Raw genomic sequence first — 72,089 nt, forward strand, 5'->3', positions numbered from 1 at the left:
AAGCGTTCGGGGCTCGTTTGGGAAACTGACCCGTTGTCACCAGTCGTGAACAGCGAAGCTCCTGCCGTGATCCCACAAGGCATCGATCGCGACGCACTAGGCTCTCTAAATGTGCCAATTCCTTACTGGGCTGTTCACATTAAGTTTAGCAACTTCGACGGTGTTGCTTATTTGGAGACTGCTCTTGAGCCGAAGTCAAACAAGAGCAGCATCGAAAGGGCGGTGTTCATTTGTTTCGACAACTTACCTGATGTGGTATGCCAAGTATACCTTCAGGGCCATGTATGCGCTGCACATTGTAACCATGTATGCAACCCACATTGTAATCATGTATTTCAATGCCGTGCTGTAAGCTATTACAGCTTTTTCCTTGCCTGATCTACGTGTGTTCGTGTTTTCTGCTCAAAATGATGTGAAATAGTTGCTTGTTTTCTTTGATTCTTATAAAGCATTACTTGTTCAGCCCACGTCGTCTCAGTTTTTGGACTTAAGTTCGATGTTACAACGCGTGATAAAAATTGTCACGACTTATAAGCCATTTCTTACAAGTGAACGTCGGGTGGTCCTCGGATGGTCGCGGCAGCCATGAAGAAATAAAATATTCTCACCCTTTGCGATCGTCGCTTGGGCGGTTCGTCCCATAAATGAACACAAGAATGAGTGACAAGTGAAGCGAGATGATTAAGGTCAAGAAAAGGAGACGGGCTGGAAAGAAGACGGAGAAGTTATCCTGGGGTATTAAAAACATACTAAAACAATCTCGGACTTTAGTATGTGCCGTTCGTTTCATTATAAAATAAGATAGGGGGAAAAACTGCTTTTGAGTTTTAGATATCCCTTTCAAATATCAAATGTTCGGCCTTTGCGACTCAAGGAAATAGGCATTTCATTTAAAATGCTCACCATTCGACAAGCAGAAAGTCGCAGCTAATTCTAAAGCGCGAAACACATGTACGACGAAACCTTCCGATCCGACGTGCGGACTGCCGGATGACCTTGGGGGGAGAGGGTTTTCGTAGCATCGGAGAGCGTTGAGAACCCTCGCCTCCGACCGTAGTATTGCGCGGTCGGACGTCGGATCGGACGGTTTCGTCGTACATCTGTTTCGCGCTTAAGCTGAAACAACTCGCAGTCCGCTTCTTTAAAGTCGCAATTGTTTTTATGTAAAGGAAGGGTAATCTAGCTTGTACCGTCCAATACATTGGAACATCATTTTGCTAACGATCGTGATGCAGAGTAATTGATGCCGCGGTACGACAGCTGGCAGGATGTAGCTGTATCAGAAATCCTATGTGCACTCCACCAAAGCGGCACCGGATTCATATTTTCGCGCGTGCAGCCGCGCATGCGCACACCTTCTAGATAACGCGCCGGTGTCGACACCTGTCGCGATCAATACCACGCGCTTCAGGCAAGCCCCTCCGGTCCCAACACTACCCAAGTTGATACCAGTACAGTGGCCACTGTAATACTATAAAAAAAAAATATAAATATATATATATATATATATATATATATATCAGTGTGTCGAACCGAAAAAAATCCGGGTTCGGTTACGGTTCAGGTTCAAGTAAATTAATCTTGTTCCGGTTCAGTTCCGGTTTGATTAATTCGATCCGCGAACCGGTTCGCGAACCGGTTCGGGGCGCTGAACCGGTTCGCGAACCGGTTCGGAAATTATAAATGACAAATTGCAACATCAAAATAAACTACAAATAAAACATCTGAAATCAGCACATACGAAACGGGATACATTGTACTGTAAGGCTCAGGGATTTCTACCAGGAATGGTTTCTTTATCTGCACTCAAAGGTTACCTCACCGACGTTTACGCATTCGGACTTCATCTAATTGGGTCCGACGCAGTAGCTGTAAAATCCGCGACCTCCTTACAAACCCACTTACAAGTAGAACTCGCTAACTATCTCGCCACCTCGGCGTGTAAGCAATTGAACGAACAGAGGGGAGAAAATACAGCTTTCTTTATTTGAACTAGCCTTCGGTAACTCAAATTAGACCCTTAAAGAAGTTTTCATTAAACAAGAGACGGAATATGAAAAACACTTCACCGAACGCAACGCCAGAAGGACGTGATAGGATAAATATTAAAATAGAAGAGTTCGCTGTCTCACAAATAGCTTATAAGTGCCTATACGAAACCGGATGCATTATTATCAAACTTCACAGCCTTTTCTTTTCTCATTCCGATGGAAGCAAGCTTCAAGAACTCGCTCGTTCTAGAAACGTGTTATGAAATGAGCACACAGCAGCATTTAGGATTTACGAGATTGTAGAAAAATAAAATCCCGTGACGCGATTTTTTTTTTTTTTTTTGCACAGCTTTTTAATTTTTTTTCTTCCGTGCAAGCCGCGACCAGCGCAATACTGGTTCCTAAAACAAGATTCATGGATGCAGCGTTTGTCAAGATTCATGAATGCAGCGTTTATATTCCTAAGACTGAGTGGAGAAGAAAAATATGTAAGCGAGGTGTGTGTCAGTTGACGGCACTTAAAAAACAAATGGCATTGATAGCACATTGATTGTCAACAGCGCGTGGCCGAACCGTTTTGACATAAGCCGGTAACCGTTATATTTTTTCCGGTTCAGTTCCGGTTCGGGTTCATCGCGATAACAATATAACGGTTCGGGTTCGGGTTCAGTTCCGGAAAAAATACCGGACCGGTTCCGGTTTTCGGTTCGGTTCGGTTCCGGTTCGACACCCTGATATATATATATATATATATATATATATATATATATTATAGTACACTGTACTGCTACGTCACGACTACGTAGCAAGTTCCCCAACGTTGCTGGATTACCTCCCAAATAGGCTCCGCATGCATCCACCAGGTGCACTTTGAAAGATCGTTTATTTAGCTTTAAAATTAGTTTTCTTGTGCCTTTCAATGGAAGACTGGTGTTTTTGAGGTTAGAATGCAACATGCAACACATTCAAGCTAGAATATGAGCGCTGGAATTTCGTTTCCCTACCCCTTTAAAGGGATACTACAATGAAAATTCGGCGCTTATTTTATGGCCTATATGTGTTCAAAGGAGCAGTATCACATCAAACACACCAATATCTTGTTACAAAAAGTCACGAAAAGGCATTTTAAAACGAATTAAACGATTAGCAAAGAGCACCTGGTGGATGTCGCTAACGCCTCGCTTGTAATGCCCGTCTAGGAACCTTGACAGCTAGTGACGGTGAGTGTCTCGCCTCCGGCCACGACGAGAGAAGAGGGGAAGGAAAAAACTCGCGTCTTCCCGAGAATCCCTTTTGAGTGTTCCAGAAGTAGCCATTGTCTCCCCACAAGATTATAGAAGATTAACCCGTCACTCAAAATTCGTACAAAAGCAGCCGCTTCGGTGGCTGGAACGACTAGGCCATCCCCTCGACGGTAGCTTCGCCGTAGCTTTGCTCGTCCCGAGACGACCTACGTCACGATTGCGTCGGATGTCACGTGCTCTAAGCTGGGCCTTCTCCGAGCGCTTGCCAGAGTGGGCCGTTTATAACGAAAATACAGCCACCAGGCTCAAAATACAAACGTGCGATTGTCATTTACGGATATTGTGGATCATATTCAACCTATTTTTGAACACAACCGATATATTTCAAATTTCGTTGAAGTATCGCTTGGACGCAAGCTTTTTGACGGGCTTATTGAAAAGCATCCAAAAAGTTTCAGTACCGACAACAGCTTAGAAACGTCCTTGCAATATTCGTCGCCCTACTCCGTTTGTTGTTCGTTTTGTAGTAAAATAAAAAGAAAAGAAAAGAGAAGGATGTGAAACCAGATTTTCGCCAACTTTATTTCCGTCCTACAAGGTTAAAAATATCCAAAAGTCTGCATGTTATCACTAAAAATCGCTACTGTTGGCAGCGCTTAAGACTAGCAAGACTTTGTGTTTGTCCGTCCCTTTTTGTCCCAGTCTCGGGGTTTTTGTCGAAATGTTTAACCACCACCAGCTCGTTTGCGCCCTTACCTTTTGTTCATCAAATGACCGTTTCTGAGGTGGAGCTGGGTGGAGTACATGAGATTGTCTCACCGGATGCTGCTTCCGCGCTTCGAAGCATGGCGACCGCGGCTGGTTCAAAAATATTTCAGAATATCCCTGTACCTACCTTATTCATACTTATTTCCTGCTTGGTTTCCTTCGGAAAAGCAAGTAAGCCTGCTGAGATGAGTTCGCGTGCTGCGTTTATTCACTCGAACCAGACATTTGGCGTAGGATGCAGTCGGCAGTCGCATTCGACCCGCTTTAAAATTCCTGCATTTTCAGATTTCAGACAATTTGCGGACGAGCCTTCTGCAACTAGTTAAACCAGACCTAAACCACAAAAGGCTCGTGTTGGTGAAGGAAAACATAAAGGTGAGGAACTTACATTTCGAGGCTTCGGCTTCATTCATTCCGTGTTCGACCGCCGATGATGACAAATCTCTGCACAAATTTGAAGAGTCTCTGCCGAGAGTGTCTTCCACGAAGGAAGATCACCGCATTGAGGCTCTTTGTGAAGAGTTGAAAACGTCTGAGTGTGGTAAGCTAACAAAGAAAAAGAAGAAAAAAGTCACGATGTGGCGCGTTTTATTGCTCTATGGCGGGTCTTCCACAATCCGATTCATGCTTCGTGTGGGGTCTTCCTCGCAGGTCGTGTCTAAAATTGAGGGGCCCGTGGCGACCATAGCCGTCGTCGGGAAGTTCCACTCCGGCAAGTCTTTCCTCAAGAACCAACTGATGGGGAAGACCAAGGGATTCGGAATAGGCCCCACGGTCCGACCTGAAACGATGGGCATCTGGATGTGGGGACAGGTACTCATGATGAGTAAAGCTATACGCACTCCGGAGTGCACTTCGGACGGAAATGGCTATACGCACTCCGCGGAGAGCTCATGCCGCTTGGGCCACCCTTTCCGAACGACGCGTGTATTACTGGGGAGCTCATTAACACAGCCCCCCGCCTGCGTTCACGCCGCTTCGCGGCTACAGTATGCGGCTGCTAATTACAAAACTTAACCAGTACACGCCGCTTCGCGGCGTCCAACCGGAAACCCAAGCCCCGCTGTTCCCGATCGCACCTACCAAAAGGGAGTCCCATACCATTTAGTTCTGTGAAGTTTCGTCGACAATAATGAAACATGAGGAATTACTGTTACGAACACGCTCGTTTCGTACTTAATCCGTCGACAACATTTGGTTTTTTTTTAGTGTTAATTGCAAAAAAGAAATGTCGTAAATATTGCCAAATGTCTCGACAAAACAAAATGTTTGAGAAAAAAAAAACAAAAAAAAACAAAGCAGGTCCACCGGGGGATCGAACCTGCATCCACTTGCGTATAAAGCGGAAACTTTAATTCCTATGCTATGCCATCTCTTATTTTTTTTTTTTTTTTGGCAAACGAAACAAGTTTATTTAATGTTATTTTCAGATATCCTTGCAGTAGGTTCCGCAAACATTATACAAGGCCAAATTGAAAAATTCCGGAGACGAAAGCTACTTCCTCCGACCATGCGGCAAAGCTTCACGGTACTTTTCCCGAAGAAATCTAAAAAAGGCCCTATTTCCGAGGTCGGGGACTTTCGGCCCATGAGTCTTCTTTGCTCTGATATAAAATCCTGGCCAAGATCCTCGCAAGGCGACTTGACACAGGGCTCAAGTCCATCATAGGGCCCCATCAGACCTAGAGCCTTTGCGGGAGGAAAATGTCCAGGAACCTCCACATCATGCGATCGGCGAGGCGACGGCGGAGGGTCACCAGTCCCTGGCGGTCCTGCAGCTGGACCTGCAGCAGGCCCTCGACCGGGTGTCCCACAGGTTCCTCCTGGCGGCGCTGGATCGATTCGGCGTGGGGGAGGAGCTGCGGGGGTGGATCGCGCTCTGCTACCGAGACATTTCCACTCGCCTTCTCATCAACGGTCAGAGGGGAGGTCCCATCTCCGCCGGCAGGTCGGTTCGGCAGGGCTGCCCCCTCTCGGCCATCCTCTTCGCGCTGCAGTTGGAGCCACTCTGCCGGGCAGTCAATGCGGACCCATCCATCTCAGGTTTACGGCTTGGGGACAAAGACGTCCACATGCTGGCCTTCGCAGACGACGACTTGTTTATCTGCTCGTCCAAGGTGCAGGTGCAGACCATCCTGCAACACGTGGACCGGTTCTGCGCTGCCTCAGGGGCCATGATCAACAAGTCGGCGGGGGCGTGGCTCGGTGTATGGGAGACTACGCCGAGAACTTTCGGAGGTATAGGATGGAGCACTTCGCTCGACGGCTACCTGGGTGTGCCGGTGGACCCGCAGCGATCAACGGCCGCAGTGTGGAGACCGACCGCCAACTCCGTTGCCGCCAAGCTGTCGCCCTGGCGGTGCAGAAACATGTCTTTCTTCAGCCGAGCTCACGTGTGTAACACAGTCAGCTACCCCGCCGTGCTGTACAAGCCTCAGGCCGTCTGCTGCCCGGGCAGCCAGGCCGGAAAGGTACACCGGAGCTGGGCCATGTTCGTGTGGAAGACCGCCATGGAAAGCACACGAAGGAACAACCTCTTTCTGCACCAAGAGAGCGGCGGTCTGGGCCTCGTTAACATTGTGCTCAAGTTGCACGTGCAGTGTTTTCTGCTCTTCCAGGATGCGAGGGACCCGACCTTCGTCGCCGTGCTGCACCACCTTGGATTCCCACATCTCGGGAATTAGATGGTGAGCACGAGTGGCCGTACGACCAAGAAAGCCGCCCTGCGGTTCTACAAGGAAATTGCCAGCTCCATCGAGTTTCTGCAGGCCCAATTTTCCTGGGAGTACCTGGCGACCGTCAGAAAGAGGTGGCTGTACTGGGATGCCGTTTCCGCATCCTTCTTGCCACCGCTCTACAGACAACCATTGACGCCCGACGACGCGGCGCAACTTTCCAAACTCGTGCGAATCCTCCCGTCCCTGTGGCGACAAGGGACTTCTTCGTTCGGATGCGCATGGAGGTCCTTCCAGTTAAAACCTGGCTCCATTACAAGGGGTTCTTCATGCCATGGTCCTTAAACTGCAACCTTTGCGGGGCGCCCGAGACCATCCAGCACGTCCTAGTCGAGTGTAGTAACGCCTACCTCTCCTGGGACGAGATGAGGACGACGTTTAAGCTCCGGGACTCCTTCGAAGTAGAGTGGAGCGCTTCCAAGTATCTGCAACTCTAGGAGAGGGATAAGATAAGACGGAGGTGGTGCACGTGATGATGTTGCTAGGCCTGCACGCCATCTGGCAGTCGCGTACCTCAATGGTGCAATGCCACCTCGACGCGCGTCCAACCTGGAGCTACTTCGTGTCCACGTTGGGGTGGGTGCTCTCGGTGACGTCGCGGCAGGTGAATGCGGGTGATTGGGAGTGCATCGAGCGAGAACTCGAGGAAGGGCGTCGCCGATGCGTGCAACGACGTACGTCAAGCGTGGGAAACTGGCGAGTTCCTGTGAACTGTAGGCGCGTTGGCGTTGGCTGAGGTGCGTGGTGCGCAAAAGTGGACCGTGGCTATTCCCCCTTGGAATTGCACGTCTATATTGTTCGATTTATTTATATATTTTTTTCGTACAGATTGTATAACTGTTGACGCGGTCTCATACTGTATCGTTTGTTTCCTCTGAATAGTTTTCTATGCTATGCCATCGCTCAGAAAACTCGTTGTGACCATTTGTTTTATACGAGTTTAGCGGAGTGCATATAGCCATTTCCGTCCGAAGTGCACTGCGGAGTGCGTATAGCTTTGCTCAATAGAGTGTGATAATATTTGTGCTTAGTACAATGTGATTCTGGGTGGTGTGCAAGGCTGTGCAGAAAGGTTAAAACCCGTACGCGAGCGCGTCTGCCACCCCGCCACTCAAGAGGTAGGGTCCACAAACGTTTGTCTTTCGTGGTTCGCTTGCTTCCTGGTGTTTTTTTTTACATACCTTTTTTACGCTGCCTTGCTCTTTGTGTTTTTGTCAACAACAATAAAAAATTTTCTCAGCGGTATACTCGACACGTCTTGTAGCAATACAGGTTGTAATCACATTTTTACTGGCAGCAATGTACCCCTCGGGTTCAACTAAACGAAAGCTGAACGGTTTTTTTAATCGCAGTGTCTAGAGTTACGTCCGAGAGAACCCAACGTCGCTGTACATACATTTTTTTTAATTACATCCGACATAACCCTAAAAAAACAAAATTAAAGTTATATCCGATATAATGTAAAATAAAAATTAAAGCTATGTCCGAAATAACTCTACTTAAATATTTTATGTTATGCCTGGCGCAATTCAGTTTAGTACTTAAAATCATGTTCTGACTGTCCTGAAATTTTGAAAAAAATTCGTGAAATCTCTAACGTGAGGGTTCATGCCTTCACCACTCTTCAGTGGCAACTTGATTTAGCGTGTAGCCGTGACACAAACGCACTGGGAGTTCTCCGCTCTTTGAATGTGGTATTGGTATCGCATGCAGCAACCAGTTACCAAATCGTTACAGAAAGTTTGAGTATGTAACCTTCTAAGAACTGCAAAAAGAAAAAATATAATGTCACCTCTTTTGCGTGTTGAAACCTACTGAATGCAACGACTTTGTCCAGCCCCCTCTGCCATGACGTCAACTAAGGCCCCGGCTGAGGGGCGTGGAACTATGTGATTTTATGATTACAACATCGTAACTTCATTTCAGTTTTGTTTGAATAATCTGACAAAGCCGGACACAAGACCCAGTTTCCTAGTACGTGGGACGTAACCTTAAATTGTATTGTAGGTTACGTCAGACGTAACTTTAACTTTTGTTTTTGGGTTACGTCGGACGTAACGCTAGACACCACATTTTTTTTAATTTTAAAAAGCTGTAAGAGAGTAAAAATTACATCAGAGGTCACCGATTATGTGTCGAGACTTTTTACAGTTAACGGGGGGAGAGAGTTTCGTTGCAAGCCGTGTGGCAATCGGTGTAAGTGTTTTCTAATACAAACTTTTCAGGTTCAGTCGTGCCCAATTTTTGTGCAGGAACTGAATTCAGGAGCCAAACCATAGAAAGTCATTCCTGACTTCTTTGAGCTTCTCTTTAAGTTGCTATTTCTCTTTTCTTTCTTCCTTACTCATCAAACATTGTGTTGCTATATGATTGTGGCGAGTAGTATAATACGAAGCTTTAACTCTGAATTTTCTGAATAATGGAGAAATCTTTAGAATTATTGACCTAGAAAATTGCCAACCTTACCTATGAAGAAGAAATAGGAAGAATATAAAGAAACTGACTATGAAGGCCCAGCATGTGCCATAACGACCACATATCATGGCACAGGCTACACGTGCGATTTATGGTGACCAAAATATTTTTCTTCCTCCTTTTCTATTAAAATATCTAGTTGCGAGTCAGCGCTCTGTTCTATCCGGTCTGTCTCTTCCATTTATGTCCTTTTGCGCTGTGTATTTTTTTATTATGTACAACCTTACCTCATTTTCAGCCACTGAAGGTCAGGCTACCCTCAGGGCAGAATTTATCTCTAATCTTCTTGGACACTGAAGGCAAGTGGTTTTATATCTTGCATCTCATAGAGCCAAAGTTAAGCCTAATGAATTTTGTTGCAGGCTTTGCCGCAAACAATGTCTCTGAAAACTATGACGCCAAGATTTTTGCTGTTGCAACCCTTATCAGCTCGCACCTGATCTACAACTCAGTCAAGATAATCGACCAAGCTGACATTGACTACCTGGAGCTGTTGGCCAGACGCACACAGGCAGGATACCTCCTTTTTATGTGATTAGATTTCCTAAAACAAATCTACCATCAAAAAACATGCTCCACCCCCGAAAGAAAACCCACCCCTATGTTTGGCACAATTTGATATTGTTTTAAAAACACCGTAAGATAGTCAACTTTCAGTAATCCCAGGGCCCTGGCCAATTGTGACCTCGGCAGAAATAGTGTTACTTAGTCACGACGGGAGATAAGCGAGCATTGTTGACAGGGAAGGTCAGTCACTAGTTCCATAGGTCACAAAATCCAAAACTACAGTGAAGTTCTGAGAGAACGCCCGGCCCTGGGAGATCGCCCATCCTGTTTTTCTGGCTAAATATCTGTAAAAATAAGAATTCTCAAACATCGCCTACCCCTTGATTCTTGTTGGATGTCGCGCGATGTTTGACGAGAATCTCATCAACTGCGCAGTTTGCTGTACCGGCACGTCTAACAAGCGAGTTCATAGCAGGTTCCCACGTTTTTGTCTGCGATCTGCGCACGCGATATCTGCTCTCTTAACACGCGAGTTGTTCCCAGGTGTACGTTCCACCGTAAAATGCGAATCTGCTGCGTCTGCAATCTGGTATCCGTTCCCGTGACATAAAGTTTGTAGCGGATTCCCGCCTGTATATTGCATCGTGAAATACGATTTTGCTGCGTTCGCAATCTGTGTTACTTTTTCCCATAACATAAGGGTTTGTAGCGGATTCCTGCATTTTTGTCCGCGATCTGCGCGCACGGTATCGGTTCCCGTGACGGGCCAGTTCGTAGCGGGTTCCCGCGTGTTTATTCCACCATTAAACTTGAATCTGCTCCGTCCACGATTTGCGGTATTTGTTCCTCTGAGATGCGAGTTCTTGACTGGTTTCCGCGGGGCCTTCGCACCGTGAAGCTGGAATCCGCTGTGTCCACAACCTGTGGTATCCTTTCCCGTGACGCAGGATTTTGTAGCGAATTCCTGCGTGTTTATTGCATCGTGAAACGCGAATTTGCGGTATCGGTTCCCGGGTTGGGTAGTTGTAGCCCGTGCCGGGGTGTTTATAATTAATTTTCGATAAAGGTTTGCTGTGGCATCCCCAAAGATAGCCCACCCCATGTTTTTTAACCATTTATCTCTTCAATTTGTGTGGGTGTTCTTTCGAAAAATTACGGTAGCATTTTTTTTCTCATTTTTTTTTTTGAACATTGAAAGTTAGCTTACTCCTTATTTTAACATGATTTGCCTTCGATTTTAGGTGGGCTATCTCTTGGGATATTACTGTAGCCTCTAAATGAATGAAACTTCACAATAAATGTAGAGGATTATTTTCAGTTAAGCTAATGGTTACTTTACCATATAACCATATGTAGATGTCATTCTCTTTTTAAAAATTTTGCATTGGCAGTTAGAATGAGTCATTGTTGTGTTATGTGGACATGTCATTTGCTCTGTGTCAGTTGTTATACCTGGGAGGTGTCGGTTATTAGTGGTCCATCATTGGTTTTTCTCTGTTGCAGCTCTTTGCCTTGCGGTCGCAATTGTCTCGTGCCAAATGGAACGACGGTTTCGTCCATGATCTGCTCAGCTTTCCGCCACTGCTTTGGGTATGTTTGTGAAAACAATCTTCCTGTTTAATCTGTGCATTAGTCACGTTTAGTTCTTTGCACTGGAGGCGCTCGTATGTACTTGGTTTCATTCACAAGTGGATAAGCAGACAAAAACGAGCAGAACATATCCAACAAAGTGAACATCTTCTAAAATATTATTTTTTTGCTAAAAGTTATCAGCCTTCCAAAAGAAAAATAAAAGTGTTTTCTTGTCCTTTCCCCACCGTTCATAGGTATCTTCCATAGTCTCCTAATCGAGCCCCACTATTTCGTGTTAAACCCCCTATTTCACAAAGAAATTTATCATTTAATGTATTGGGCTGTACCTGCTGTAATGCTTCAGCACCGTGGGTTTTTGTAAATAATTAAGTAAAACTCGCGGGCACCCTTACTTGTGGGAACATGGCAAGCTTCTGCGGGAATGTTGACAGGAGATGAATCCAAGCTCGGTGGCATCTTCCATCTTGAGGAAATCAAAAGAACTTCACTTGGGACACTTTGATTGTACCATTGCGCATCGAGCTCCCAAGAGCACAACACTGGTACATTTCTAGAGCGTAGTTCTTATTCAGTTGCTCGCTAGTGATCCAAGAGTCATCGCGCACCCACCCAGAAACAAGCGAGAACAAGACAACCTGGAAGTATTTCTCACCTCCTGTCATGGCGGCCGGAGGTTGCCCGAATGCTTTGTTAAGAAAACACTTTCTACTTGAAGATAATGGCAAGAAGTGTAATGAAGGAGCAATGCACAAAGTAATAAAACCCAAAAGAAACCCCCCAAAATGCAATCACCAGAGGCCAGATTCACGAAGAGCTTCTTATTTTACAAGAACTTAGCTAAGAAGTTTCCTTTGTAAGTTAAGAACATCGTAAGAAGAGGAGAAATCGGTGCTCACAAACACGCTTTTAAGTCAGAGGAGAAAAGCGACGTTCTTGTATGGAAAAACTAGAACTTACCGGTGTTGTTGCTATAGCGATGGCGTCTTTGAAAGCACGAACAACCAATCGGAGAGCTCGGCATGGTTTGGAGCACTTGGATTTTTAACAACAAACACAGACGGCCTTTCCACCACTGATTGTCTGGGTTCCGTGTCCGTGCAGGGATATGTCGACGCTAGCACAATTTAAACGCGCCCGAATGCCAAGGCCGGGATGCATAACCGCTTCCGTTGACTCCTACGAACTCGATCGCTACGAAGTCAACACAACTGTCATCGTTGGTAAAAGACGGCCTGTGCCAGTCGTTTGCAAAGCGACGTAGATGGAAACAAATCGCCGCAACGTTTCTCGCAGCCTCGAAGATGCAGGAGCGATCCGACGTTAAAAATATATACGTTCGAACTACGAGAATGTCACCAAAAGCCACGTAAATACCTGTTTACACTCGAAGCGGACGTGCGCTTTTGATTGAGGTGCTGGATTCGCGGTGTTGGACCGCGAATCGGTAAGCGCTTCGGAACCGATCTTTTGCGATTGCAACTCTATAGTGCCGTGACACTCGGCCAAGAGAGGTTGGACCGACATTCAGTTGCTCTCACAAACTGTTATAGCTCGACAGTGACGTGCAGTTGTGTCAGAATAAAAACGGCATACTAATAACGAAGTGTACATACCGTGTTGCGAAGGTAATCCATACGGCGTTTATTTGAGCTCTATATCACATAAAACAAGGAGATAGAATCAATGAGAGTCCCTTTTCGACGACAGCGTTCGCCACCGCTGCCTCGGAAAACAAGATAACAAGGGGTCCGGGGAGGAGATTAACCTCTTAATCTAAAATTGAGGTCAGCGATCAAACTATAATACGTTAAGGGTCCACAAGGGTCGCACGGGCATATTCCATTCAGCACGCCAGCCGGTCGTGGGCATACGGTCTTGGCCAAGGACCGTCGGAGCAATGCTGTGCCGAGTCGGAGTGCCTGCTAGGCCTATACTGCCGAGCTCGCTTGGTCGGGGTCTATGGAATCGTGGCTGTTGGAGCTTTTTGTGGGTGTTTGGGGGTCCAGCATTCTTGTTCGTCGTTTCGTCGTGGTCTGTTTCAAGTACTCTTTACTTTTTTCTTGCTGCTTGAAGTCGGGACGCGCGAGAAGAGCACGTAGAAAAGTAAACATTTATTGGTCGTCGCGACCAAGTGACTGAGCGACGCTGTCGGCCATGCAGATTTGATCGTAAAAAGTGCGTAAGACAGCTCCGGAGCTGTCGTAGGATACCGCCGTAACCTGCGCAAAACTTACGATAATTTTTTTTCGTGAATACGAATTTGTTCTTACGTTTTGTCTTACGCACATTTTTGGCGTAAGATCGTTTCGTGAATCTGGCCTCAGTTCTAGAAATTTGCTAGAGACCCGGGGAGACAAGAAACCCAGGTCTACTTGTAGTAGGCGAAGGGAACTGGTCGTCACCCTGTTAATTGCGTGGGTTTGCATCTGTTTTCTTTAGCATCGGGTTCTACTGTTAAACTCTCCGCAAGGAAAGTGACATGTACAGGCATTTTGCTAACTCTTTGCATTCATTTCTCAAGTTGTGCCCAACAACTCATTAGGGGCTATGTGAAGCATGAAAAGCAATCTCATAGCTCGGTTTGTAATAAGCAATGTCCAAAGTGAGGCACTTGTGAGTCAAAAATGAATGCCTCGTGCCTTTTGCAACGATGCACAAAGGAATCAAGGGCACGTGTGCAACTAAGACACCTTCCTTATTTCGCTGCTTGAGATCGGGGTGCTGTTCAGAGCTCTCGCAAATTGTTAAAGGCGGTGGTGTTAAGTTATAGGCTGTTCCCTTTCCCGTCTGGAAGTGCAGGTGGTGCAGGACTTTGTGCAGACAACTCTTGACAATGAGACACCTACCCAGTGGTTGCACCGGCTCATGGAAACTCTCAGCAGAGAGAGCGAAGACTACAAGATCAGCCTTCTTGGTGAGAGAAGGACGCATACTTTTTATGTGCAGATGCCTTCTTCATCGTCTTCATAAACTTCTTATGCCATCTCCATAAAGTTCTCATGCTTGCCCTTGTAGGTTGGCCATTTTCTTAATCTTGATTTCCCTGCAGGCTATTAATGTGAAAGCTTTAACTGTTTCATGGAGCGAGCTGACGTCATCAGTTGGAAGCGCGGAAACGGCAGATAGTTTCCGCATGCCTTCGGTTCCATTAGCTGGCGCGCGTCGACGGGACTCCCGTTGGCCGCTGCGTCATGGCCTCCGAGATACCGAAGCGCGCGTGTGCTAGTACACAGCAAAAGACAAAGGGAGCGGACGAGTGGCTTGCATGCTTTCGCATTCAGAACTCGTAAGAAATGCTTAGGTGTACCTCGAGCTTTTTTTTTATGCTGTTGCAGGGGCGGATCCAGAACTCCGTTTTGGGGTGGACGAAAAAATTTGCAAGGATACTATTCTCCCATTCGACTGAGTGGTTCTCCAAGTTCAGAGTACAAGTGTGCCTGCTAGGTTGTGACCTACCCTATTTTGAACCCCCATCCTTAAGTACCGAGCCTTCTACCACCTGGCAGGCCGGTAATCTGTTTTATTTGGGGGGGGGGGGGGGGGGGGGTCGGGGGTCGGGAGTCGAGGTCGGGGTCAGGGTCGGGGGTCTACCCACTTAAAATTGCCCTCCGAGAAGGAGGAAGTGGGGGGGTCGACTTAGTTTTTGGGGGGGGGGGGGACGGCTGCCCCTGTCACCCCCCTTGGATCCGCCCCTGTGCTGTTGATGGCAAAATGTACCCAGTTGAAAGAAAGATATAAGACGTAACTATGTTAGTGTGTGTTGATGTCGTGCCTAATAGGTGTCTGTGGTGCAAAGTTTGTTTCCTTTGTCCTCCAGATATTTTTAAATCGCTGGAGTGTCACACTCTCTTTTTGCCTGCCGTCAAGCGCCTTCTTCTGACTGATTTATCCGAGGTAAGAGCATAATGACACTGATTTCTGTCGTACTTTTTAATAAAGGCTCTTTCACACTCTTGCAGCCGAGTACGACCGAGAGAGACAAGACCGGTCTTTAATCCTCTTACGACGTCTTGGGACCAGCTCCGCAGCAGTGCACTTGATCCTAAGATGTCGCAAGAGGCTTAAAAACCGGTTCTGTCTCTCTCGGTCTTACTCGGTTGCAAGAGTGTCAACGAGCCTTAACTGCTTACAGAGTTGAGGAGAGGGGGAGGGGAGGTTATTTAAGATTGGTCTATTCATTCCCTTCGTCGTTAAAGGGGTATTCACACGAGGGAGAAATCCCGGGGATTTGTCCCCGGCACGCGCGCATCACGAGATGAAAACGCGAGGCTTTTGCACATCGCAAAGCCTGACGTTTTCGTCGTGGGATACGCTTGCCGGGGAGAAATGCCCGGGATTTCTCCCTCGTGTGAATACCCCTTAAGCAATTACTTTGAAGCGCCTTCCTGAGCTCCCCTGTCTAACATAGTGCGACGTTAACGGGGCCATGAAGCAAATTTTTGGCTGGAATAAATTAATTTAGAATGGGATTTTACTAATAGCATATTGTTTAATGGGCAAAAGAAAGAAGGTAGAAAGGCAAAAGCCTGCTTTTCGATACAAAATTTTTAAAACAAAGCGGACTATTTTTTTTTTTGAAAGCTCTCTGCCTTTTCAGTGCGATACATCTGCGGTGCCCAAGTACCGAAATCACGTCAGCCGGCCCCAGCTCACGCATTGGACACAAGCACTGCATCCCTGTGCTATCTGACTATACTCCGTTCACCCTTGAGCTGACAGTGCAGTGGGAGCTACAGGCTTGCCGGATCAATCAGCTGCCTCCCTCTCATCACCTGACCCCATTTTGTGCACGTGGGTATACGTGAGGAAGCGTGATCATGTGGCAAAAAGATAGAAGTGTGACTGGCCTAACGAGCACGTAGCTTCCACAGCACTGTGAGCTTATGGGTAATGGAGGATAGTTGCGTGCAGTAAACTCAGCCCTGTACCTTTATTAACTCTGCAATTTGTGAGTTGAGGAGGAAAGCTAAGAACGAAGAAATAGAAAAATCATTTCATGGCCCTTTAATTTTTTCGCTTACATTGAAGGCAGGAAAGAAAAAGTAAGCTTTTACATCATCTTGTTCACAAAAGTTGACAAAACAATAACATTAGTATGCAGTAACTCTTTGTATTCACAAATATCTCGCTACAAAACCTGGCAAGCTGCCCATAAGTATTAGTTAATAATTTTAGATTATACATAGGGTACTTTTTCACAGTAGTTTTTTCTATATGCAGGCCAGGGAAGAAGACCTCACAGAAGAGTACATTGAGGAGAGAGATGCTCTTTCTAAAAAGCTCCTTGCAACCTTAGTGCCAAAGACAAAGAATGGTATCACTGTGTTTCTATTGCTATATATATTTTTTTTCTAAAAAGAATGTACAAGACTTTTTGCAGTGCAGAACTCTGAAACTCTGTCCAAAAGTGTAACCCTACCAGAGATGATAAAGTGTGAAAATGTTTGTCATCACTTTTCATTCAAGTATGGTGCCATGCACAAAAGATTAATTGTTGGGAAATACTTTAAGTATGTTACACTAAAAGTACTACCGTAGAGTACAGCGCATCCACCCATTCTACACTAAGTGCCCATTCCCAAATTTGTAAGATCTGGGAAAATACGCACAGTACATTTATATGTAAAAATGATGACCGGATAAGCGCCCATCCCCCTTTTTTTGCACTTATTTTTGAATTTTGAGTGAGCGCTTGCTTGGTATTTTGCGGCATTTTTGCAGAAAAAGTACTTAAAGTATTTCTTCTGGTACTTTTCTGAGAAAAGTATAACTCCCGACTTCAAAGTATGTTCCCCAAATGTGGTCTTGTTAAATTTATATCACAAAATTATGCTTGTCAACTCTGTAGAAATTCTGGGGGAATATTCTACTCTCACCAAAACGCGAGGAGTCGTTTTGCTCTTTTTCTGCGGGGGACGACTCTCCCGTTGCATTTCAAACTCTTACTACTACTCGCTTGGTCAGCGGAAGCAAGGAGGTTATCCTTCACTTGAGCATTGCTTGCGGAAGCTACTGGGCTGTTGTCATGCTCTCTTCATTAGGAAAGGCTGTGTGAAAAAGTACTTATTTATTTTATTTACAGAAACAACCTGCAGCGCCAAAGCATTATAGCAGGGAAACACAAAATAAAACACATGCTCACGAACATAAATGCAATGGCAAAATTCAATAAATACTGTTAAATGAAAGAACATGCACAAACTCTTTGAAAGGTTATTGTATTTGTAGTACTTTACTTGAAGTACATTGTGCTTGGCATACTTTTTTTATTTTACTACTTTACTTTTTCTACTTAAAGTACACGACCTTTCATTTACTTTGTACTTTATGTTAAGGACCTTTAGATGTACTTTACCCAACGCTGCAGACGTTACAGGAAGGGTTACCTAAAACAGCGCACAAGCACAGGAGGAAGAAACTAGAACACAGCTAAGAGTGCTTACTTCCAGCTTATGTATTGTCAAAGAAAGAGAAAAAAGCTTCAGACATGAAGCCTACGTGTACCCACAAGGTAAAAAGAAGAAAGAAGAAAAAACGGATACATTACTAAGTTGCGGTAGAAAAGAAGAAAACGAAGACATTATGAGGTCACAACAAAAAAAGAGAAAAAAAGAAAGAAAAAACAGTAAGAAAAAAAAAAAAAAAAAAACATTTGCATAAAGTACAGGCCGGCCCCGCTGGCCTGATTTTCGGATGTTGTAGCCTTCTAAAATTTCTCTAGTTTGCCAATTTCAAAATCGTCCTAATATTGTTTTGTCCGAATACATAATTTATTTATTCACAATACCTTACAGGCTCTTTTCCAGAGCATTGAGTAAGTTGGGAGTCATAAGTTGGGAGTCAGCACTTTTTCCTGTGTCCTATTTTCTTCCTCCTGTGCTTGTGTGCTGTTTGGGATATGTCTTCTTAGTGCCAGGTAGCTTAACTCTCTACATTATTACAGAAAGTTTCTGAAAAGTTTGAATGAAAGAGTGGTGCTTATAGAAGGAGTGAATAAGTGCAGTATTATACCAGTGAGGGACACCATCTTTTCATTTCAAATTTTTTTCAATTGCTTCAACTTGTTCCTTATGTAGCATTGCGGGCTGAAAAACTTTCACATACCCAGTGTTTTTGTCAAGACTCGAAAATTTCTAAAATGAGGGTTGTTTAGAAGAAAACAAACTTTCCAGGAACAAACTGCCAGCCACAACGAGTGTTGGGGATTGCAAAAAAAATATACTAATTTGCAAAATATTTATTTAAAACTTATGTTTTAATTAGGGAAAATAAACATAAGATTCCAATTAGAAACTTGCTGAGTGTCATTGAAAACCCTTAAATCTGTCAATTTTAGGACGACTTGAAGCATGTGGGAAGTGGGGGTTGCACTAAAGTTAGCACTCATGTAGCAGGTGCAAGGTGGACGATGCGAAAACATGTATGATATTCTTATTATTTGTGTTCTCATGTATTCGAATATTTGCTCCATTATAATTAAAAATTTTACCCCAGAACCCTGCCTTGGTTAAGATGAAACCACCCTAATGTCTTCGTAATGTATACCTTCTTCAGGAAGACCAGTCACAGGAGCTGAGCTCGTCACACTTTTTGAGGTCCTTGTGGAGGCCTCTAATGATGGCTCTCTTGCTGATGTGAGTGAAGCTCCTCTGCTATGTATTTGTGGCAGATAAGGGCCACTTTCTGAGTCTTCATTTTGTTTGGGATGCATGGTGCAGTTCTTTTTTGTCGCAAACTAACTTGGCCATCTCAATAAAACTGCACGAATAGGTACCAAGCCGTTGGACTTCCTTTGTCGAACGAATAATGGATTCTTCTACCGAAGACTGCACTCACTTCTATGAGTCTGAGATGCAAGTCCTTTTTAAGAAAAACGACGACGGACCTGTCAAAGAAGGTGTCCTTGTGGTGAGTGAATGTTGGCATGGCAAACTGCAAAACTCTGGCTACACAGTACCCTTATTATTGGCCCTAGGGTGCTAGGTCCGACACACACGCTGCTCAAAGAGGGTAGTTTAATGTCTGGAAACTGTAGAACACTTTTTACGGGAACTTCATGCATAAGCTGAAGGGGATTAAAGACCTCGCCATAAAATGGTCAGAAGACCTTCTACCGTCGAATACAGTACTGGTATACAGTTTCTAGACATTAAACTCGCCCTCTCTGAGCAGCATGTGTGTTGGGCCCCCCATCTAAGGCCAATAGGCCCTTGTTACCATATGACTCATCCCACTCAAAGCTGGTTAAAAAAGGAATAGTCAATTTGTGTTTCATGAGCACCTTAAGGTCTTGCTACCATGCCATGCGCTCGAGTTTAACTGAGCAGTATGAGCGCTTGCTGTGTGCCCGTTTTCCAAAGGCTGTGCTTGTATCTGTAGCAGAAGGTGTCCTTAAGAAACTGTGAAGGGGTGTTAATACACGCTCAGATGCACTCCAAAAGGAGAGACAAAAGGTGGCAGTTGTGCCGTACATGCCCAGAACAGCGCACAACCTAAAAAAGATAGCAAAACTTGTAAACACAAAAGCTGTTTTATCTGCACCTGAAAAGCTCGCCAAGATGTGCAAATTGACAGACCCGTTTCACAAAGCACCGGCGGGCAGCTTAAAGAAGCACAGGAGTCCCTTCGTCGCTTGCGCGAAAGGTGTAGTGTATCAGACTCCACTGTTATGTGGAAAGAAATATGTTGGCCAGCCAGGCAGGTGTTTTAATGACAGAGTAAGAAAGCACAATCAGAGATTTCGGAATGGCCATCTTTCGTGTCATTGTCATGACTGCGGGTGCAAACATTTATATGCCACATGTACTGTTCTCGGCAAACATAAAGACAAGACGGAGAAATAATTGAGGCTGACATCATCAAAAGTTCTGGCATCAGCGTGGCAGAAAAAGAGATAGCGTACTTGCAATCAGTGACGGGGCGTCGGATTGGTTGAGGGTTTTGCAGTTGCGCAGTGTGAATGCACGATGTTCTTTGATTAAGCAGTTGAAAGTTAGCGTTTTGTGTTGTCTATTCTTCACTGTCCATGTCCTAAAGTGCAATCATGTTTTCGAATTCACAATACCAATTTGCCAAACAATCAGCACTTAATCATTTATTGTGGAAGTGCATTTTCCAAGTTTTATGTGGGAATTCTTTTTGTTTATTTTAATCTGCATGATAATCATTTACTTTTTTTTTCCTGATTTGTTTCATGATCTTAGGAGTGGCATGCTCAAGCAAAGAAGAAATTATTCACTCTTCTCACACAGTTGCTGCATGGGTAAAACACTTTATACTTTTCTTGGTTGGTCTTGTTTTGTGAACAGTCGTGTGTAGCTCTCTGTAAAAAGGCAAATTTAAAGGGATGCTGAACAAGTTTCTTTTGATTTCCTAAAAGTGTTGTATTTTTGCTTGATTAAAGAATTTTTTAGATTAATAGCACTTATTTTTAAGCATTCCTTCTTACTTTTGAGGTAGTGTCTTCAGTACGGTTCATTCATCTTGTGATTAATTTGTGGGACAAAACATTAATATCTGTATAAATTAGGCCTTGGACAGTCTTGTCTGAGGCACCTTTGCTAATTGCATCCATTAAACAGATTCCTAAAAATCACTTTAGCTTTTCCCCAAGATTGTGGGGAGGTCTGTGTGAAAGGTAGATTTTCCAGCACGACTGGCTGTAGAATGAAGAATTTTGATGAAAACGTTTAGACCTGCAGTTGTTATTTTGCTTAGTGTCTTCTTCAGTGAGATGCTTATACAGCTCTTCTGAAGCTGTCCAGGGTTTTCCTCTTTCTATGGTCACTGGCAGGGTGAGGACGGCAGAGGGGAGTTTCGATCGTCCCTTCTCCAACACGAGCTTCAGTCCTTCGATAACGCTTCGGCGTCTCGTGCAGCTCCAGCACGCGCGTGCTGGAGGCCAGGCACTCGAAAGACACGCCCTGCCACTTTCATTCTGTTGGGGACTGTAGTACCCCCTTTCAGCCGTGCCAATTTATTTACGAGTTTCACGTGCGGTTCTAGAGGCGCGCTCAGACAGGTGTTTGCAGTACAGTCCTCCTTTCTGTTTAGTTTTAGGATTCTAGTTTTTAATGGGGAACCCTTTTTGTCTAGCCTAGAGTAGTGTACAGAGGCAACCTGATACCAGGGTTCATGGTAGTATCAAACTGCTGCATCTCCAGGTTGTCAGATGCCCTCGAGTCAGCAAGCATTCAGCTAGGAAAGAACCTGGAAAGCCTTCATGCCAGGCAGCGAGACTTGAACTCCAAGAAGGTTCGGCTCTTCTGCTCCAACCAGGAACAGAAATATCTGGTCAGTATTGCCTCTCCAGAATAATTGACCCTGTGTATTGAGGTAACCTCCCACTCGTTCCTTCCTTTACTTTTTTTTTTAATTTTTTACATGTTTATGCATTGTGTAGCTCACTGCTGAAGGTCATGCCAGGGGCATTGGCCTCCCCATCAACTCTGCCATACTTGAGCGAGACCTCGGTGCCTTCGCAGACAGTCTAGTCACGGACTTTGCCAAGGAACTGGATAGTGTTCTTGAGGAAGAGGACAAGAAGACATACACCAGATCACTCAAGGTTTGCTCCTGCTTTGGTGCTGCTGTTCTCGTATGAAAGCTCAATCGTGCTTCGATGCAAAACAAGACATCTGCTGGAGGGTCTTTACAGTGATGGCTCGTAGCACACCTTCGAGTTAATAACGTAGACCCGCATGTACGACCTGTGGGGGCAAGAAACTGGGTGGAAATTGTGCAGCATAATAACAAAGCCTGTCCAGATAGCAGTGGTTGCTACCTTCCCATGCCTTCCTTATATTGTTGGGGTGAGAACGACAGGGCATCTCTTTGGAACACCCAACGTCCAGCACTCGCTTGTTACCTTTTGCCATGCATTGGCTGCACGCACACGCTCTAGGTTCTTGAGACGCCGCTGTCAAATGTAGGGTGCTCGCGCTGGAGACGGGACAACCGCTTTTCTCGCCCTGCCGTTCTCACCCTTTCGGTGACCATAGCTTCTGCTGTGCCGTTTTTGAGCAAGTCGATAAAGTGGATCCTAAATGTAGGAAATTGTAGCGCTAACCTGTTGCAAGGAACACTTAAGTTACTATTTCCAGAAAGCTTAATGTCTAACATGTAAAGGTGTGTTACATACACTGGTATTTGTGGCAAGTTTTTATTTTCTTTTACAAAGTGTAAAAGAAGTTGTTTATGCACCAGTAATGCCAGTGTTTGCCTTGTTGGCTCCATTGTTGCCCGATTTTACTTTTATGCTGCACTGGCATTAGTAACCTTGTACTGATCCCTACACCTTGTACTGATGCCCCTTCTCGTTGTAACATTTTTTGTGTTATGATTTGTAATTTGTGAGGGCTTCTGCTCTAGTGCTGTTTTATATCCATTTTTTTTCATCCCAATTTCCCTTCTGACTTTTTTGGGGTGAATCGCAGCAATCACTTGCACATTTGATTGATGCCAGCCAACTCCAGAATGAGCGTGCCTTGGAAGCTGTCTTTGAGAAAGCTGCGGCTGCTGCGTCTGGTGAGAGAGTGCCACTTATTTTTTTAATGAGTGAGATGTGACTGAAATGCTCCACGTTTGAATAAAAATGGATTGTGTATTCTCCTTTCATTTCTTAGATACCTTCTCATCTAAAGCTGCTGTATCAGAAGCTCTAACTGATCAACAACTGACGAGAGCAGCAAAAGAAGGGATGGACGCTGCTTTTCAGGTACATACTTGTTTTTGTTATAGATACCATGTTTGTGTCACAACTCTTGAATTTAGGCCGTGCTAAAAAAGGGGCACAGCTTCAGTTTAGTCTTGGGAAGGTTAGTGTCTTATTTCGAGAGCCTTTACCATTTTCTTGGTGTTCTATCTCATTTAATGTTTTTCGACAATTGTTCTGATTTGAGTTGTACCATGGCTTTATAGGTTTTCGATTCGGAATGCAAGAGGTTCTCAAGCGAAAAGAAGTATGGTCTTCATGAGGCACTGCTGAAGGTGAGTTTTTATGAGCGGTACATTTTGCAGCAGAGCTGAGTGCTTGAACACAAACGTGCTGTTACCATTGGTTTATGGCTTTGTGGCAACAGCTACCAAGCTGTAATGTATTTTGAGCAATCTGGGAAAGTTCAGTGAGAGGGAAGGGGAAGTGGGGGGGGGGGGGGGGGACTTGCACTGTGCATCCAGAATAAGGCTCGCGAAAATGCTAGAAATCCAGTCATTTTTCCTTGCTTTCATTTGAGGTATATAGTAGTATGCATTTTAATGCAGTCTCTTTTTGCATGTGCCTATGTGTTTGTGGTTTTCAGCTTTGTACATCCCAAGCTCTGTAGCTAATATATAATTTCTGGTCAAACAAACATCATTAGACCAAGTTTTTTTGCCTTCTTGTTGCCTTGTCTCTCTTTAATGGAGGCACGGCAACTGGTGGGCACTGTTCAGGCATCTTTTATTTTGTGGATATTTAGCCAAAACAATCGGGTGGGAAATCCCTCGAGGCTGGGCATTTTCTTGGGATTTTTTTGATATGGTGCTTTGGAGTATGTATTCCAAGACCTAACTGTTCTTTTCTCTTTTGCGCTCAGGATGTTATAAACCGTCGTATGGAAGATCTTAGAAAAGAGAATGATCAATTCATCTCAAAACTGATGGCTGATACTGTAAGTCTTGTTTTTTGTATAGCGTTTGACTTTCAGTTTATGCATGTTCAGAATTTTCCTGCATATCTTTAAGAGAAATGGGGCATTGAATCCATTACTTAGTTCAATCGTGCATCACAAGTCCACTCTACAATGTGCCTGTTGTCATTTCTTTCAGACAAGGAAACGCGTGGAAAGGTTTGCTGGGAGATCTGGACCGCAGCATCTATCCTTACCAGTGAATGATACTGACCTTGATCTAAGGTACCTCCACCAGTACATTGCTTATGGTAGTTCAAGGGAAACTCCTCCCACCTCTTTCCACTTCAGCAGAGCGTATGCTGGAGAGGAGGTCATCTCCTCCCCAGCGTTTGCTCCGCTCAGAATATTCGCAACTCCAGCGCGCCGCTCGCCCTCTCGCGGACAAACGGAGAACCAGAGGAGCGGGGATGGCAGTGGCGGCAGCAGCGCGGAAACGGTGGCAGGGACTGTCGGCCTTGGTGCGTGAAGCCGTTTAAACGAAAAAAGTGAGCGCGTAAAAATAGGGATTCTTGTGCTCTGCCTTGCAACAGCGTTGCACGAAGGACCGGGATGTATAATTTCTAAAGGTGTGCGAAAATTCAAAATTTCGAATATTTTCCTTATTCGAAACGTATTCGATTCGGAAATTGCATATTCGGAAGTTCCCGAATATTCGGGAAAAACGGCGAATATTCGCACAAACTGCAAATTTTCGAGCAAGTAACGAATAAACTCCCTGCCATGCATTACCCTATGAATATGTTTATTCACTGAGAAAGGCGTATCATGCGTGCGTTTTCGGTCTGCTCTGTTTCTGTCTGTCCGATGGCAGCAAGACAGGATCAGTTTCGGTTTCTTTTTCGCCAAGCCCTTTCTTGTGTGGCAGTTTTATAGCAATATGTGATGTAATTGCACGTTTTATAAATTGATACAATACAATGAGCCTCGAGAGTGAAATATAAATATAAAATAAATCTCGAGAGTGTAATCTAATATAAATGTTTTTAAATTAAAAAGAAAAAGCTAGGTGCGGGCAGAACATTGCATCGCCATTGACAGCAACTCCTGCCACTCCCGTGCAGTCAAAACTAGGAATGTCGCGAACCTGCCCAGGTTCGAGCCGACCGAGTTTGACTTTTTCGAACTTTCAACGTGATGTTTGACAAAGGTTCGAGTGAAGTTCAACTTTTGTGCGCATGCGCAAAAAAAAAGAAAAAAAAAACTAGTTGACTCTACCTGGCGGAGGGAAGGTGCAATATTTGTTCGGTTTATTGGCCTCACTGGTTCACATTAATAACTAATGAATGCGTTAAAAGTGCATATTTTTGCCTTTATATTGTGTAAACATTAACCATTTTATGAAATATAAAATAGAGTACTTTTTAAGTTATTTGTTTTCAAAAATTTGAAATATTTGTGTAGCAGTTGGGCAACTCTGTCCGTAAGTCGAACTCCTTCGAACTTTAGTGAAATTTCGCAGGTTTCCCGAGTGAAAGGGTCATTCTACTGGCGGAAATGTTGTCACGGCGCGTAGGGAGCGCTTACTTTCTGAACACGTTGAGCAGTTAACTTTCCTACATGATAATTTGTAATGTGTGCATTACTAGAAGTATCTTTAGCCTGCTGCAGTCCAGTAAAATGCAGTTGCATCGATTTATTTTAACAAGGCGAAACAACCTGCTGTTACCTCTTGTTTTGCAATTTTTATATACTAGACACATATTCGATTCAATATTTTAAGCCCATTTTTTTTCGTATTCATTTTGTATTCGAAAATTTCAATATTCACACACCCCTACTGATTTCATTAGGGACTTTTCGTATATTGCATACGCTGCGGATTTCTGGTCTTGTGCACGGCCGCCAGCTCAATTTGTGCTCAACGTGACGGCAAACGCTCCTGCTAATAATGTAGAGCTCTAAAGAACAGTCTATGAAAAGTCTATTATTTGCCATAAGTAGGAGAAAACTCGTCGCTGAACAGTATGTCGAGCAATACACATCGTGAGTGGGTTTGCGTTGTAAGGTTATTACAAGGAACATGCCCATTTATTCCGAGCACTTTCAAAAGACAGATTACCCATACTTGCTTTTAGGTAATTGCAAAGAAAATGAAGAAATGCTTGAAGCATTTTAAGCGCGTCTGTGTTAGCGAACCATTCGGGATGAGAGCTTAGAACGGTCACTTTTGGTGAGAGGGGGGGGGGGGGGGGGGGGGCCGCGACGTTGCAAATATCAGGCACAAAAAATGTATGGTATATTAAAATATTTATTTTTGACTGTCATAAATAAAACCCATAAACACGCTGATTATGTTAAGAGGCAGTTTTAGTATAGCATTACCGCAGGCTACCGGCACAACAACGCTCCTGGCGCGCGCTGAAAATTGTGCTTCAAAGGCGCAGCGGGAGCTTTTGGTTGTAATGCTATACTGTACGGTAGCCCGCGACAACAAACTTTTGTATCAATAACCATAGAGTAGTTTGATCACGTGTTGCAATACACTAAAACCGAGACGGTGAGCAGCGAATTGCGAGCCTGTGGCACGAAGACAGCAATACTGTGAACGCTGTTCTTCCAAAGCTCGATGGTCACCGTGCATGCGCGGGTCACTTTTTGGAGCACTAATGGCCACGCAAAGCGCATACATGATATCTTCATCACCCTCGAAAATATTCTGCCACAAACAGGGACGTGACCAGTGCCTAAAATGTGCATGCCCACCACAAAGCTTCACAAGTTGAAGTTTCTGCAACTTTTAAATATCAGCATGCTCGTTTTTCTAACGTGCATCAACATCTCTGTCACCTGTAATAGGATCCCTCCCTAACCACATTAGCAGACAAATCATTTTTAGCCCACGGGAAATCCTGGAGAATCTATCCCCGTCTCTTCCGCCATCTTGGAACTACCGCCCCGCCACCTATAGGGCGTTGGAGTTGCGAATACGTCATTGTGGAGTGTTTGGTAGTCTTAAAACAATACTTTTTTTGTTTCGGGCGATAATATCAATAGTGCATCGATGCCATCATGCAGGCACAAAGTTATCATGTATTTTGGGTAAAGAGTTCTTTGTAGTATCAGAAATGAGGGGCAGTTATGGATTGTCTTGACTTTGCTGACTGTCTTGCTTTTCAGCAGTCATTTTTTGTCAACACTGATAGCTGCTTTGCACACATGTTTTAGTACACAAAATCTGTAGCAAGCAGTTTTCCTCGACTAAGATCTTTATATTATCTAATTAAACTTCCGTTTCTTCTTCTATTTTACCATTCTGGCGAATTGTTTCAGTAACTTCACCAATCATCAATTGAATGCAAAACGTATCTATCAAATTCCGTGTAATCAGTTCGAACAATGAAAGTATAGAGTTCTTCATACATTTTAATATGAAAAGAAAATGAGGTTGTTTGAGTTTTTCAATATTGATGCTCGTATTCCCCATCTCGAAAAGGGATGTGAATCAACCGGTGTTGTGGAACAAGTAGTATGAGCTAACATTTTGTATGTCATTGAACAAAAACATTTAATGTTTGACGTGGCTCCCATCTCATTACTTTATTAATATTCACAAAGTAATACCAGGCTGAGCAATTTTGCATCTGGCATGTGGCACAGGTCATGCACTTGTGACGCAGTGCTCAGGGCTTTTGGGAGAAGCTTGGAGAGTCTGTATCCATGAAGTCAGTTTCCTCATCCAAAGCGAGATCATTGGCAAAGCCTCACAAATGTGTGCTGTTCTATGTCATCTTATTCGGGTAATGCTGCCGACTGCATTGCTTTGAACATAATTTAAGTTTGTTTTCTGCAAAGTTCAATGTAGCCAGACGAATGCTACAACGAATTAGCCCTGCCATGTCAACGCGTGGAATGTGGGAGAATGTTGCTCAGGGCAGAATCTATCTGCAGCCAAGCTGTGGGAGGAGAATGGGAAGTAGGGCTAGTTGGTATGGGTGCATGGTAGAAACAGCAGAAACCAACTCTTTCCTTAACATATGAAAAAAGGCTGTTATGAGGAGGCCTCAGTAGAAAAAATTGTTTAGCTGCAAATTTGGCTACTAAGTGTACTGAAGCATACCAAGATGTAGCTAAAGGAATTTATCTTTTAAAAAATGTAAATGTCAAACAAGATATTGATTATATATAGGGCTCCAGGTTTTCGGATAAATCCAAAAAACACCCGCTGGTAAAATTTTTGTCAATTCGGATTTATCCGATAAACTCCGGATTATTATGTGCCCATGCCCCCCCCCCCACACGCACACACATACACAGAGAGCAAAAAAAATTAATGTACATATATATATTTCTTTTTTTTACAATTTGAGTAGCGCAGGATCAATGGTCCTGGGAAAATGACACCATAATTTTTTTTCAAGCCTCGGACCATTGTCAAAAGGGGGTCTTACGGCTTGTCACGTCAAGGTTGGTTCAAGGAAACAGGTCATCGTACCATTCGTGTCATGACAAAAGTCACTCTTTTGGTTTTCAGTTTGGGCCATGGGATTTGGGATTTAGAGAAAGGAGAGGGTATGTTTCTGGGGGTAACAGCGAAAGCTATGGAGCGTAGAGGTTGTATAAATTAGGGAAGAGGGGCAGTTGAAACTTCTCTGTTGCATCCTTAACCACTCCACCTCGCGCGGCCGCGGGATAGATTGATGGGATGACTACGAGCTTCCTTGCGGCTACCTCCGTCAGTTTTTTTATTTTAAGGTATCGACGTTTATTGAAGCCACACTTGTGTGCGACTTTTGTCGTGGGACAAATTAGTAATGCCAATGACGGCAACGCCAAATTCAACTGAATTTGGCGTTGGCGTCAAAAATACGGGAAGCGCACGTCACAAATGGTTTGGAAGACCCAGCAAGGTGGCCAGCGATTACTTGCAACTTGCTGCTTCCGAAAAATGGTTCTTGGCATAGGTGCGCGAAGGTGAGTACACGAGACGCAGTTGACCGCTCGCATTGCACTCTCATATTTGTAAACAATAATAAATGTTACTTTTTGAGCAGGAAGCTTTATTTTTTTCTCAAGTTACAGCATTTCGTGTGTGAAATAAAACATGTTACTGTACCTTCGTGGCACTACAAGTGTGAGATGCTTAGGTTTTGGGGTCACAATGGGGAAACACTTTTAACACTTCCTTGCGTAGCATCAGCCGACGCAAGCTCTAAATTTAGAGCTAGTGTGCACTAAAATTGCCTATGTTATTCTAAAACTCCCTATTGATGGTTCTAGGTCAAGTCTATTTGAAAAATCTTTTCAAGATGTTTTTTTTCAATTTTTATTCCTGCAAGTTTACATTTTGCATGATTATGCTTTGCTTAGGCTCCTACAAGAGGCCCGTACCTCGCAGGCAGAATTCAGACGCTCCCTGGACGCCTTCCAGACTTCGCCCGAGTACAAAAAGTCTTCACAAGAGCTGCTGGTATGTGTATGCAGCACTTGAACCTGTGCAACTGAAAGAACTGTAAAATCAAATTTGTAAGATTTGAGAAAATATGCACAGGACATTTATACATAAAATTGACCAGACAAAATTGACCAGACAAGCACCCATCCCCCAGTTTCTTGCAATTATTTCTAAATTTTGAGTGGGCACTTGCCTGGTATTTTACAGTATGTTGAAGCAAGACACTACTGCCTCTGTTGTGCAACCATCCTGTGCATGAATTACATGGTGCTTTATTTAAGCTTCACAAAATAAAAAAAAAAAACCCATGAAAGCTACAATAATGTGGTTCGTGCAGGTGAGTTGTACGGCCAGGGGGGCATATTCAGTGGTGTCACTAGGGGTGGCGGCACCTGGGGTGCCCGCCGCAACACCCTCCCCCCCCCCCCCCCTCTCGTGGCCGACCCCAACACCCCCCTCTTTCACTGCCCAGCTGCAGCCCCGTGAGCGCTGCACCCAAGGAGGTGTGTGACACCACAGGACATATCTAGCGGCTAATTGTCACGATAAGTCAGATAATTAACTAAAATTTGTTGTAATCAGTGAAAATAAATATATGGTTCCAGATGTACTCCATTCACCCTTAAGCCGAGAGTAGAAGCTGTGCCTTCAGCGCAAGCTCCCTGGCTTCTGCAGTGCTTTGGTTGCGCGTGCCTACACGTTCACACTTGTGTTAGCAAGGGCAGGAAGCTTGTGCTGAAGGCAGAGCCCCTGGTCTCGCCTGAAAGGGACACTGACGGGGTATTTATGCCCGCCAATGTTTTTATTTCTACATGACATTTGAGAGCCCAACTACCCAGAACACAATTTGCGGCTCGAAATTCATTTTCTTTTCTGCCCAAAAACCGCCGATCAAGAACTTGCCGGTTTAAGTCAGCCTCACTCTCTTTTCTATGGTCACATGCCGTTTTCTATGATTTGGACACAACCATTAAAATAATTAGTCATGGTCATCGAAGGCACACATTCAGTATTAAAATATTAAAAAAATATGATGCCAATTTTTTGTGGCTTCTAAAAAACTGCACATACATTGAAAAAAAAAAAAAAGGTTGCAACAGCTATGTGACATTTGGTGACTTTCTCCTCTATATTTCTTCCTGTACAAGTTCAATTTCGAACAGTTGCATTTTTTACTTTATTAAAAATTAATGTGACATTGGAGCCAAATATTGACTGGGTAGTCTTCTGACACCATAATAAATGGCCTGGCAAAAAAAAAGAAAAAACAATTTTGGGGGGTGTTAGTGTCCCTTTATGGGTAGATGGAATATAGAAATTTGCTGAGCATCATTAAAAACCACTAAACAATTAAATGAGAAAGATTTGGAGCATGTGGGGCATGGTGGTGCACTGAAGTCACCACTCATGCAATAGGTACACGGTTCGCAGAGCAAAAATATGGATAATACTGATGTGTTGTCATCTGTGCTTTTGCACTGCCAGCCTTGAGCCAGTACGACCTTTAACGCACAGAGTTAGAAGCTTGTGCCGCAGAAAATCCAGTGTTGGCGTCGGTGGGGCCATAAAATCCCACAATGCAGTGTGCACTGCCACGTGTGACGTCACACATGGCTGTGATGTCATGACCCTGTCAACCCGCTAAATTTGGCGGGAAATTTTGCAGATAAATTTAGAGGAAAATTTCCCACCAAATTTAGCGGAAATATTTCCCGTCAAACCTAGCGGAAAGATTTCTCGCCAAATTTAGCCGAAAATTTTCCTGCCATATTTAGCCGAAGAGAGAGAGAGAGAGAGAGAAGGCTTGCGAAAGGGGAAATACTAATGTGTATGTCATAGCCAGAGGCCAGAAGTTCATCATTAGGTGGGGAGGAGGAGTTAACAGCTGATAGAAGGAAATATTAAGAAAGACCCGACAAATTTAGCTGAAATTTTCCGCTAAATCTAGTGGGTTGATAGGTTCATGACATCACAACCACGTGTCACGTTGTGTGTCACAGGACACAACATCACACATGACGTCATGTGACGTGACATGACACGTAACGCTACCGACTAGACCACGCACACACGCTTGCACGGCTTGGGAACAAATGCGGGTTGATATGAAAAGGCTTTGCAAACGGGGCCCGATAACGCTATTGCGTTCCATTCTTAAAGGCGAAGCTTAAGCGTCCCCCAAATTTTTTATAAAGTCTGTAAAGGCTATAAAAAATACCCTGTATAGCTAGCAGAGCCGCTTGAATAAGAGACGAGGCTTAATCCCGTGAAAGGCACAACTGCTCATTAGCCGTGCCAAGTGCAGCACGCAGGTGCAGTTCATGGAGGATTAATAACTTTAGGTGCATATCCAAATTGCTTCCAATTTGTCAGGATGCAGAAAATGAAAGTAGATGCTTCAAAGCTTCCTTCTGACAATTAATTTAGTGACCGTTGACACTGCTTGAGTACTTTTGAGCAGGACTTTCTTAACAAATAACAAATTAATTGTGCTAAACTTTTCATGGCTAATTATTTTTATTCAAAGATTTCTTAGACCTCTCCAAGTAAGCTCCTGGGAAATTACCACTACATCATGTTCTTTTTATGAAATTTAAAATGTCAAATTTTAAAACCTCGAATAATGCAAGTGGCTGGCGGAAGTGGCGGGCCGGAGTCATCTACGTAATAAAAGTATGTTATTAGTATATGCCATGCAGTCTTTTGCATAACTATGAAATCAGATTTTTGCTTATATAGTCATGTCTTGTTAATATGGGCCCCATTAATACTGGCCCTGTAATATGGATGCCCCTTTATATAGATCAAATTTACGGGGATGAACTGCATAAATACATGCATTTTTGTCTCATTATTATAGACGGCTGATATTATGGACAATTTTCTTGGGGGTACAGAGGTGTACATATTAACAAAATATAACCGACTTTGCAGAATATAGACCATTTTACTGAGTGCTTTCAGGGTGGCACCATTTTGTTACATCCAGGCATTTGAACAAATTGAGTGGCGTAAAAGAGGGAGAGTGCACCCAACCAATCCCGGTAGCGGACGACAAACCGGCCGCTTTCCATGTTTGGGCAGTACCCGTGGGTTGTACGAACATTTAACACTTACTCACTGCTGCCATTGTGAAGTGGTTTGCATCTCTAAAGCACTTACGCCTACTCGAGGAGCAATCTGTTGTGCGCTATTGTCTTATTTAAGTAAACAATAGGCTAGCATACTTTCGTTTGGTTACTTCAATAGTAATCGCTTTCACCATCAGTACAACCCTCAACCGCTGTATCTCTCGCATCAGCAGACAATAGAATCCTGATTATACAGTTCTGAGTTTGAAAGAGTCTTGCTTGGTTTTTGTGAAAAGCCACGCAAACATACAATTTTTCCTACTCTGGGCTCAGAAACATTAAAACCCAGATTTGTTTTCCTTCCATGTTCCCAGCCATATGTAAAATAATTTTGTTAGCCAAGAAAGCACCTTCGCGTCAAGGGTAGCTGTTTTTACTTTTTTATGAATTGCAATACACAACCTTGCACAAACATTGCTGTGTACTGTGTATTGAAGTCAATTGTGCACTCATTAGCCATTTCCTGAGAGCCGCCTAAGCGTAAACATCACAGAAAGTTGGGTATTTTGGTTACATAGAGACCACTACAAACATCTGCGATAATGTAAGCCCAATAAGGTCTTCATATCCAAGGCTATCAGGCAATTTGTGTAAACCCGTACCAAAAAAAAGAAAAAAAATGTGCTGCTATTTATATTAAAAAACCTGTTTTGCTTTTTTTTCATCTATACTTGTTTTCATCTCAAGAAACAAGCAAGTTTTGCACATTGTTCATACGCGGCACGAATTAGTTCTTACAAGATTTGGCTGTTGGAGGAAAAAGCTATGCTTTTGGCATTTGGATCATATATGTCTTGATAAGATAACATAGTATATCTAATCTAATATTCACCCACATATATCTTGATTATCAACATAAAGGGGGAAATTAGTACTGCTCCACGAGTATCCCGTCTTTTTTTACTACGGTTTTTGAGGTGAAAATGGGTATAGACTTATCACACATAGTTGCTAAAGGTCCAAATCAGTTTGAACAATCTTGCATAAAGCTACTGCAACTGCATGAATTTTTTGCGAGAGATGACAAACCAATCGCACTGTTTACAGGGTTACATTCACTTTTCTTTTTTATTTGCGCAACAGGTGACATCAGGATTGTGCCCGTTCGGTCACTTTATTGGATATAGTAACATTTTACATTAACTTGCACATCTAAATCCGCACATTTGCGCCTAATATTGCCGAAATGACGTGATTTTCAACAGCGTTTGCACACCAACTGGATGTTTGGTACCGCCCAGTCTATGAAGCAGACAATGTGCCGGATAAGAGGGAAGAAGCCTGTTTTCCTCTCTGTTCTTTTTAGTGAAATGGTCTATAATGTTGCCCAAGAAAAATCATTTGGTGTCTGTGCTAAATATTTGTTGCGGGCCAATTTCAGGAAAAACTGAGGTCCGTGGAGAAGCAACGCAGAACCGAGAATGTGGCCGCATTCACACGTGTCGTCGGAGAGCCCCTGAGACGGGCCAAGCAGATAATCCTGCTCTCTGCCGACAAGTTCGGAACCGAGTTTACTCTACGTTCTTTTGTGAGCGTTCTTGCTCTTCCCTCACTTACTCCTCAGTTTCTCATTAGACTCTGCACTGTCACAGTACCATGGGCCCTTTGTTTTCGGGTAAAACCTGATATTTTTCTGTATTTACACACCGATTTTTTATTGAATTTGGAACAAAAATTTTATGATTTTAGTGTTTTTTGGCGATGTAGAAATGTGGAGATCATTAACGGAATTTATTGAAAGCACGCATGACAGGAGTGCCATCCCAGACTACCGAATGCCACGCTGACCTTGCTAAGCGTTGCCAATGAAAGCTTTGATACTGAGAAACCATTCTCTCAGTTAGGATACGTCTGAAGACTGGATAGCTTTATCGGGACAAATTCTGCTCATACAGACACTTATGTTTGTCAACAAAAATTTGCTGAAAATCGAATTGACCAAATGGGCTCTTGTGCCATGTTTTAATCCGATTATTTACACATTAATGACTTGTTTGTGTAAATCAAACCTTCCATGACCTAAAAGCAATTAATACTTTTTGTAAATTATAGTTGTTGATCTTTATATATAACGCAGAGAGTTCCGTAATAGTTTCTAGAGAATCCCTATGCCTCCCCACCTACGAGCATAAAAAATACCACCAGATTTTTACCCCCCTTTCCCCCCATTCTTGGAAAACATAACACTTGACAACGAAGGGCCCTACTTATATCTAGGACAATGGTTCTCAAAACCTTTTTTTTTTATCTTCATGAACACTCATCTCAATTTATATTCATAGCCAAGGCTTCCAGTCTCAACATTGATGCAGGAAGGCAGTTGAGAAGCCCACATACCTTGCAAACAATAATCCACATAGTACCACGGATTGTTTGGCTCATAACTATGCATCAGTGGAGGGCTCAGATCTGCTGAAATAGTGCTGAAACTGCAGAAATGTGCACCTAGGGGCAGGAACAGCTTAAGGAACCTATTGGGATACTTTGGGGAACCCAATAGTAATTCCTCCATCAGCCACCAGGATTTTTCAGCCCTGCAGAATTGCAGTTATCAAACCTGTAGCAAGACTCGCCGATACAGTGTCAGATGGGCGTGGTGTTGACTGGATGAATGCGCAATAAGTGCAATAACCGTTGTCCGACTTTTCAGATCATGGACGCGTGCCTTCTTCAGCTCGGGGACGGAAAGCCAAAGTTCTGGCAGCAGGACTTCAAGAGGAATATTGTGAACAACTTCATGAACTCTGACCCCGAATTAAGGCAAAGGATAGACAGCATCAAGGGATTTTGGTCGAGTGTGGTTGGCTTCTTTCTCTGGATTCTTTGGCTGATTGGATTCTGATACTTTGCGAAATTTAAGTGCGACATATTTTATTCCTTAACATTTATGGAAGTCCCGTATCTTCAATGAAGACTTGTCTTATAGCAAGCTACTTTAGGGTTATAGTAAATGATGAACATGTTATTGATAGATGGCGGATTCTGATACAGTAAAACCTCGTTATAACAAAATGGGATATAACAAACTAATGGATATAACAAAGCAATCATAATTCCCCTTGCTTGCTAATAGTGGGAAGAAATGGACATCGGCTATAACAAACTAATGGTTATAACAAAATAGTTACGACCGCTCCTTCAACTTTGTTATAACGAGGTTTTACTGTACTTCAAAAAATTTTAGTGTGACATATTTCCTTTTTTTAACATTTGTGGAAGTACCTTCAATGAAGACTTGTCTTATAGTAAGCTATTTTATGGGTGACACTGTCTATAGTATATGATGCACAATGCTATCGATAGATGGCTACAATAAAGTGCAGATGTGATATCGTGATATCTCTGAGGATATGGTTTATCTGGATGTGGAAGGTCACAGTAATGCGAAAATGATGTATAATATCCAAACTCCTTGTTTGTGGTTGTTTTTGCTCTGCAGAATATAGTTTCTTTTGATCTATGCAATTTTTCTTATGTTTATGGTGGCTGGAGTTGCACCAATCAACTCTCTCATTGTGCTGATGAAATAAATGCTACATATTTGATTATCTTGTAAAAAGGCTTGAAATACACCTAAGCACTTACGAGTTTTGAATACAAAAGCATGAATGCCGTTCTTCATGCCGCGGCTGCTTCTGATTTTCTCGGCACCGAGGCTGCTTCTGACCCTTTCGGCGCTGTGTGCCCGCGCCGGAGCAGGAACGGCTGAGGTGCCGAGAGGATCAGTGGGCGCATCGACCGTTTCTGCTCTGGCGCGGGCACGCAGCGCCATTGGGGTACCCTAATTGAAACTGACGCACGGCAGCTTCATAGCACTGCCGTTTTGCATGGCTTTTGCGTGGTTTCAAAGCTGAAATACCTCAAATTGCGGCTTTGGCAATTTATCTGCCGTTTGGCGTCGTCAAACATCGGCTCGCTCCAGAAAACAGTTAATGATTTTGCATTAAAAAAAAATGAATCCAGAAAGCTATGAGGCTGCTGATATTGGCCTCAAGTACTACAGTTGCGATACTCCATTCACCCTAAAGCTGACAATGCGGTCGAAGCTGTTCGCTCATTACACCAGTCTCATCTTTCGCCACATGATCACGCCCACTCCCATACCCATGCGCAGGGAGCAAGGTTGGGTGATGATTGGTTCGGTGGGCATGTAGCTAGCTCTCACCCTGCCATCAGCTCGGGGGTGTGCGAAGCATAGTGTGTAGGCACATTGTTTTTGTTTATCCACTGTCCCCTGTGCTCACACAGCAGGTAAGGACCAGGCATCCACAACGCTTAAACAGAATGCAGGGAACCATAGGACTGCAAGCTTATAGTCCACGAAAACTGCCTCTATTGATGAGCTTTACTTACGGAACCAGTGCCTCCCAAGGCAATGACCTCGTGCCTGTAACTTTCATGTGCTGCAAGCTAAGCTACGACAGAGTGTAGCGTCGCTGCACCAAAGTGCATATGGAGGTCGAATCTTGCAGCATCTACTATTCAGAAAATTTTGGATGCTAAGTTCTTGAGTGTTGGAGGCTACTTCCATGGTGCAAGCTCCTACATAGGGTAAGACCCTCCAAGGATATCGTCACACACACATACTTTCTTGTGCGCTACTAACTAATGGGGAATTCCCTCGGTGGATTCGGAGCGGTCCAAAAGCGCTACATGCTCGAGTGTTTTGAGCAGTCACAAACGTGCACGCAAACGGCCCTTCCAGCGTTTTGTGTCGTCGGCGCTGAAGGAAACGCAGGCGATTCTGGCGTGTGGTGACAATAGCGGATATGCAATTTCTACGCTTAACTGCGCCACAACGCTTACCTTGCTGTGTCTGCGTTGGCGGTGCTTCACGCGTGGCAGCTGTGCAAGGCGGGGAAGCGAAATTTGCAGAGCAATCGCTCCGCAGCCGCTGCGCGGATTGCGTGAACCTCACACGCAGCCCGCGCTGCCTTCACAAATCGTAGCGTAAGTTACACTGCGTGTCGTATGACAAATGTTGCGTAAGTTGGTACCACGTGTGTCAAAAACCAACCGAAAATCGCACTAAAAACCTTAACTTATAAAAAAACTTTTACACATATTTTTTTTTTTTTTTAATAACACATGGGTATTTGCGGTACAGAACTCGAACTCGCGTGTATGCTTTTAACGAAACCTTATTTGCGATTTGCGTTCCTTGAACACGCTCTTTCGTGGAAAATCGCGTAAAACAATTTTCGCATAATCCGACCTCTTTTTTTTTTTTTTTTTTTGATATTTCGTGGTTTTTTTCGCACGTGTGCTTCAGCCTTCAGTCGCGCCCACTCCTCTGTAAACGACAAATGACGATTGATCTCGTCTGCTGCTTTTACGTTACCGAGCGCAGGAACTAATAGCAGCTAGGATAGCCGTAAAATTGTTAGATCTTGATGTTGAAGAAGAAGAAGAAAAAGGCTTATGAATAGTGAGGAGTACGATGAGCAAAACTACTTTTTATTATTATTGATGGAAAACGGGCGCCATCTCGCAGACTCTTTGCGACTGGCGGCCCTTTGTTCTACAGCTGCCCCTGAGCGGAGCTGGGCAAGTAGGGGAAACGACTTAACGAAGTACAGCACGCGTGCATCGTTTCTTTTCTTCTTTCTATTTTTTGTTTGAATTTAAAATAGTGATACCGTGTTATTCTAGAAATATCTAGAATTCTTGGCGGTGGCCTGGTGCACATACTTAGTCATAACTGAGAGGTTTTGCATGTGGGCGTTGTGAAATTGTTTTTCTGTGCTACCAACTTGATGTGGCTTAACAAGTTCTTGTTTTGGTCAGATTCCCAATTTTCTTTGCTGCTTTTAAGTTGACCTAAGACTATTTATATTATACAGTGAGTAAGCAAAGTTTTTTAAATGGGTAATTAGCTTTAGCATTGAATATCCACAGTTTATTGACTCACTAACAATTTTATGCTGATATATTATTGCCTTTAAACTAAACAGCTAACTGCTCTTGCCGTGCGCTGCTTGATGATCAAAACTTTTTATTTATTTGAATATAAATTTTTCCGCTTTATTCCAGGTTTTACAATTTGTGAAAAGACTCTTTATTTCATACTCGTAATGATTCTTTTTCAAAATTATTCCTCTTGAATGTCTATTGATTTTGCTTCAATTATCAATATTTTAAATGCACCATACTCTTACGACGTGGCCGAACCTGTCGCGAGTTAAGACATGCATCCAGTGGTGGCTGAACAACTCCGAGGTTTATCTACTCTGAAAAAGACAAGGTTCGAACACGCCACGTGCCAAAACGAAAAAGCACACGATCACAAGAAAAGAAAAGATATGCACGTGCTTCACACGTGACAAACATGATTACAAAATACACAAGAAAACGTTTGTGGAAAACAATAACATGGCACTGCGTTTTCCACACATACATACACATGTTTCATAAATCTATGTGATCATTTGTCTCTGAACACCTCCTGATCCTAAGTGTCTGCTTGAAACCAATGCTATCAATTTTATATATTGGATTTCAGTTAATTAAACTGCTTGACATTTTAATGGTGGTAGCTCTTGGGCATGCTGGACTAGCAAAGTAGAAAAGGCACTCTCTTTTTTAAGTATGAATGCAGGAAGTTGATAATAACAAAGGACATACATGTGTCCTACATTTTCTACTCCACAATGCACTTCTGGCAGCTTTTGGATGCAGATCTGGGCTTCCAAATCAGCTTGCTTGCTGCTCCACACCTCTTAATGAGGCAGCCGATGATGAAAGCAGAACCATAAACACGACAGCTCTAAAAGGTGCCTCAAACACCACTTCGGCTCATCACAATGCTGTGATACAATACAGCAAATGCACTTTTGTGTTATTGCCTAGTTGGCTTGGTCTGTCAAAGCACAAGCTCCATTTCATCTTCTTTTTTTTTTTGTCTTTGCTAGTTCAAAGGCTTTTCATCGATTGATTTCACCATCATTATGCATGTCTCAATCTGTCTTTGTCTTAAGACAACTTGCTGTTGCAATTTAGGAGAAGTCAAGAGCTTGCCTTCATAGCTCTGACCAGCATTCAAGGTGTACAAGTGCATGGGCGCCTTTAGCTTTGACCGCATTGCACTAGAAAGTTCTCACGGTGTATGGCGTAACTTCACCGATCCCCGACCTGACACCGCACCCTTTCGTTTCTTTTTGCTGTCAGCAACGAATTCGCCCGGGTGGTAGCCGAGGAGTACCTCAAATTCTTCGACTTCAATCAGCGGCCACTGGATGCCGCCCTGCGCATGTTCCTGCACCGGTTCTGCCTGATCGGCGAGACGCAGGAGCGGGAGCGCGTGCACGTGCACTTCTCCAAGCGCTACCTCGACGCCAACCCGGGAGCCTTCAAGTCGCAGGGTGAGCACTACTGCAGGCTCTTGTCCGACTGGAAGACTGTTCTCCCGTTTGTTAAAGCCGCTGAAGCGTATGTCGCAGCACTAAATCAACACTAGGGACAGTGCAGTGCCAATTCGAACGCAACTTAGCACCGATGCAGCATTTTAAAAATGTTTTATCACTAAGATAGTATGAAGTCGTCACTGCATCGGCATAGTTAGCGCTATTTCCAGCACTGACTAACAGTGCTGCGGTGTACGTGTGAACAGGCCTTGAGCTTGCCGACCACTCGTTGCAGATGCGGTGCACACGCTGACTTGCGCGCTGAGGCTCCTCAACACGGACCTGCACGGAGAGGTAGGCACCAGTCTCTCTTTCATTTTTTCTTTGACGGATCTCGAGTCAAGTAATCATATAATGGCTCGCACAAAGGCAGCCTAGTCATTCCTAAGCTCCCGCTCAAGTTTATATCTGTACAGACGAAGAGCGCTTCCGTCTTGCGTGGCACTCACTTTTGAGGTGCAGTGTACAACGTTTTGTTTGAGGCATCACCCAGCCTTATGAGATGTTTTCCCATCTAATATATTTACGTCAACAAACATGCCGTGGTCTGTGGTCCGCTTTCGGACAGTGAAGTTGTGCAAGTGGAACGACCACATTGGTATCTGTGCCAAGTGACCGAGTGTCGCTGACGCAAAACCTGCTTGTGGCACCACGGACTTTTTTTTTTTTTTTTTCCGTAGCAAAGAAATTGCTGAAGGCTTCCTAAGAAAGGTCTGCTATTTGCAAAGCAGAGTTAATGCCCTTTGTTTCTTCTAGTAAAGGCAAGGAAAAATTAACAACTTTTCCTGGGAGACTATCAAATAAAAAAAACTTACAATCTAAGTGCGTATTTTTAATTTGAACTGTGTTAAATTTGAAGGGTTTCGCTGTCCCTATGAGGTCTTAATTATCGAGCTTCGACTGTGACAAGCATAACCCTTTTACGTATTCCTTCTAGCCATGGCAATTTTTTTATTTGTTCATGCGAGAAAATATTAGGGTTCAGTTTGCATGGAGGATAGGTTTTCTGGACTTTATACGGTGCTCTCCGTTTTGTTCTTGGCAGAGAAAGTTGGTTTCTGTAAATGGGGAGTTTCTGCGGGCTAACCATGGAAGCTATATTTTTTTTCTGTGCTCATCTAAACGCAGAAAGGTCCGACCACCTCCATTTCTCACCACGGTTTCCCATTCCGTTGCCCTGTTGTTCCACACCGTTTGCATCACAAATTGCTTTTCAGCAAGAAGGATGGTCTTGCTGGAAAGGACGAATTTGCCGTCCTGCTTCGGAAGATACTTGATTATGTATGCAGACCCTTCAGCTATGCATATCGCAGATATTTGCGGCGAAACCTCTCGTAGTCGCCTGTGCCTTCGACTCCTGAAAACATATCCCAAACAGGAGCCGAAGACTCAAGGACTCTCATTCTATTGTCGCTTGTTCTCCATTGTAGATCGAAAATGGTCTAGGATTTCGTTAGGGACCCAAATGAGGCATTTCAGGAGAATAGCAAGAGATAGAGAAAGGGGGTTCCCCCTTTAGATTTTAAGGTGCTTGTTTTCTTCGTTTTGTTTAACAACGCTAGGTACCCACGTTATTGGCAGATGTGGGATGGCATATGAAACTCGTTTGGCCCTGAAACTGAAAGTAACTTAGCATAGTATGGAGGCAGCATCCATTTACTGTAGAATATGGTATGTTTCTAGGCTCGCCAGAGAGTCACTACCCAGAAGTTGTAGGCGGTGATTCTCCGGTGACCTTCCTATAACAACTTGATAAAGCAGGCTAAGAATAAAAGAGAAGTGTTACATTTATCTCCCCAAGCTGACAATGAAGCAAAGAAGGTTTTGAAGTGTTATGTGTTGATGACAACCAAATTCTTACTTCCTTTGTTTCCTCTTTTTGGCCATTGATAGGCAAACATGTCACTAAGTGCACTGCTGAATATTGCTTTTATACCGATTTATTTTCCCTTTTCTTTGTTAGTGTGATAAAAGTATATGTTTTTCAATTACTGAATGGGCGTTTTAAAATGCTTTGTATAAGTGTATCACAATCACTTGTGGGAGCCGGCTTTGTGATTGGGACATAGTTTGCAGCATGTTTTTATATTGTCATGTAGGTCTTTTTGTGTGATGATTGGTGTAATTTGCTGTACCACAATGTCCACCCTGCTAAAATCTCAATGAGGTTGCAGTATTGAATAAATAAGTACAGTGTAGACCGCATATAACGTATGTCGCGGGAGTCGCAAAAATCTGCACTATAAGCGGTACCGCGCTATAACTAAAACATCAATTTTTCAGGCCAAAATACATGCCATGAGACCACTTAGCTTTGTGAAACAATTTATTTATGTTAGATGAAAAATAAAGCTTAGTTTGAGGAAAGTCTTTACTTCACCAGACTAGTACACTTCTCTCTCAAGTGTGTCACACATTTTGAAAGAAATGAGCGACTTTTGCCTGGTGCAGACTTTTAACCGCGTCGCGGGTTGTGGACGGACGTTGCGAGAGTTCAGGATTGCTAACCCGAATCACTTTTCTCGGGCGATGAAAAGGCGTGAAAACTCGCATCCTTTATACGGTACGCGCCAGTAAAGCGCGATCCAAACCAACGCTTCTTTTTGCGCCTGTAGGTCGTGCGGCTGCGGATGTGACGCATTTCGTGGCGTTTTTGCTGTTTCCGGGCGCGCTTTCTGAGTCAGAACCGTGCGCTTTGGTGTGGACGGGCGAAACTTCGGGCGAGCGCGCACGCGCGCACAAGCAAAGTGCAACTGCGACAGCCTGGACGGCGAGAGAAAGAGAGAGAGAGAGAGATCGCGTTGTCATGTTGGAAGAGAATAAAAGGGGGGGGGGGGGGGAGGAGAGGGCAGCCAGACGGCGAGAAACGCGGAGCCGGAACTGGCTCGCCCTCCACCGATTGGCCGGGACACAGGCGCGGCCTGCTACGTCACCGCGCTTTTTTGTGCGGCTTGAGAAAGAAGTTGAAATCAACCAACTTCTTCGTGCGCGCCCGGAAGGAGCGAAGAAGCGGCGCGACGTCACGAAAATGCGTCACATCCGCAGCCGCACGACCTACAGGCGCAAAAAGAAGCGTTGGTTTGGATCGCGCTTAATACCTCCAACTTGAGCACAGCATGAAATGCTCCAAATAAGAAATCCAGGTGATGTTCGAAAACACAAATGCTTAGAAAGCACCACTGTAGTCGAAGTAAACAAACACAACGACACGGCCGTTTCTGCCGTCTTGAATGTGCCGCCGACATCGCCGCACGAATAGGTGGATCTTTCCTTCTAGTACGTGCTGGATTATCATAGCGACACACAACGAAAATTCATAGTCAAGGATAGCGCTTTTACGGGGAACGATGAGCGTCCACCACGCCGTCTGCGTCGACGATCACGACCGACGCCATGTTTAAGGATAGAAGCAGCCGGCCTGCGACCGGCATGCAACGCGCGCGAACACTTCTCCTCGACCTGCGATTGGTCTGTCATTGCGGTTGTTTCCAATGCAGCGGAGGGGCGCACAGCACACACGTGAACGACACGTGCGTGCGTCCCTCCGTCGCTATGTCAACTGAAGCCTCTCTCTTCGCTTCTTCTTCGAGCAACCTGCTTGTCCCGCGAGTGCCGCTTGCGGCTCGCGCCGTTATCTGGTGTCGCACAGGGAAGCGTGCTCGCTGCACAGGCAGCGCGGGTCAGTCGGCGCGGTCGGCGGGCTGCTCCAGAAACCGCACTATAACCGGTATTTCCCTTTGCGCGCCTGCGTATTAAGCGGTATCAGTGATGTGATTGCTGCGCCAATTGCGCCAAACTGCACCAAGGGGCTAACCTTGCTACATCCTGCTACATTTCACCGAAATATGGCTAATCTGCGCCAAAGAAGCAATTTTGGTCGTCTTTCAAAAATGAAACTAAACTGAGAACCGTAATTGAGCATGCGTAAGCTAGGTCGCACAAGACGCCACCCGACACAAAGTACCCTGTGTCAATCATCTATTTGGTCTTGCATAATTTTTTCCGACGTCTCGCGTTTCGTGTACTCGTCGTCTCAAAAATCTCGTCTCGCGTCTTTTTTTTTTTTTTTTAGCGGTAGACGCGGGCGTGTGCAGACTCTCGGACGTTAGTGTATCGGGTGCCAAACATGCCGTCATGCTGTGAAACAAAACCACGTTTTTGCGCGGCGGGAGTTACTTTTTGAGCTGAAGCGCTTGTGCGACGTCGTGTGTTGCCGTCCCCACGTCGCTGCAAATATGGCACTTTCTAAACTGAAACGCGTCGACATTCCTGCTCTTGTTTAAATCATACGCTGCTATAAAAATCCCTCTCTAACTCAATGACTGCTTGGCGAAGTTTTGATTACTTAGGTTTTTCCTGGTGGGCTTTCTTTCGAGAGGGACCCCGGTACGTGAAAAATCTGCCGCGAAAGAAAGTTGGTGAAGAGAAGTGAGCTAAAGCAAAGAAGGCAATGTCTGCACGCTGAACCCGCACAGCGTGCTTGTTTGTCTCGAATTCAGTCGTTGCACGAAGCGCTCCAAGAACTTTTTTGACCCTGATTCGCAGTGTCTTGCATCGATACGCTCAGGTTCTTTTTTTCTGTGTGTTTAGTCTGTACCTCGCCTGCCGGCCTGGCAAGCAGAAGTCGCTGGACTGTTTATTGTCGTATGCTGGACACAGGGCCGTACCCAGAAAAAAATTTCGGGGGGGGGGGGGGGGGGGGGGGGGGTTTCGGGAACAACGGCGGCAATTTTGAAACTGTCTATTGTCTTATTTTCGCCTATGAATCATGTGCATCAGTGGCATATAATGGAGAGTTGCAGCAAACCGGAGAACCGGTCCCGGTTTGGTACCCGGTAGCCGACCGGCGCCACTGCGCGTGCGCAGAGGTGGAGATTACTGCAAGTGCACCGACCAGGGCCGTACCCAGAAAAAAATTTCGGGGGGGGGGGGGGGGGGGGTCAGAACCCCCTAACCCCCCCCCCCCCCCCCCTGGTTACGGCCCTGGCTGGACAGTTACATTTTGCATACTATTTTGTGAACCATGCAGTTGGCGACGGAGCGCGGAGTGGCATGGTTTCGGTTTCGGTCGAACAGCCGTTGTCTCCGCCCGCGCGACGAAGCACGTGTAACTGCAAGCCTGCCGAAGTTGCCCTTACGTGCTTGTGAACATGATTGCAACAGAGGCACCAGCCGGAACGCTTGGAACGCGTTGTTTTACGTTTGCTTACTTCTTTTTTTTATAAAAATCTGCCACGTCAAGATATAGTAAAACAATAGCAAAACAACATGTGTTCATGTTAGCTTCACTCGTAAAAAAAATAAATTTGACACACAGTATTATTTAAGCAATGAGCTAGTAACGAATGAGAATAAAGTAAAATACCTCGGAGTCATTTTGTCATCCGACTGCACGTGGGATTCGCAAATTGATGATGTCATTATGAGGGCGGGTCGCGCACTGGGCTTCGTCCAAAGAAACCTAAAAAACGCTACACAAAAAATAAAAGAACTAGCATATCTTGCCTATGTAAGGCCACTTCTAGATTACGCATGCACTGTGTGGGACCCTTCCAAAAAAAATCGCATTGATGGCTTGGAAAAAATACAAAATCGTGCCGCACGCTTCGTCCTGGGCCAGTACGACCGTTTTTCTAGTGTAACTAACATGAAACAATCACTAGGATGGGCGTCATTGGATCTTCGGCGAAAAAATTTACGGTTGAAATTTTTATACAACATTTATCATAAAGCTACTGGTATTAATAGCTCATCATACCTCTTAAAACCAAATTATTTTTCCAAACGTAATAATCATGTGCACAAGATACGCGAATACTGTACTAGGACGGAGCTCTGCAAAAATTCGTTTTTTGTGAGGACGGTCAAGGACTGGAACGCTTTACAGGAATGTATAGTTTGTGCTGCAAATGTTGATATGTTCTTTTCGTTATTATTCGCCCCCTGCAATAATGCCTTCTAGGCGCTGCAGGAGTTCCCTGAATAAAGAATAGAGCAATTTTTTTTTACGGAATTGCTTGGCAACGCCTACAGCACTGTGTACTTGTGGGATGTCTCAGCAGCAAAAACACAAGCAGCGAGTTCCGCCCCAACACGTCACATCACGACACAACACAAAGTGCCCTTTGTTTGTCCAGCACTTAAAACAAATATTTAATTTTCTAAGAATGTATGCTCCAAAAGTCAGTTTTTGCTCCGAAACACTGTTTTGGCTGCTCCAAAAGCGACATTTGCTGCTCCAAAACACTGTTTTGGCTGCTCCAAAAGGTGCTCCAAAATGGCTTAGGCCAATCACATCACTGCGGTATGCAATTACATGGAGTTCTATGGGAGGCGAACCGGTGGTTTAAAAAAGCCGCGTTATACCCGGTCCTGCACTATAAGCGGTTACGTTGTAAGTGGTCTATACTGTAATAATATTTCACAAATGTTTCAAGACGTCACTGTATGAAATACCTTGAGGAAAAAGTTTGCTTCCTGGGGTTAACTTTTCACAGATGCCATGCCTTTGCCTACATATTTCTAGAATAAAGTGTTCACACTGTTCACGATTAAGTTGCCACGTAATGTATGTTGTTTGCATTTGACATTCAGGAAGACCAGGTGCTTCGTGCCATGTGAAAGCACTTTTATGAAATGTATTGGGGTTAAGGGCACCCTGGCCCATTTATCCCAGTTTGTTGCCTCAAATGTAGTGACAGTGGTCGTCCTGCTGTGGTTGGTCATGTGCAGAATATTGGCCACAAGATGACCTGCCTGGAGTTTGTAGAGAACTTGGCGGAGCTCAACGAAGGCGAGAACTTCCCCAAAGACGTGCTCAAGGCCTTGTACATGTCCATCAAGACGGCACCTCTTGAGTGGGCTGTGTAAGATGACCCTAGTGGTTTCCTTATCTTCTCGATCTACACAAAGTGAAATTGCAGTGATAGTACCTCCATCACTTGACAGATGCATGCACTACTCATTACCTATAGACAAGCATGGCTACAGACACTGTGTGACCCCCGTGCATGTGCTGGAACCTAACTTCTGAAGAGCAAAGCGTTGGTGCACATTCTGCTCTGGAGCCAGTGCTGCGGCTGCTTCTGCATGACATCGGAAACATGACATTTGTACACCGATTGGTCATAATTTTGATTTAATTATTTTTTGGTGTAGTTAAAATAGAGTGAACATTTACTTTATCTGTTATTCGAGAATAAGCATTTCTGCATTACTGTTTCCCATTGTTGCCTTGGCTATTTCTTAACTTTTGAACCTCAACTGCTTAGCCTTTGACAAAAAGGCTTGTGGCACTAAGTCACTGAGGGAGTGGAAGCAGTGTAGAAAATTGCTGTTGAATTAATTTTTTTCTTTTTATAATGAGTTATTTAAGGCAGCTTAAGAGACTCCAGACTTAGTGAACCCTGAAGTTTTGAAAGAGTGTGCAAAACCTTTACATGTTTTGCACTGTCGTTCTCATCAGGTAATTTTACAAGTTACTCTAGTTACAATTCCCCGATTCTAATGCACTGGTATATCTAAATTGTTGATATCTGAAAACTAACTCGGTGCCAATTCCCACTGTGTGGATAAAATAATGATCGCTGACCACCTCATTGAATGCACATATGCACAAAAGTTGCCGGTGTTTGACAAGGGTTTGTCACCAAAACGTGAAGATGCTCGATTAATTTTTTTTTCTACCAGAACGATTACTTTTTATATAGATAAGTTTTGTAATATAATTACTTTGTTTTTTCATCTTACAAATGATGAACAGCAGGGAGGCCTTTCAATCGCCCTGCCTCCAGCGCGAACTTCCTATCTCCGATAATGCTACAGCGTCGCGTGAGATTGTGCTAACAAGGTAAAGCCGTGAAAATGATTATGGAAAATGGCAAACAGAAAGACATGTGGTGGATGGGTGGTACCCATTGTTTTGTGGAGTTGCTTGCATCACTAGTGCCAGCTCCAAAACATGTTACGTCTATGTTGAGGGGGCTGTCCTCCTTACCCCGAGTTTTCCGAGGCTTTCCTTCAGCGCTGCTTTTAGAGTCCAGTTGTAATTTGCGCGTAATTTCAAACATATTAGTTGTTGAAAAAAGTCTGCCTTAGAATCGTGCAAAAATACAATATTTGAAATAGACTCGCTAAGTTCGGCTTAACCGCTTTTCATCAGTTTTCTGCCAACAGTGTCGAGAACAAACTGTAAACGTGCTGCCACGCCACATTGCGAAAGTAAAACGAAACCGACAACCAGAGGACGTGCTTCATGCTCTGCCGCTCACTGTCCAGGGACGACTCTGAACAAGACGGTACTTCCTCTCAAGATAATCAGTCCAATGCGTCTGAAGCCAGGCCTGCGGGATTCATTGGCCACAACCCATTCTTGGAGGTGCGCACACTGCCTCTTCCTCTGTCTGTTGTCTGGTTGCCTTTGGAACTGCTATGGAAGCTTCGCTTTAGAGTATCGGCACTTCTGCCATCTCGGTGCTCAAAGTCATTGTTGCCAGTTGTGTTGTTGTTGCCAGTTATGTGGAGCTTCATCTTAAATCGCAGGAAACGTTTTTCCATCTTTAGAAATGTTAAACCAGTCTGCAACAGGGAAAAACAATATCAAGTTGGACTCCTGACACCATTTCTAGAGCTCAGGATGGGACATTTTTTAATCGTAGCTGTTGCCAATGTTGCTTGCTCTGCACTAAGCGCTAGAATGGCGGCACTCACAAGATAATCGAGGTATGGAATGCCGATACTTTAAACATAGCTTGTTTAGTGGCTCTAGGTGGGAAATCTTTGAGCTTAAACATTTTTTTACAGTGCCAGTAGTCACTAGGATTAGAGAATGAAAACGTTTGAGCAATGCTATATTCAGCATTTACTAGTCTCTTCCAAATAAGTTCAGCTTGGGACAGGATGGGCTTTGTTGCTGTTGCGCTATTAAACTGTTAATCATCATTACCCCTTCTGCTCGATTGCTAGTAATCATATAGTTTGTTAAATCCTCCTAAAAATTGTGGCTGCCAAAGCATGCGAATCTTAATTGCCGTCATAACTTCGACTGAAAGATGCGACCCAACCATCGCAGTTAATCCCGGCACAGTTATTATGCGGGCTTTAACTTTTTCAATCCCTCCAAAGCAGTTCTTACGCCAAGGCCGCGTTGTACTACCATTTGGATTGAGTTCTTTTTGTCATTTTAGATACTTGAATTAGAGCGTATAGCTGGGGGAGTGACTGGGCATTTTTTGTAGTTTAGTATGTCAAACTTGCATACCTGCCAACTCTCCCGAATTTTGATCACATCTCCCAATTGTACAAACACGACCTCAAATCTCGCAAAAAATGATTGCCATAAGTTTTTTATTTTTCTTTTTTTTTACGCTTTATTGTTATAATCATTGCGCGTGTCAATACGAGTTACTTGAGAGTAGGTTTAGGTTACTCCGGCGGGTTACCACATGACAACTCGCAGCAGCAGCGTAAAACGAGGGTAGATTTTCAAACGCCAATGTACGAAACCTCTACTCTGGAATAAGTTCGAGCTAATTTTGGAACACGGCTTTTATGATCATGGGTGCGCAGCTCTAGGCAAGGTGCTGGGCTTCAGTTGGCTTTGTCAGGTCGTCGAGTGAAGTGCGGAATGCCGAGCTACTCTTTGTGTTTCCCCGGGTTTAGTTGAAACGATCAATGGCACTTTCAAAAGCCAAGAGGAGGTACTTGCTAGTATTTCTGAGATTGTACACGACTGACCACGATTGTCATTTCGTGGGAGGGTGACAAGCATAGATTCTATACCACGTGCACCTGTGATGTGAGCGTTTCGCACGGCGGCAAGGCCGACATCAAGATGCACATCGCCTCACAAAAACATCAGAACTATTGTCGTGCCACAGAAGGGCAGGGCACCATCCGCAGTTTTTTCCAAAACAACTGCAAAGACAGTGTAGTCCGCGCAGAGTGCCTCTTCACAAACATTTGTGTCAAACAAAAAAAAAAGAAAAGTTTTTTTACCATTTTTTTTTTGTAGCAGTCTCCCAAATTTTTATGTTGGTGGGCTGGCAGGAATGAAATTGAATAAAACAAATTTTGGTAATATATTTTTTACAATAATATTAAATACTTGCATGTGGTTTGGGCTAGCAATGACAACAATGACTTACCCACTTGGGTTGGCGTGTCGACAGAATCAGAACGGCGGGGAGGAGCTCCAGTTGTCCTGCCTCCAGCACGAGCTCCTTACCTTCAATGAAGCTTGTGTGTCTCGTGGGCCTCGAGCGTGCACGCGCGGCCAAGGCATGGCAAAAGGCAGCGCCCTGCAGTTCTCACCTTGTCGGTGACCATAGTGTCGTCACATTTGTGGCACTCGTTCCTTCGTAAGACTCGGTTGGTAATTTCCGGACACAGGTCCCCAACCCGAACTGTGCTACGGAGTACAAGAAAGGTTACGTGATGCGCAAGTGCTGCTTGGATCCGGGAGGCAAAAGAAGTAAGAGCCCTTTGCTATTTCGCGCGTCGTCAAAGTGCTCTGGCCTCGCCAAGGACAGAGACAAACCTTTTCTTGGAAAGGTTTGGTGAAGCACCGGCAAATGTTTAAGACCTGCACGCAGAGATGCTTGCCCACGCGTATTCGAGAGGAAGCAAACAGACTAAGGTTGGGGAACAAGATGACACAATGTCATTTCCCTAAAAAGGAAGTGTGTTTACAGGATTCCCAAACTTGAAGGCGACGAGGGATGTATCGACATATTTTTTAACGTCCCGATTCGTAAAAGGCTTTGATCCTGCTCGGCTCGAGCTTGAGACACTTCAGTGTAACGACTATCATTTTTACGGGACTTGCAACTCATGAAGCAATTTGTACGCAACAGCTCCCCTGGGAAAGCGTGGCTGGAAGATGTTCTGTGCAACGCTACGGGATCTTGTACTCTATCTGCACAAGGTGAGTGGTGTCCCCTTCTTGTAGGGAGCACTCTGGAGGAAACGGAGGGTGTGGCAACTAAAACCGACATTCTTCCTTCGTTACCAAATTTCACACTTTTACTGCGCTTGAAAAGGAACCTTCTGGAAGTTTCAGAGTGGCAGTCGACGTTTTTTCTAAAAGACTTATTATTAATTGAAATGTCTTTACTTAGTTTGGTGTTACACTATCATTGCCATCAAAAGCAAACAGGAAGCTTTGCTACACGGTGTGTGCTTCACGGGACAAGTATGCCTTGAGAAATATAGTCTCCTGTCTGACCTTTTTTATTTTTTATTGTTTGGGAATCTAATTGAACAAACTGCAATGCTGGGTTAGGAATATGGCAAAGACAGTAGTTGCACCCAAGACTATCCCACAATATGTCCCCCGGTACCCATCATGAATTTCATTGTTGTTTCAGTGTCATCGAGCAGGGACTGCTGCAGCAAATGTTTGAGGCAATACCAACCACAAAGCACAGGGGTGATGAATACCGCACCTCCACTAAATGTTAGAATTATGTGCTGCCAACAGTGAGGAACAGATGACTGAAGACAATGAAAGATAGAATGTATTTTGTGGATGCCTTGCACGTCTAGGCACACCACGGCTATTTGTTCTTCATCTTCGTAACTCATGCAAATCAGAATCTAATTGATTACCTTAATTATTCCTTTCATGTTGAAATGACATTACAATTACTATAGAGGACTTAGCAATTTCAGAAAAGATCAATGCTAGCTTTAGTTGCCATATTCCACTTAAGCATTGCTACATAGAATGGAATCTCCGAAAGAAATTTCTTTTGGCAGTGATTATTTCATTAATGTGGTTGTCACAACTATGCACATGCATGTATGGCATCTGCTGTGCACTGTGTTATTAAAACTGAATTGATCATAAAATCCTGTTTCCTTGTATTAGAATGAAAGTGACCCCATGTCTCGCCAGCATGCTTGCGGGACGTCTTTATTTCCTGTTTTGGCTACCCCGAACCCCAAATAGATAAAAGATCTGGTTAAACAAAGAAATGCATCAGTAGAGAGGGTGCTTCCTCTGATCAATGAACAAAATATGCTTGAAAGGGATACTGACTGAAAATTACTTTGTGTATCACATGTAAATAAAACTACCATAATAGCCCGAGAGATAGCCCACCTAAAAGCGAAAGCAAATAGGGTGAAAATATGGAGTAGGTTAACTTTCGATGTACAAACAAAAGAAGTTGAAAAACTGCTACTTTTAGAGTCTGTGACCTGCGAAACTTGCGATTGCAGGGGGGGGGGGGGGGGTGATGAACCAAAGTCGACTGTCCTTCCTAGTCAGCAATCTTCGCTTATATCCCGCCGTGGCTAAGCAACACCATTCCTACCGAGGTCACCGTCGGCCAGGTCCCTGCGATTACTAGAAGTGGGCTATCTTTCGGTGTTTATCTGAAAAATAGCAAATCCTGCCAAATACATTTATTTATTTATTTATTTATTGTACATACCCTCAAGCGCCGAAGCATTTATCTTTCGGCGGTAGGGCATCTCAGTGTATTACAGTCTGTAAAGGGTTTTTACAAAAATAAATATTCCAACCAAACATTTTATATATGCATGCCAAGCAGTATACAAACTGCAATGAAAAGAAATATGGACAGGCATACGAAATAATATCAAAGCTGTGAGTTGTTACCTAAATTCTAATCTCCCAACAGAATACCCCCCCCCCCCCCCCCCCCTGATATGCATCCCCCTTTGGGGCCCTAGGAATATGGTCACTTTACATTGTATAGGAAAGCATTTGTCAAAACTTTGGGATGTCTTGAGGTTCAGTCCAAAAAAGGTTTTTATCTTCCCTACTTGCTTTGCATTACTTTTTTTTTTTACTAATGCCTACCGGAAAATACTGCGGAAGCGCCCACTCCGAACAAGCGCCCACTATTAACATTTCTCAAACTTGGGAATTCGGCAAATTATACGTTAAGCACCCACAGCCTTTAAAGCGCCGGTATCAACTGAAAATATTCACTCCGTTGCGGTGGCCACAAGACTGTCGGCTGTCATGACGGGAATATCATGTGAAAATAAATGTGCTTTCTCCGATTTTGTTCACCCTACCTTAAAGGTGCACTGACACCCCAAAGGTTGTATTTTTTTGTTGTCTAAAATGGTGCAAGTTGTTGTCATAAACACAAAAATACCACAAAAACAAAAACAAAATATGTGTGCGCACAGCTTTCTTTTTGGCGTTTTTCTCTTCCTTTTTTTACATCCTCGCTTCTTTTAATTTGGGACGTCAAAAATTATGAAATTTAAAAGCTTTGTAAGCGACATTTCTATAATATTTAATAACGGCATTTGTAAAACATGATTTTAACGCAATTGTGAACGCACTACAACCCTTCTTTTTGATATACCAAAAATCGAAGTCCGGAGTGATGTCGCCTCCTAGCTTTTATTCCTCCCTTGTAAAACATGGCGGTGCTGGTGGCGCTCAGCACATGTAGCACTGAAGATGATCGGTGAGTCGGGGAATCAGACGAAGTTCTCTTTCTTAGGTGCCCAACGACCTCTCAGACTTAGAAAAGGAAATCAACAAACAGTGAAAACAATTGGGTTTGGTGTCTGTGTACCGTAGTTTCGGTTGTGACTCCGCCAGGGCAGCCTTTCATGCAAAATTAGTGCCACATTGTTCACAAAAGTTTGGCATTCTCTTCGACCTCAAACTGTTTCAAAGAATTTGAGATCGCTGAAAGGGCCCTAAAAGAACTTCAAACTCGAAAGTGAAGCATCGTCTGCTCACAGTGATAGGCGGCAGGCCCAGAGAATAGCGTTTGATCATGGAACACGAGCAAACACGACACTTCGGGTCGGGATGGTTCGGAGGCGTGAGAGAAACTCGAGTTGCGGGACGACACAATCTCTGACGTCACCGCACTGGCTTCAGCTTTGGGAAATCGTTGTTTTACTTCACAAATACTGAGCTCCCAAGTTCCGAATTTTGAGGGTAATGTCCAGGCATTGTTTTTAGTGTATCGAATAATAAAAAAAAGAAAAGTATTTTGATTTGTTAGTGAAGAGTTTTTTATTGGCCACCATCTTGGTTTTTACTGATGTGATCGTACAAGTGCCCATGTCTAGATAGACACAGTTTTCAGTGTTTGTGGGGTGTTTGCTTCCCAAGCATATTATGTTAAGTATATAATGTCCTCTCTGTTATTTTTCACTCAACTCCAAGAAATATATGATTTTGTCTAGAAGAACAGTTTTACCTTGTCTTGTAACTTTCATGATGAAGGTGCATGCCTTCATGAACTTCGTTTCAGGATGAACAAGGATTTCGCAAGAATCAGCTGTATGAAAGCCTGCATAACTCTATTCGAATCCATCATTCATTGGCCACCAAGGCAACAGACTACACCAAGAAGCAGCATGTGTTCCGACTACAGACAGCAGACCAGGCAGAATACCTCTTTCAAACAGGGTAGGTCTCCAGGCAGCAGAAACGCCATTTTTGTTTATGCCTGCACCATAGAGTCCGCTTGTGTCCTCCCTGCATCCCTCGTATCCTCAGGTTTTCTTGGCCTCAGTAATATGAGGCATGCTTGTAGTTCAAGGAAATTTCTTTTTGTTCCGCTTGATAACTGTAATACAAAAACGGCTTGACACAACAAAAATAACAATTTAGTTAAACGTTTTGCCTACCATACGGGAGGAATTTTCAGTAACGCACAGAGCAAATGAGAGTTGCACGAAAAGTTTGATTATTTAGGCATGAAGTTTCCGTACGTATCCGGCAGGGGGCCACGGTTCTTGTTAACCAGCAATGAGTCACTTCTGCGTTTGTCGTCCTGGATGAACCAAGATTCCAGCAGCATTCTCGATCCTCTCGGTCCCCACCTTTTCTCCCTCTTTGACAAGGTCGATGCCTTGTCAAAGTCAAATTGGGGGCGTGACGTTCATGCGTGGTCGACGAGTTTGAATGTGAAGCGGGTGGCGTCCGTGGAATTGGCGACGTCCCGCGCGTGTTCTTTTAGTCTTGTTTGTCTTTTTCGTCCCGTCTCTCCAATGTAGGAAGCGTCGCATTCCTTGCACTGCACCAGGTAGATCCCGCCCCTATCTGTCTCTGAGGGGATCGGGTCTTTTGGCTTGGAGATAACGTTGGCTATTGTTCTGTAGGCTTTGTATACAGTTCGTACTCCCAACAGCCTAAGCACGCGTCCCAATGCCGATTTTTCGGTAGACTTCGATTTGGCTGGAAATTTGCAGACCGCATCAATAGCTTTATTTCAACTGATAACCAAAATATTTTATAAAAATAAAATTTTTCCGTGAAGTTATCGAATTTTCAAGTTACGTCGGCCGCAAGGGTTTGTATTTTTCCCTACCCGCGTACGTCATGGGTGGGCAGGCGGACGAGCGACTCGGGCAGCCGCGAAGTAGCTTTCTGGGCGCCAGCGATCGAGATTATTTTTTTGCAGCTTAAGGTTGAAAGTTCCTTTGCTATGGGTAACAACCTGTGCTCCACGATAGATAGTAAAAACAGTGCCGGGAAAAAGCTTCTTTTTTACCCTTGTTTTCGTGGGACAAAAAAAAAAAGTGTTCCCTGTCAGCAGTGGATGTCAGCCACGTCAAGGTGCTGTGTGCTCAGAAAAGTGAAAACGTGAAACATTTTCACTTTTGCTCGGAATACTTTATAGCCGCGTGCTGCGAGTTGAGTATCCTTCAGCAGCTGGAACAGCTTCAAGAACGGCAAGCGCAAACTCAAGCCGGCTGTGACCACTACGACATCCGTCCAAAGAGGAGCGCCAATAAAATCGACAAAAATAGTACACACTATAGCACTATAGTCAACATTTTGCACAGTCACATTTGTTATTCACAACTGGTTCAGTGATATTTTTTTTTTATTTTTTATAAACACTATTTTTGTTTCAAACGTCAAATCTAGCTCGGGCTACTCTCGGAGTTCCACTCACGCGGCCGATATGTTGAAGACAAGAAGTGAAACGTCTAAACAAAGTTCAAGTCTGAATTTAGACATGACTTTCGACATATTGCTATTCCTGTCTGCTATTACAGAGGTTTATGGAGCAGGTGTAGAGCTCCATTAATATACATACGATAGAGCCTTTGGCTGGTTTGACAAATGGTTGGCAGGCAATATTCTCTGCAGACGAAGTGATGAAAACGTCTTTAATTTATTCTATTGCAAAGAAATTTTATATAGGGCTGAAAAGATTTTTTTTTAAACCATGAAGGATATTAATGTCGTTGAGAAGAGGCATGCAGATTTACAGCTGATGAAAAGTATGCTAAACTAAAATTTAATTTTAAAAAAATCTATAGAATTACCCCCTTCCCATGTGCTCTCATTGATGGGTGTTTAAACGCGTTGTATTCTACTCCAAAAGTAAAAAAAACATGGGTACACATTTTTTTAGCGACTCTTTTTTAACATATTTTGAATTAAAAGTTTTATGATGTCTTTCTTTACCTAACGCATTATTGTATCTTCTAGCAAATATGTTTTTCTTGGAAGATGAACAGTGTATTTTTGTATTTTATACGCATTCCATTGCACCTTGATGTTTGGCTTGGTGGTTGCAGAGTTCTTTTAATTCTCATTTTAACACGATCTTCATGGCCAGTAACCTGCCATCTGATCTACACAAATAAAGTTCATTCCATTCCATACATTTCATTGTTTACGGGAATCACAGTCTACATGTGTAGGGTCCCAGCCCAGCTTGCACATGTTCGTCGCTTTTGAAGGCAAGCAATGTATGTGCCACACGCACGAACGCTGAAAATGGCATCGACCAGAAGTGCTTTTCAGGAATGGTCTATAGATCTGTAGCTAAATTACTCAAGCACTAGGGAGCATATTCATGGCACAAGAGGACAAGTGCTGGCACCTGCAACAGTAACTTTTCTAAAGAAAATCTCAAACAAATGGTTCGTTCCTTCAGGTTATACGAGCGTTTGGGGCATCTGCACCCACATTCCAAGCATTTTCCGTGGTGATTTGGCAATTTGTCAAAAAATATATTGCTTGACTTTTTGACCTTTCTTTGCCAGGGAGCTTCTAATAAAAAGATAACGGATTTACTAGCGATGTCAAGAAACTAGCGAGCCGCGGCTTGAGCGTACCGAGTTGCAATAACGGGTTTTACAAAATTCCAATTGCTCCCGTTTTCTTTTTTTTTACTTTCTTATAGTTTAGCACGTAGGCCAAGGCCATACCTTGTGCAAATATAGATTATTATCAACTTCAAATAGAAAGAACGCTCACGTTTTCTCGCTGTTAGACGCGAGAAAGGCAGGCGTGAGCATACCTGATTGTCGGCCGCGCGCCTTGCTGCCCACCCGTGACGTGACACTTTGGTGGAAGGGAAAACTGGGGAAGAACTAGAGAGAACAATGTTTCGGTTTTGGCAGTGAACAAAATATAACTTCTTTAATTAACTAGAGTGAATCTGGGAGAACAAGATAGCATTTTGGAATCAGGAAGCCATCCGCATTCAGATTATGCCTTTGGATTAGGCAGCTCGAAAAATCGGTGGAGTTCCTCTTTAATGTATGGGATGCACACAACGTCATGTGTTTGTTCGGCTTGATCCGCATGCTGATGGGACATTTGTTTGTTAATGCGGTTGATAAATCGGTCGGGGTAGTTACATTCCTTTACAGCCTCCCGCACGTGGCTAAGTTCTTGATTGCTAAGCGATGAGTTAGATGGGACTGTTTCTGAACGATGAAGTAACGATCTTGCAAGTGAGCTTTTTTGTTGAGTTGGGTGATGAGAGTGGTAGTCAAAAAAGTTTTGTGTGTCACATGGTTTACCAACTGCCAAAAATACCATTGATCACCAATTTTCTTTATTCCTTTTTAGGATACTTTTAACTAATTTCTGGCGATAACCCTTATGACCTTCACAGCTATTCTTGGTGACTAAACACCCTTTCTAAAACTTGAGGAACTCTCCACACAAGTCTCTTTGCGTGGGAGCAGAAGAGTTAAGCGGAAGTGTCAGGAGTGCCCAACGTGTAACAGGATAACAAGGATTTCAAGGGAGGAACTGTTTTTTCATGCTGTTGCAGCGATGCCAAGGAACTGCAGAGCTGGGTAGACACACTCAACTTTGTGACTGCCAGCCTGTCAGCGCCACCCCTTGCCGGTGCAGTAGGCAGCCAGAAAAGGTTCCAGCGGCCCTTGCTTCCTGTCAGCCACACCAAGCTAAACCTGGTCAGTCTTTCCGATTGTTTGTTTCTTCAAACCGACACTATAGATTAGAAGTGCAAGAGGCAGCGTAGAAATATTTCCAAGAATGAAAGTTTACCTTTTTATGACCAAGGCCCATAATAGTGATGTTTCTGTTCCTCACAGAGGGAACAGCTGACAGATCACGAGAATCGTATTGTGTGGCTGGAGAAGGAACTGGAGGAGCATGTGGCAAACGCTCCCGAGAAAGGAGCCAAGTCTCGTGCAGTGGCGGAGTTCGTCGAAAAAGAAAATTTCCTCCAGTGTGAGGTAGGGCTTCGATGAAGCTTGGTGGTGATTTTTCTGTTTTGTTGCAGGCTAATCTGCAAGATGCCTTTCAGCGGGGCTATAACCTGTTGCCTTTGTCTTTATGCGTGTCAACTAGGGCGGGTGATATATCCGTTTTGTGCGAACTGGGGGCTTGAGACAGTCTCCAAGGAACATAAAAGTGCTTTTCAAGGGGACTCTAGGGAGGGAGGGTCATTTGGCTTGCAACTTGTTTGTGGCTATTGAGAAAAGGGAAAGCTCCCCCCCCCCCCCCCCCCCCCCCCCCCCACCTGTAGGTCTGAATGTTCCCGAGAAGCATTCGGGGTATACTATGATAATTGGAGCATGAATTCAGCTTTTTCTTTGTTCAATTTATATTTTGCTTAACAAACAAGGTTCATTCATTTTCACAGACGATATTTCGCAAACCATGACTGAATCGGAGACTATTTCATTAACTTGTTGCTAAATGCTCATCAAACCGTCTCCATTGGTTTAAAACACCTTCCCACGCAGGGCCATAACCAGGGGGGGGGGGGGGGGGGTTTGGGGGTTCTGACCCCCCCCCCCCCCGAAATTTTTTTCTGTGTACGGCCCTGGTCGGTGCACTTGCAGCCAGCCGATTTTAATCTCCACCTCTGCGCACGCGCAGTGGTGCCGGTCGGCTACCGGGTACCAAACCGGGACCGGTTCTCCGGTTTGCTATAACTCTGTATTATATGCCACCGATGCACATGATTCATAGGCGAAAATAAAACAATAGACATTTTCAAAATGGCCGCCGTTGTCCCCGAAAACCCCCCCCCCCCTCCCCCGAAATTTTTTTCTGGGTACGGCCCTGTTCCCACGTGTGGGGCACCAGAAGGCAGCTGGTAGTTAGCTTTTATCTGCTTTTTTAATATTGCTTTGCCCATCCTTGCTGCAAGCAACTTTTCTTCCGTGACTGAACACTTGCTTTAGTTCTAGATGCAGCTCATTGTTTATCAACGAATCGGTGGCCACGCCGTACGTCTTTTTTTATGATATGCAATGATATTGAAAGGTCTTTCATAGCTGTCTAGCCCTGATCCCTTCAGTTTTGTGAGACTATAAAATTTACGTCACCATGGATTGTTTGAACGTCGCACCGTTCTTGTCGGAGCACTCCCATCTTCCAAGCTCATGCAACCCACACTCGTAAGCTTTACGTATGCAGCAGACTTAGACGACGTACGCCTTACTTTCTTTTCTGCAGTTGAGGAGATACCGCACTTACGCCTACCTGCTACGCTCCAAGATGGCCCAGTACCCCGAGCTGGTACCAGCCCTCGTCGAAATGAGCATCGGCGAGGTGGACGAACCCGACCAGAACCACAGCAGCGGTAACGGCGGCGGTGCTTGCGTTCTGGGCCCACCCTCCTCCCTCTCCTCCTCTCCCCCACGGACTAAGCACCATGCGGGTGTCCAGAAGGGCACGCTGCTAACGGGGATGCCGGGACCCACTTCGAGCTCCCCTCGCAGTTCCCCCACCCGAACCAAGAGGCCCACACAAGACCGCCTCAGCTACCGAACGGCGGTCCAGAAAGGAAACGACTTTATCGCATAGCTCGTCGTCGTCGTCGTCATCGTCGTTTCCCCACTGCGACAGAGCTAGAAGCCCCTTCTCGTGGCATTACCTAACGTCGTCCTTCGAGGCCGGCAACCCCTAGCGGAGGTTTGTATTGAAAGAGAGCTTCGAGGCGTTCCTTCAATCTGGAGCCGAGGCCGGGAAATCAGAATCTGACTTGCGAAGCTCGTTGTGCACGACGCGTCTGTCAAGCGCAGTTCTTGAAATGTTGAGACTTGCAACTGCGGAAGCTAGACCACGGGAAAGCGCTGAAATTCCCGCAATATTTATCTTTCTAGGTTGAGATTTAATCGAGAGTGTGAACGGACGACGGAGACGGTAATTTTCTAGGTTTCCGAGTCAGCTCGTGGCGATGCCTCGAGGTTGACCATCTGCCGTTGTGAGTGCACCCATTACGCTAGATGTATTTGTGGTGATGAGAATCGTGTGGCGACGACAAACTCCAAGCCTACGGAAGGCTGAAAAATGTTAAATTGAACAAAAGTGAAGGAATGTGCTAGAGTGGTTTTTTTGGAGGGAGGGTGCCCAAGTGGAGAGGGGGATTTTGGATGCTGTTTCATGCGAACCTCTAGCCATCGAAACTGAACTGAGAAGAATGCAGCGAGTGTGCTTTGTTTGACTAGCTTGAAGCCTTCAAGCGAAGGTGTGGAACAAAATTGTTCATAATAGAGTTTTCATGTTGCCCCACTTGAGACCTTCGGAGGAATTGAGACCTTTCTCATTTACTTTGTCTTATTTAAATAGAAATTTTTTCTTGTTTTTTTTTTTGTTGTTGTTGTTTTTTTTTTCCACTTTTTTTATGCATGCGCACACGACACAGACCTTCTTTTAATTCATTTTCAGAGATGTTTTTGAGCTTCTACTAATGTCGATATCTGTAAATAGCATTTTATACATAGAGCTGTTTATAGTGAATGCTATATTTAAGAACCATGCCAAAAAAAATAATAACAACTTGCCGGGTTTTTTCAGCGACAGTTCTCAGACCTATAATTGAGCTGAGCTCACACATGCTTTTTCTTTGGTGCCGTGGTGGCTGAAAATGCTAAATGGGGCATTGCTAGGGCTTGACTTCTCCGGTGTCGGGCGGAATGATATAAGAGGAGCAAATTGACTCTTTCTGTCTAACAACCTGTGTTTTTCAACAATTTTAAATTTTGAACTTTTATTTTTTTTTCTCTCTTTTGCCTTGAATCAGAGATAGCAGGCAATCTCATCTCGAAACAGCTCTGGAGTTGCATTTAAAACTGAATGTTGGGACCAACTTAAGTAAGCACTATATTCTGGCTGCTCCACAGACGGAGCATCGAGACATGCAGCTTTTCTCTCCAAATTCGTAACCTTACATGTTCGCTTGGTATATTTGATATTCATAAAATGCACTACCTTCGCTGGACATTTTGGTGCACAATCTCGATTCCCACAGGTCGATATGTCTTTGACTGTGACCTATTGCTGCAGTCTACAAATGTGGTAACTAACAATGATAACATCTGTACCAGTGTGCTTTGTATGGCATGGGTCACTTTTGATATCTCGCATGTTTTCCGTTTGCTCGTTTTCAACAAATTGCAACTCATCTTTAGCATTTACTGTGCCATATGTAAGTTGCAGTCTTGTTTTACTACAGCAGGATGCAATAACAGAGCAGTGTCGCACATGAAATGAGGCTTCTATCCAAACTTTTATTGATTTGGTTTAACTTCACTTAATTGTGATTGTGTTTGTAATTGTTGTATTATCATAAGTGAAACAGGCTGTGGACATTGTTGAAGTACCACTGTCACTGTCCTGCTGTGGTAAATACTGCTGAATGATTTTTAAGTGCTAGTCAAGAAAAGTATTGGATACATACAATAGTTCTTATGCAAGTATTACTTGTGTTCTATTCTCTCCAGATATCAATATTAAAGGGGTAGTGAAACGAAATTTTAGCGCCGATCTTGTTGCATAAATATGGGCTAGGGACAGGCACCACCTCGGAAATATAAATATTGCGCTGTAAAACACAGGAAAACTAATTTTAAACATAATTAAACGATTTCAAATTCTCATCTGGTGGATGGGGGGAAGTTCTCGTGACATCACTTGTGCCAAAATAGCAGCGCCGTTCTGCGGCAATACGGCGTGCCGGCAGAATTCGCCTAGGCCTGAAAGCGTTCGCAAAGCCTTGGCGGAGAAAGCCAAAGCGTAGTTGGCCACAGTGAGCTCGTTCTCGTTGCGGCTCTTTGCACGACACGGCCCGAGCATGCTTCTGGCACGGCCGGTATTAGTTGCTGCGAGTCGCGAGCTGCAAGCCGACGTTAAAAAGGATATGTTTGAACTACGAGGGTGTCAGCAAGAGCCACGCAAATGCCAAATACCTGTTCACACTGGGAGCGGACACGCGCGTTTGATCGAAGTGCTGGATTCGCTCTGTTAGACCGCGTTTCGGTAGGCGCTTCTGGACCGATCTTTTACGATTGCAACTCGATACTGACATGACACTCGGCAAAGAAAGGTTAGACCGACATCGCGTAGCTCCCACGAACTGCTATAGCTCGACACTGACGTAGCGTCGAGTCAGAATAAAAATGGCATACTAATAACAGAGTGTACATACCGAGTTGCCAAGGTAATCCGTATGGCGTTTATTTGAGCTCTATATCACACAAAACAAGGAGATAGAATCAATGAGAGTCCCTTTTCGACGACAGCGTTCGTCACCGCTGTCTCGGAAAACAAGGAGATCGAGATGACAAGGGGAAAATATTGACCTCTGAAATTTAGTTCAGGGATCAAACTACTCATCCGGTAAGGGTCCACAAGGGTCGCGCGGGCATATTCCATTCAGCAGGCCAGCCGGTCATGGACAGACGGTCTTGGCCAAGGACCGCCGGAGCAACGGTGCGCCGAGTCGATGTTGCTGCTAGGCCTACTATATTCTGCCGAGCTCGCTCGGTCGGCAGAATCGTGGCCGTTGTAGCTCTTCTCGGGTGTTTGTGGATCCTGCGTTCTTGATCGTCGTGGTCTGTTTTAAGTACTCCTTCCTTTTTTCTTGCTGGTTGAAGTCGGGACGCACGAGAAGAGCACGAAGAAAAATAAATGTCCGTTGGTGGCCGATACCAAGTAACTGAGCGACGCTGTCGGCCTTGTTGATTTGATCGTAAAAAGGGCGTAAGACAGCTTCGGAGCTGTCGTAGGATTCTGTCGTAACCTGCGCAAAGGTTACGACAATTTCGTTTCGAGAGCACGGGTTTTCTCTCAAATTTGCCTACGCACTTTTTTCGTCGTGAATTCGCTTTGAGAATCCGGCCTCAGAGCTGGTTTTGTCAGTGCTGCCGTGGTTGCCGACTTGCCGTGGTCCCGTGGTGCAGCGTGCGTGCAGCCCTTGCACATCTCAAACGGCCACGTTGTCACAGGTCGTAAATCGTCGACGCGCCACCAAGTGGCAACGCTCGTAACCACAACATTCACGCCGTAGCCTTTCCCGACCGGCACAAGTGACGTCACGAATGCGCCCAATATCCCAAGACGCATCGCGCTCTCCGATGGCCGATTTTTGAGCGCGCGCCCAATCGGGCCCATCAGGGTGAAAAATATAGCCATCCGTTCAAAATACAAACGCGCGATTATGATTTATGAATATCATTGATCATATTGAACCTATATCTGACCATAATAGGTGTATTTCAAGTTTCGCTTCAGTATCCCTTTAAAGTTAAAGATTTTACCTACCCATTATGATGGAGCAATATATATTTGGCTTGCGAGTATCTGAGTGCTATCTTTCTCTGATGGAGTCTGAATCACGAGGAACAATTGCATGGAAACTGCTTATAAAAATAGATTATTTACATTTAAGCCTTCTTTTTTTCTAACCTGTCTCGGGGAGATTTAATCTCATGTCTGTTCCATCAGAATCGTCTGTAATTACTCATTGGAAGCCTCAGTTGAATGTCACAAGCTTTTTAGTTTTGGGAGTGCACATGTGGTGCTGTTCTTAAGCTAGAAGAAACTTGCTAGCTATGTGTTAGCTTTCTGCCAAGAAGAGAATGGTACACTTACCAGTAATAGACATTTGATTCTGCTCTCTCGAGTGTTGTCACTGAAAAGGTGTTTTGGAAAAGTTGCTAGGACACTTTGGCACTGTATGTGAAGTCTTGTGCGTAGTACTACCAACACATATCCTCATTTAGTTTTCAGCATAGAGGTATAGCCATGGTCGAATGTGCTGTTCTAATACTCTGATTTATTTTCTTTTTTCACTTCTTAAAGCTTGCTTGCTTTTCAAATAGCACATTTACAGTTGTGCTTGCTGTCCCCGAGATCTGTATGTTGTACCATCTCCATTTGAAACGATACTCCAATGAGGATCGATGCAAATATGTTTTTACCAAAGTGTGTACCCACACAGGCAGTGCCCAGAGTGGCTCATAGGAACGAGAGAATCGCCATGTTCCGTGGACAACCTTGAAAAGCTGTAGTCTCAAAGTGTTCCTTGTCAGTCGAAGAATTACAGTGCTGCAAAATTTATTGTCAGAGCGAAGAAATGTCTTATTATTGAAAGGAAGCATCCAACTCACTTGTGTCGAAGGAAACTACCGTGCCAATACTATAACTACGACCTTTCTCTGCTTTTGGATGTGTTCATGGGCTTATGCGGAGCCTGGGAATCGATGAATGAGACAGTGTTTGAACACAGAGACGCGAATGGTGTTTATTGCGACGGTTTATTGCAATGACTCAAATACCACGAGTTTTTGTTTTTTCTGGGGTAGCGTTGGAAACACGCAGTTCATTTGATTTTTTTTTTTTTTTTTTTGTAACGAATGTTGCCGGAAGTCAATGAGGAAAGCGTGTTTGTACTATGGAAGCCAAAGAAGCGTCGCGAGTCGTGGGAACGGTGTGGCCATGCTCCAATAATAGTGTACGTGTGGAGAGACTACGCGCAAGGTGCGTCGGTGATTAAGTCCTACCGAGGGAGCCCCTGGCGGGTTTGGCACTCTTCAATCAGTTGTTTTCGTCTTCGTGTCGCGCTCTCCTCCACCTTCCCGATATTTCCCGCACCCCGGAAAGTGCTTCTATAGTGGGTGCCTTAGAGTGGGTAGCAAATGTTGCTTCTGCATATCTTAGCGGTTCTACTTACGTCCGTTCTCCCGTGAACTCTCCCGACAATAGCTCCCCCCGCCCTCGGCGGCGACGGTGGTAGCAGCGCCGTGCGCTCCGAGGTTTTCGTTTTTCGGCGACTGTGCGCGACTTTTGAAATTGGCGCCGCGGTTGAAGGGGATATCGCCGGACCGGACTTAGGTCGACGTGAACACTCTTGTTTGGGCGCTGACGCCGATCTGCTCTCTGAGCAGCGGCCAATGACGTGCCGAACCGTGGGCATGGCTCTCGTTGAACTTCTGGAGCGACGCTGGAAAAACAATAAAAGTTGGATACAAAAGGCATGCACTGGTCCGGCTTTTGCTTTTGCGTCATACGCTTGTACAGCGTGTGAGCGAGCGCCTCCAAGCGCGAGCCACCAGCATTGGCTCCTCGACGCCGGCACCGCCTCTTTCCGGGCATTCGAGAAATGACCCGCGACGTCATCAGGGAGGATTTTAGGAAATTGCTGCCGATCGTCCGACTTTGCTCTCCATCGCCGAAGCAGTACAAGAGGAAGTCCAGCGAGCCGACCAACTGGAGGCTTCCATCAACGCCATCGGTAGCGTACGCCGCGATTGCTGGAGGCTGGGTGGCTCGCGCTTAAAGGGCTCGCTCGACGGTTACGGGCGGGTTTCGCACGAGGTCCCCGAAGATGCTTTACTCCTTGCAATAGATCTTGAGCTTCGCTTCCCGCGTTTGAAGATCCGCACGGTTGAATGGTCGGAAGACGTCTTCGACGAAGCTGATGACGCTCTCATTTGGTCCTTGAATTCTTGCCTGGAGCAGCCCTTCGGCGCGTTCCCAACGCTGTTGACTCGCAAACATGTGCAGTAGCTGCTCTTTGCACGTTTCCCTGACTGGTGCTTCGTGGTTTTACAACCAGGGCCGAACCGTTCCATTTAGTGAGAAGCAGGCGTTCTGGGTGCTCTGCTCTGATGTCCATCGGTTGTGTCGTGCCACACGTTCGTTCTGCTGTATAGAGTCGTCCGACGTCTTTGTAAACTTCGCCGTGGAAGGACATCGACGTACGACATGCGGCGGGCAAGAACACGATGGGAGATGCGGCAGCAGGGGTCTCGGTCGGCTTACGATGGGAAAAACATCTCCGGGTTGGTCGACTTCTCTCTTTGTTGTTTCACCAATAGACCGAATTACGATAGCTAGCCTTCCCTGTTGGAAACGGGAGGCCTCTTCCAATGGAAATCCCGAGCCAAACCCAATGAGCGTGAATGTGTAAGTAGCACCAATGACCAAAACTGCCACCTCACTCATTCGCGTTATTGGAAATGCTGCAGAGAAGTCACGCTAGGGGGGAAGATACACAAAAGTCTAGAGAAGTCAACTTTAAGCGGGGAGGGGAGGGGGGGGGGGGGAGGTGACATTGACAGGGTATTTATGCTCGCAAATGTTTCTATTTGTATATGACATGTGAGAGCCCAAGTACACAAAACACAATTCGCAGCTCTAAATTAATTTTCTTTCCATCCGAAAACCGCCGATCAAGGACTGGCCGATTTGAGTCTCGCTCATCCTCTTCTCCGTCGTCACGTGCCGTCTTCTATGGTTTAGAGTAAACCATTTCTAGTATTGAGTGTGTGCCTTCGACGACCGACTACTTTATCTTCAGTGGCTGTGTCTAAATTTGAGACACAGCCACTAAAGATAAAGTAGTCGGTCGTCAACACACTCAATACTCGAAATTGACAAAAAATATGACACCCATATTTCGTGACTTCTAAAAAAACGCAAATACGTTGATTAAAAAAAAAAGTGCACAGTCGGTGACCTGCGTTATCTTTCTCCCTTACTTTATTTCGTTCTCTCCAGTCCAGTTTCAGTCTCAAGCCATTCCGTTTTTTTTTTGTTTTGGTTTGTTTTGTTTTTTAAAGCATACGTGGCATTGTAGCAAAATATTAATTGGGTAGGAGGGTTGTGCGAATATTCGGAAATTCGAATAATAGTTTCGAATAATACACTATTCGGTATTCGCTTCGAGAAGAACTGCACTATTCGCGTTTTTCGAAGTCTTCATTGCGGCGGGTTAGCTCCGTTGAGTGCGCTTCTTACCGAGCACCGGTGCACTGCGGAGAAGCAATACGCGCGGACGCGAGCTCTGCAGGTGTTGCTTCTCTGCACTGCATCGGTGCTAGGTAAGAAGCACACTCAACAGGGTAACCCGCCGCGATAAACTCCTGAAAAAGTACAAGTATCGCAATCGTGTGCTATGAAGTAAAGCATACATTCAAAGCGGGAAGGGAGGGTGCACTCGTGCCGGATGTATTTTCAAATAAATTGAAAATTTGTGAATGTGTATACCTACATTGTAGTAAAAGTTTCAAAACTAAACTGGCAGAGGTGCCCTTTCAACCTGCGTTCATTATGCGCGATTCATGCTTTTTAAATCGAGATTAAAGAAAGAATATTTTATTTAGCAAGATTTGCAAATGCACTCAATTGGGTATAGTTGGCCATATATATAGGATGAATTTTATGTCAAATCCGTCGTTTACTTGCTATCCCAAGACATCAGACCTTCTGAGGTTACAGTTCATAAATATAGATAGATTAAACTTAAACTTTAAAAACCTACTGGAGGTTTTCAAAGCTCACGAACCAAACTAAAAGCAGATGTACCACAAGGTTCAGTTTTGTCACCCCATTTGTTTAACACCTTTGTCAATGACATCGCCAGCTATGTACCAGGATGCAAGATCTATCAGTATGCTGATGACACTGTAATCATGTCGTAACATATTAATTACGTAGACTCGATTCGCCAGTTACAGCACCATGCGACTGCGGTCATGGACTGGTTTGAGAAAAACCTAATCGCTATAAATGTAAAGAAAACAAAACTAATGTGTTTCTACAATCCACATAAAAAAATCAATCTCAGTATTCCTTTTATTTTACACATCTGCTTGTAATCAGTGAGCCTGTGTCCCCTTAGAGTACGCTAGTAGTGTTAAGTACCTTGGTATTTTTTTCGATAGTGGCCTAAAATGGCATGCCCATTTAGCATATATTTGCAAAAAATTAAGGAGCGCCAGCTGCATCTTATATAGATCCAAATGTCTCATGCCTCTTTCTGTTCGTAAGGTTATTGCGCATACTCTAGGGTACAGTATCCTTCGGTATGGCATAACAGTTTTTGGTAATTGTTCCGCTTTCTGGAGAGCTAGAATTGACAGCATCCTTAAAGCAATCCTAAAGAGTGTCTCCTATAACATGCAAATACCCGAGGACACCACTCTTTTCGACATTCTTCAACTGCCTGACTTTCACACCCTCTATGTTCACACAGTTATTTTGCGACATTTCTGGAGCTCTGAATTCAAAACTTTAAGCTCATCATCTCGTGCCCTCCGACAGGTGCAGCCTTTCCAAATACCTTTTGTGCATACCCGATACGGTGAAAGTACGCGAGCATATTACGTTCCAAAGCTTTTCTCACAGCTGCCGCCCGAGCTTCTAGGCCTTACCTCGCTCCGTAAACTTAAGAAATCACTTAGAAGTATGAGTTTTTGATGATCTCTGTTTTACTTTGTTTAGTGTTTTCCAGTGTGGGTTGCACTTCTGTAGCCTGGACGTCCTGGACAATCGCTCGTTGGACGCCGTGTACTGCAATTTCGTTTTTCGCCTGACTATTTTTTCTTTTTCTTTTACTCATCAGGCGCGACACTTTGGTCTTCGTGATTATCGTTATTTTTTATATTAAGTTTTTTTAAACCTCATCTATGTACCTGCATCAGTATTTGGAGGCGTGATTCTGTGTGTTGCATGCACCCAACTGCTGATTTTGACTTTGGGGCATTCTAAGGATGTGTGTATGTCAATCTGTCTTATTTCCTTTTGTATACCGGGTAGCAATGTTTAAAGTGTTAATTTTAGGGTAGCATCCCACAAGCCTTGTTTTGGCTTTGATGCGCCCGTCACGCAAACAGTGCTGTGCTCCATACAATAAATGTATTATTATTATTAACTTCTAAATGAACAAGTGGAACAACCTTCACAAGTTTAGCTGGGGTTTCGTCTAAACATTATGCTATGATAGTGAAAAAAGTGAGAAAAAAAATACTATTCGATATTCGAATTGAAAATATTCGGCCAAAATGGCTATTCGCTTCGAATTCGCTTCGAACTCAAAATCCACTATTCGCACAAGACTATTGGGTAGTACTCTAACTCCATAATAAATTGCCTGTCAAAAAAATTAAAGGGGTTAATTAGCACCAATGTGCGCCGTGAAATCATTAGTATCAATGTGCAGCGAGTTCACATTGCTCATTACAACCAATGGTGTCGTGTGGCAAAGCCACGTCGAGGGTGATATTTGCAAACCGTGTACTGCAGAGAAGTTATCTCCGTGCGATATGCGATATTGATTTTTTACGATTCCAAAATTAGCCGCAAAAAAGCGCGGAAATCATCCATTTCTGAAATCGTAAAAGAGAAGCCAGAAATTGTCGACGAATGTCTCCAAGCCCATTTCTTTTATTGCCTGTGTAAATTGCTTGAACCATCCATGCCGGCTGTCTTCAATATTGCAATTGGAACATAGAGAATAAATATCTAATCTAAAGTTTATTCGTGAATTTTAGTTAATCAGTCATATTTTAGTTGCATTCTCTCTTGAACCTGCCTAAGCAGACGAATCCCGGAGGAAAGCTCGCCCACTTTTTTGTGGGGTCTGGAGGAAAGCTCACCAGTATTTTGACAAACCCGGAGCAAAGCTCACCTTAAATTATTATGTGAAGTGGTCGTTACCATTCAATAGCAATGCTACCAAGGTTTTAAGCGCCTCTCACGCAGGCGGTGCACCATACAACAGATTGAAAGAGACGCTGACAGGGTATATATACTGGTTAGTTTCTTTATTTGTACATGACATATGAGAGCCCAACTACCCAGAACACCATTTGCGGCTCGAAATTTGTCGTCTTTCCGCCCGAAAACCGCCGATCAAAAACTGGCCGGTTTGTGCCGCTCTCACTCTTCTCCGTGGTCACGCTCCGTTTCCATTAGACACAACCACCAAAGATAATCAAAATGGTGGGTCATCGATGGCACACACTCTATACCAGAAATGAACAAAAAAAATATGAAACTCAATATTTGTGGCTTCTAAATAAAACTGCAAATACGTTGATTGAAAAAAAAGTTGCACAGTTACGAAATTTTTAGTACTTGCTCCTCTATATTTCTCCTTCCTCCCCAGTCCAGTTTCAATTTCGAGCAGTTGCGTTTTTTTGTTTTTTTTTTACTTTATTAAAACTATACGTGACACTAGCAAAATATTGATTGGGTAGTCTTCTAACACCATAATAAACCGCCTGGCGAAAAAAAAATAGGGTGGGTATACTTTAGTGGAAAGCGATTTTTCGCATTTTACTTATGCTGAATTCCACTGGGCGTTTTGGAGCGCGCCGGGATCAGTTTACCCGATCCGGACTGGAGCAGACGATCCGAACGGGGTCGCACCGCCTACGGATCCCCAGTGGAACATGACCACTGCTCCGGGATCGGCGGATGCCTTCCCGTCATTCAACTGCCCGGGAATCCCCTTTCCGCGGCCGCCGCGGTCGTTTCGAAGACGTTTTCGCAATCGCGGCCATGTACGACGCACGAGCGGCAGGAATGGCTCAGGCGCTTCTAGCAAAGATTGCCGGAATGTCCGTAGCGCGGCAAATACCTTCTCTTCTCCTTTCTGGAAAACGAACGGGCTGTCGAGCCAAGAGGCAAGCAAGCGGCCATTACGAATTCTTCTGATGTCGAGACAATCTAGGAGCCCAGCCCGCGACGTGCTTCTTCTTCTGAGGCGAAATGGGCGAGGTCAGGCGAGATGCCCCACGAGAAAGGAAGTCACGTGTGTGCGCCGAGGGATGGCCCGGCTGGCTTCCGGTTGAAACCGCCGAAATCGTGGGAGCGACTTTTCCCGGATCCAGATCGAGATCTGGAGCGGGAGCCAATCCAAAACGACCAGTGAAGCACGTCGGTCTCGATCCCGATCGCCCAGTGAAATAGGCTCGCTCCAGAAAAGTCGATCCTGGCGCGCTCCAAAACGACCAGTGGAATTCGCCATTAGAGAATGGGTTGATCGGCGTCAAACTTTTATCGCATAAGTTTGTGCCCCAAATGAGCAATTTCCACCGCTCTATAATCCGTTGCAACTCAAGAAGGTAGGGCGAGGAAAAGAAAGGCTGGGGAGGAAGAAGCAGACGCTAAAGAGGAGGTTTCCCCTCTCCTCTCCAGCGTTCCGCCTGCTTCCTCCTCCCCGGGCTTCCTCTACCTCGCCCTACCTTCTTGAGTTGCAACGGACTAGTAGTTTTAATGGCGACCACTAAAATATTATTTAAAAAAAAAAAGCCCATCGTTTATTTGTTAGTGTCTTGCAGTGTGCGCACTTCATATCAGGTCGCTCTGATGTAAGCAAAATAATGAAAAAAATTTTTTTTTAAGTAGGATTTATTTTATTAAAATTTGGCTAATATCACTGCAGCTAGAAAATACTGATTATTTATCACTATGTGCATTTTTCAACACGGCAGATGGACCGATCAATGAAAACAGTGCGAAAAAAAAATAATTACGGCAAGTTTAACAATTTTTTGTTCATCAAAGCTTATACTAGAACAAAAACAACATGGATTTTTTTTTTTTTTTTTGCGGAAAAGTTGTATTGGCTTTTTATTATCTCGGTCTGATTTTCTTGCAATACGACATTACTTTCCCAATTTTCGTTTCAGTATTTTGCGTTCTGATTCGATTTCAAAAAGATGTGACGTAAGTGACAAACGAAGTCGGGGGTGGAAATAAAGCTCAATGCATTGATTTGCTCCAGAGATCATCGGTTTTTGCTCGTGTTCAGTCCGATATAAATATTTATTGTGTGATGATCCTTTGATTTAAATAGAGAGCATATACTGTCGAGACTGGTTATAATTTATAACGAAGCCAACGAGAATCGGAAATCGCTTCGCT

At 44.3% G+C, this 72,089-nt stretch overlaps 2 protein-coding genes across 2 annotated transcripts; both read left to right on the forward strand.

Annotated features, from left to right (window-relative positions):
* The first annotated feature begins 4,057 nt into the window (after window positions 1-4,057).
* Window positions 4,058-35,490, forward strand: LOC120847794 (guanylate-binding protein 1). Its single transcript, XM_040219669.2, has 21 exons — window positions 4,058-4,174; window positions 4,289-4,378; window positions 4,655-4,816; window positions 9,452-9,512; window positions 9,576-9,724; window positions 11,224-11,310; window positions 14,113-14,227; window positions 15,131-15,207; window positions 16,534-16,627; window positions 18,868-18,947; window positions 19,084-19,221; window positions 20,517-20,575; window positions 21,477-21,606; window positions 21,716-21,880; window positions 22,749-22,839; window positions 23,053-23,129; window positions 23,233-23,301; window positions 23,889-23,963; window positions 29,320-29,391; window positions 33,889-34,035; window positions 35,158-35,490. The coding sequence occupies exons 1-21, from the start codon at window positions 4,058-4,060 to the stop codon at window positions 35,347-35,349; spliced, it is 2,247 nt and encodes a 748-aa protein (XP_040075603.2). The 3' UTR covers window positions 35,350-35,490.
* A 4,161-nt stretch (window positions 35,491-39,651) lies between these two features.
* On the forward strand, window positions 39,652-60,340 carry LOC8040554 (PH and SEC7 domain-containing protein; the record flags this gene model as incomplete). The annotated part of the gene is made up of 10 exons (XM_040219695.2): window positions 39,652-39,868; window positions 40,146-40,204; window positions 46,643-46,776; window positions 48,188-48,287; window positions 50,300-50,381; window positions 50,764-50,834; window positions 54,169-54,326; window positions 57,946-58,090; window positions 58,232-58,375; window positions 59,607-60,340. Coding segments are annotated over 10 exons (1,461 nt in total), but the record flags the coding sequence as incomplete, so codon positions are not given.
* Window positions 60,341-72,089: the final 11,749 nt, after the last annotated feature.

Source organism: Ixodes scapularis, unplaced genomic scaffold, assembly GCF_016920785.2.
Source record: "Ixodes scapularis isolate PalLabHiFi unplaced genomic scaffold, ASM1692078v2 PGA_scaffold3__209_contigs__length_174095766, whole genome shotgun sequence".
In the NCBI taxonomy this organism is placed as follows: Eukaryota; Metazoa; Arthropoda; class Arachnida; order Ixodida; family Ixodidae; genus Ixodes; species Ixodes scapularis.

Excerpts from the sequence above, each read along its gene's own strand:
- LOC120847794 (XM_040219669.2), top strand. The coding sequence starts at position 4,058 with ATGCTGCTTCCGCGCTTCGAAGCATGGCGACCGCGGCTGGTTCAAAAA. Across the intron at positions 18,948-19,083 it reads ATGATGGCTCTCTTGCTGAT|GTACCAAGCCGTTGGACTTC; the intron begins GTGAGTGAAGCT and ends CTGCACGAATAG. Across the intron at positions 22,840-23,052 it reads AGCTGCGGCTGCTGCGTCTG|ATACCATGTTTGTGTCACAA; the intron begins GTGAGAGAGTGC and ends TTTTTGTTATAG.